This window comes from Gracilinanus agilis, chromosome 4 (genome assembly GCF_016433145.1).
Source record: "Gracilinanus agilis isolate LMUSP501 chromosome 4, AgileGrace, whole genome shotgun sequence".
Taxonomy (NCBI): Eukaryota; Metazoa; Chordata; class Mammalia; order Didelphimorphia; family Didelphidae; genus Gracilinanus; species Gracilinanus agilis.
The window spans coordinates 400,025,417-400,097,505 of NC_058133.1; positions in this window are offsets into that span (position 1 = coordinate 400,025,417).

Consider the following 72,089-nt stretch of genomic DNA (forward strand, 5'->3'; position numbering starts at 1 on the left):
GAAGATACACATTACCATTTTATTTAATCATATCAAGAAAATGTTTCTATGACAGATTCATTTGTCCCCAGAAATAACAACTAGATTTGTAAAAGAGTAAACAGTAGGAAAATTTAATTGATTTTGATTTTTAAATTAATTATAATTATCATCATCATTTCACTCATTTATTTTTCAGAGTGGGTTCAGAAGCAATGAGTGTTTGGATAAGTCTTGAAATTATTATATTATATATAAAATTCTGTCATTGCATAATTAGATTTAATAGATTTTTATTAAGTAATTGAATAAAAATATTAGGAAACAGTCTCAACCTCTCTAAGTATATTAAATTGAATGCAACCATGATACAACTGCAATATAAGATAGGACATTAAAGGTGGTATGTTCATGATTGTTATAACAGATAGTTAATATCTTCTTCAATTACTCATTATAGATATAATAGAACTGCTAGAGGGATTCATCCAATCATATACAAAAGAAGGGTAATCCCAAGGGAATCCCACATATCTCCTTTATAAGTCATTTAAGGTAGCACTTGAAATGCATTGCATCATTAAGAATAATAAAGTTTTGAAGTTTGCTCTAAGTGAAGTTTTTTCACTGACTTCAATATACCCAACTTTCTCTTCTTGAGATTTTAGTAGCTTCTTGATTTCCTCCAAAATAGCCTTAGGATTTTATTATTAAAATCTTATTTAATTATTAATTGTCCTAATCAGAGATGCACTATTTTTTGACTTTGAACTGAAGGTACCATTAACCCTAGGAAAAAAAAAAGAAAAAAGTGTGAAGTACTTATCCTTTATTCATGAGATCTCTTTTAAATTTTATTGTGATATAGTACCAGCACATAAAGAAAATCCTCATGTATTCTGTCTTTTCTATCATTCAAGGTTTGCCTGTTTTACTGTTCAGGACCAGCAATTTGAAGTATTGCCAATAGGTTGATTTATACTGATGTACCATGCTTCTTTTGGTAAAACAACAAAAAGGAATGCTATTTATTCCAGTGTCTTCCCTGTCACTCTGGTAATTACCATGGATTTGCTCAGGGGGACCGTTTGAAACCTTTTGTCATCTAATCTATTTTAAAGATTCATAAAAGCAAATTCAAGTCAGTAGTTGAGATACAAAAATAAAAAATCAGTGTTATTGCTAGAGTCCAGTTGGCTAGTATTTCAGTACTTCTACCAGGGCTTCGGTTGTCATAATTTTCTTAGGCAACACTGAATCTTTATTGTACATCATCTATTAAATCATCCTCTCACTTTAACATTGCCCATTTCCGCAATGTGGATTATGGGTTGCGTTATGAAGGTGTTAAAATATCAAAGTTATTATTATTATTATTAAGTCATGTTTAACTAGGAAGGAAATGATAGAAACTGTCCAACATTTTTTAGGCTTAATAAAGGCACTTTAAAAATATTTAGTGAGATACCAGAGCTTTATGGATAGAGTGCTGGGCCTGAAATCAGAAAGACTCATTTTCCTGAGTTCAAATATAGTCTCATATACTTACTACTTTTGTGACCTGGGCAAGTCATTGAAGCCTACTTGCTTGATGTCCCTTATTTGTAAATTGAGCCAGAAAAAGAAATGGCAAACAGCTTCAATATATTTGGCAAGAAAATCCCAGTCATGAAGAACTGTACATGAATGAAAAAATGTAATGAAAACAAGAAGCTTGATATCTTTCATAAGTTGGTTAGGATTTATATAACAAATATACATTGTATAAATATAAACCTAAATATATCTTGGAGACCTCACCAAATATTTTTAGGAGCCAGATATTTACCAATGAGCAATCAATCTTTAGAAAAATAGATGTCACAATGCCAAATATTTTTATTATCCAGCTATGAAGAATGAAAATTGTTCAAAATATAGACATCTAACATAAAACATAAGAATAAAAAAAGGATTATATGCATGTCATCCCTGATGACTAATCACTTACAGAAGTTGTTCTAATAATGTTTTAGTGAACAGAAAGAAACAGATTACATCCTACTTCTTTCACTTAACTATAAAGAAAACAAAACAAATTTTTTATCAGTGCAAATTTTTAGATCATCAATTATATTTAATAAATAGAATGACTCCTTTTCCAAGGACCATTTCTGTTTGAACTCCACTGAAAAAAATGAGAATGAGATCAATAATATATTGGTATATTATGTAAGTGAGAAATAAAAGCCTCTATTATAAATTTAAGGGCTAATAGGGAAATATTATGGACAGCAATTATCAATCATGATCTACATTATTTGAAGGAAAGTCCAAATCTCTAAGTTTATTATGTATTTGAATGATGAATCATGATCATTTACAGTCATACACTATTTTAAGGTCTATTATCTCTTTCTAACTAGAAGCAATAAACAGTATATTCCATCTTTATTTGATCTTTCCTTTCCTTTATACATTAGAATAAATGGTACAACATGAATTGTATTAATCCCTTCCTTCAATCTGGCCCTTCAAACCCCAAAGTCCTACAGGGAGCTTCATACCTAGCTTTCTTAAATCTCCTTAGCAAATACTTTTGTTTCGATATGAGGACAGGAGCATCTAGGTATTTTAACCATGCTATGCTTCTTGTCTTCCACTTAAATCAGAATTCAAATGAAGAATATTCTAAACACAGCTGTTGCCATGTATAATGCCATTTACTATGTGAGCACTGCATCCAGATTCCATTTTAGGGCAGCCATCTGTCCTTTTACTGGCAGGATCACTAAAGATTTATACCTTAATAAAACTGCATACATAAGTACAACCTGCACTCTTTACATGCCCTCCATTCAGCTGGCACTTAGTAGTTAATTTCCCCTCAGTTTAATATCTATAGTTGTTGTTGTTGTTATTGTTGTTTGGTGGGTCAGGAATGATGGTATTCTGTACCTATATTCTTAGAGTAACTTGACAAGCTGTTTGTTTGAGGTTAACAACATGCTTTTTTGGATGCCGTTGTTTTAAAGAAATTTCCATAGATTCACTGAATTGTCATTGAATATAAAAGATGAAACAATGTCTTTCTTTTATTTCCATCGTATATTGTACTAAAAAATAGACCCTTACCTAACTAAACACTTCAATATCCTCTATCATTTTATTTTCATAGAAAAAGATAATATATTGAACTTAAAATAAATTAGAGAAAGAGAAGATTGGGTCCAGAAATTAAATGATTACAAAACAAGACTCCTGCTAACCACAAATGAATTATTTCACCTTTTAGCTTTTTGTTTAAGTTCTATGAAACCCCAAAGACTATTTAATTTGTTTTCCCAATTGACTTTAATTAGGTTTTCCTTATATTTGCAGGCCTAGTGAACTTGGAGAGGGCTTTTTAAAAAATGTTGTCTAAGGAATCTGTCTCACTAGTTCTGTTTTCCCAAGGTCACCTAGCTCTAATTAACATTCAGCTTTCGTATTTGGCTGCCATAACTATGAAGCATTAAAGCCTGAAGATGTGTAATATTCATTCTTAGCAGATTTCTTTCCCTAACATTCTGTAGGAGAATTCATTTTTGCCTTCTTCCCAACAACTACATATTTTTAATCAATAAAACAATACCAAGTGAAATGTATCTGTAGCATAGCAATTTTGGCACTCTTCTTGTGTTAAAAGCTGGAACATGTTTCTGTCACAGTTGTTTGGGTCGGATTTTGTGGCACGTTTGATTGTATATTGTAGCCTCTCAATCACAGTATAAGGAAAGTAGCTTTGTTCCCAAACTCTTTTCTACAAAATGAAGATGTATCTGTGTCTCTCTGTTCTCTATTAAGTCACCTAAGCTAGTGCCCCTCTCAAAGTCTCTGATTATTAGAAAAAAGCACTGTACATATTCCTGGATGGCAAGACTGAGTGGTATTTTTAGAAGAAGCCCCTAGAGTAAAACTGAAAGGAGAAAATAATCCCAGATTTATACGTAAAGAAAAAATGAAAAGTATACTATTGCTATGGTAAACTATAATCATAGTTAATGCTGACATTTTGGAAATATTCTCCTGTATAAATGATTAAAATTAGTTTATCTCAGCTTGGAGGTCAAAGAATCCTCAGCCTCGAAACCTCAGCCTCCTCTTTGGCCACAATATTTGTGTCAATGTATATTCCTACTGTGTTTTTATTTTAATGGATGCCAAATTCAAATAACAAAATATTTTCCCAAAATAAAACCTATTACTGGGCAATTTTTAAAGGCCCATCAACATTTCTTTCTTAGTAATATGGTTTTTTAAATAGCAAACACTTTGGAAAATAAATGTCAACAGAAGTTGACATGGACCAAGGCAAAATGATAATTTCATGTTGAATTCCAAGCGTACTAACAATTCAGATACTCCCCTTAGTAAGTAACTCTGTATTTAGTTATTTGTAGAGTACACATCTATACCAATTCTCTCAACACCACAGAGATACTGAACATTTGTGGAAAGAGTATAGTGTACTAATCCTCTTTAATGCTCTAGGAGTCATATATGCAACAGTTGTTGTACATTGGGGGCCATGATACATTTTTATTTTCCCTTTTCCAAAAGCCAAAAAATAGATCTTATTTTAATTCTTCCTAGTTATTTTAACACTTATTTGAAAAATTCAGATGTGAATATGGCCAATTTTCTAATTTCACTTTGTTTCCTCATTATTTCATTTTTCCTTCTCTAATTTTGTTCCATGAAGTCAGCTTCCTAAAGGGGGAAAATATAATACTCAAGGAAAATAAGTTAGTTGGTTCCAATACCAATCATTCAATCAAAAGAAATATTTCATTGAAATCTTAGGGTGTTATTTAATTATTTACTCTGTCTAGACATAGACATAATAATTCTTGTTTGGGTGCAGATTGTAGTCTGTGTCCTTTTATTTCACTGCATATGAAAATAATCTTTTAATTTTTAAATTTTTATTTATATGTTTTTGTTTTTAATTAAAGCAATTTCATTTTTGAATCTATAGATCCCTATTTTGCTATCTCTTGAACTAATACCTATGACAAAGAAAAAAATAAACAATAACAACTGAGTCAGACAGTGCATTCACTATTATTGCTTCATATTTCTCCATTTCTGAAAAAAGGGGGAGTTCTGTGTTTCCAGACGACAGTTTTCTAAAGTGATAGTAGGGAAAGCTTCAGATTTTAAAATTAAAAAAATAGAAACTCATATTAATTTTATTAGGAAAAATAGCATCCAAGTTAAAGATGTCCCTAAAAGATGGAAACTGGTCTCAATAAGATACTTCACAAACTCATGACTAGTAGAACCTTGGTCTGGCAGTGATCAAAAAATCTGTGGAATAAGTGCATGGATCACCAAATTACATGCTTGCCTACAGTGTTAGAGGTAAGAACTGCTCTCCAACATAGATCTAAGCCCCACATTTTCCCCATGTGTGTGGTCTCTACTGTGTGTCCTCTAGATTTATACAGTTTATCCATGTATATCAATCTGGACACATGCTCTCTTTACATGGATAAAAATCCACTCTGTGTCCTAACATGTGACTTATATGTTTACTTCTCAATGTATGTGCATTCTTCCCATTTGCATGTATTCATGGGAGGATATATTTCAGTTTTATTTGTGTGAAAAAAAACTTATTTCTACTTTGTTTTGCTAAGCTATTTTCTTATATTTTCATCATGAATCCATTGGAATTGTCCTGGATCCTTTTATTGCTCAAAACAGTCTGGAAAGTGTGAGGTGGTACCAAAATTGTTTTAATTTACATTTCTCTAATTAATAGTGATTTAGAGCATTTTCTCATATGACTAAGGATAGTTTTTCAGCTGTGACTTATTGCTTCATATCTTCTCATGGGGTCTCCCTAGCTAGTATAGATTCAGTCTAATTCTGTAGAAGAGCTGGGATCTTTTCTTAAGAGCTACACAGTCAGTAAGGTGGTCCAGAGGATAAAATACTGCCCCTAAATACATGAGAACAAATGCAGTACCAGATAACTTATTAGCTGTGTGACTTGGGACAAGTCACTTAACCTCTGTCAGCCTCATTATCCTCATTATTGTACAGTAATGATAATTAAGGCACTCTACAGTTATTGTGAGGATCAAAAGAAATCATATTTCTAATTTGTTAGCATATGTTGTTCATTCTTCCTTTTGAAGAGAATCAATGATATCACAAAGTGATTCTTGACTTGTCAGTGAATTAGGTTTAAGCGAGGCAGAGTTTTATATTCTCTCTTCCAACGTTACAAAAGTCCAGTGGTCAGAGAAAAGTCAGGACTACTGCTGATAGACCAGGATACAGTGGATGATTTTTGGCTTCTTTGATGTCAGACCAAGTTCTATGTGCTTTGCAATTCCTAATTCAACTGAATTCATGGTCTTTAAAACCAATTGCATTGCTTGGAGTAGACATCTCCCTAAATAACCAATGGGTTTGAGACCTGTCAGTTTACGGGTGTGTAAGAAGCTTAATGAGTATAATGATAAGCAAATAGTTTTTCCTGATTAAATTGTGAGCTTCTAGGTAGCCAGGGCTAACTTTTGTCTCATTTTTTTTATCTCCAGGTCCATACCTATATACACATCCCAATATACATTTAAATAGTGAATACTTAATAAATGCATATAATTGAATGATAAATGCTTTTTTAAATAAGGGAATTGGAACCTTTCAACTATTAAGATGCTTAAAACCTAAAAATTTTAAACTTAAATATACTTACCCTATCATCCAAATACAAATTAATAGTTCTTTCAACACTATCACTGTCTTTCTACTTTTCCCCTTTAAACTTTCAAGCTTTTTAAAAGATAGCATGGAAGCTCTTTTTTATCCTTTAAGATCCTCTAAAAAAATAAGCACAGTGCCCTGACACAGTAGGCGCTTAATAAATGATGATATCATTGAAATTGATCTTGACATCAGATTTAAAGCAATTCAGATGAGAACAAAAATAATGTACAATGTTCTATTGATATCTACATTTCTCCAGTTCAGCAAATACAGAAAATTCAGAAGTATGAAGGTAGGTAAATTACATTTATCAATCCATCTTAGCTAGATGGGATTCCCCTTAGCATGTTAGTTTCTTGATTGACCAATGTTTAGAGACAATTGTCAGCTATGGCAATGCAAATGAAAACATAATGCAAAATCCACAGGAAAACTTTTTGTAAATGGATTTGATGGCTCTGAGCACAGAGAAAGCCAAGGGCAAAATCATGAATCAGGTGAAATTTGTCTTGCAGTCCTAATACTTTCACTGGTTTACTTCCTGGATAATACTTAGTTCTCTCTTATACTACATTTCCAGCACATCTATTTTTATACCTTCCTTCTTATAAAAATATGTTCCTCCTTACATATTATTTCTTAGGGCTCTTCACTTTTGTGGATGCTTCACTAGAAAAAAAGCTTCATAAATTAACCCACAGCTAAGGGTTACATATACTTTAAAATATTGATTCTTTTATTAGGAGTATTTGAATTTTAACAAAAGGACTGCTGGGGTGGACCCAAGATGGTGGAGAAAAGGCAGAAGCTCACCTGAGCTTTCCCGAATTCCCCTCCAAAAAAACTTTAAAAAAAATAATGTCTCAAAATCAATTTTGTAGTAGAATAATCCAGAAAAGGATGATTAGATTGAAGTGAAGCAGAATTGCTTGAAGCCATCAACCTAATTCTCATTTCTAAAGTCACAGAAGTCCAATGGCAACAGAAAAGTCAGATAGTAATTTTACTTTTATTTTATAGCAATTTTACCACCACAGACAACTTAAAAGTTATTCAGGAAAGTCTGGTGAGAGTGTCCCATATTATAGTGCAAATGTCCAATATCAGACATTGGGGAAAATTGAATCAGAAGGAGAGATTTCTTGAGTTCTCAGTCTACAGAGAGAACAGAATTTAAGTAACTAGTTAGGAGATAGGGGACACTTTTATGGTATTATGTGAAAGACTCTGTTGCACTGCCCAAATGCACATCTGGGTCATAGTCAGCATAGGCAATTCAGCAAAAGGGGAGCAAGGGGCTCATCATAGTTCAGGGGGAGGGTGGAAAGAGAGCATGTGGTCACTCATAGACAGCAGCACAGAACAAAGGAGTAATAAAATATACCTCTCCTTAGGTCTTACCACCTTGGAAGAACTAAAAACTTACAGACTTCTACAACTAGATCAGAAAGTAGTTGCACAAATCTTGAAGATTGGGATTATGCCCCTTCCACCTCAAGAGCAAAGTCCAACTTTGGCAGTTTTTTAAAGATAAAATTAAAGAAGTAGAATGGAAAAATGAATTAAAAAGAATCTGAACATAAAAAAGTATGGTGACAGGGAAGATCAAAATACAAAATCAAAGAAGACATACAAGTTCAAATTTCTACATCCAAAGTCTCAAATAAAAATGTGAGTTTGTTCAGGTCCAAAACAATTCTTAGAAGAGCTCAAAAAAGGATTTTAGAAATGAAATGAGAAGCAGGGGAAAAATTGGGGAAAAATGAATATGGTTCAATAAAAACATGAAAAAAGAGTCAATAGTATGATAAAAGAGACAGAAAAATACTGAAGAAAATAACATCTGGAGAAAGGGAAATTGGTCAAATGGGGAAAAGATACATGGAAATTCACAGGGAACTTTTTAAAAACCAAAATTGATCACATGGAAAAGGAATTAGAAAAGACCCCTGAAAGAAATAATCCCTTAAAAATTAGAATTAGGCAAGCAGGAACTAATTACTTCATAGCACATAAAGAAGCAACAAGACAACAATTTTAAAAATAATAAAAAGAAGAAATTATGAAATGTATCATAATAGAAACAACTTGATCTGGAAAATATTATGATAATTTAAGAATTATTGGATTATGATTTTAAAATAGCTATTATTTTTTAAAAGCCTAAAAATAATCTTTCAAAAAATTAGCAAAAAAACTGTGTTGGGTGTAGTTACCTTCCCTATCTCTTTTAACCTTATCTATTTTTACTTTGGCTCTGTCAGATATCATGATAGCCACCCCTGCCTTTTTTTTCTCATTTGAAGCCCAAAAGATTTTGCTCCATCCTCTCATTTTCACTCTATGTCTGTCTGTCTGTCTCATGTGTGTTTCTTGTAGACAACATATGGTAGGATTTTGGTTTCTAATCCACTCTGCTATTTGCTTCCATTTTATTGGCAAGTTCATCCCATTCACATTCAGAGTTATAATTATCAACTCTGCATTCCCAGACATTTTGATTCTCTCTCTTAGTCCTGTCCTTTCTTCTTTCACTGTTTCCTTCTATACCAGTATTTTGTTTTTAATCAGTTCCTATAATCCCCTCCCTTGTTGTACTTCTCATTCTCCCCCCTCCCTTCTTATCCCCTTCTTATTGTTCTTTAAAGCCATGACAAGCTCCCCCCCAAGCCCTCTCCATCCCTACCACCAGTCCCTTTGTTACCTTTCTACTTCTCTATACGGCATGAATCAATTATCTGCCCCTATTGATCTGATTGTTCTTCTTTCTTTAAGTTAATTTCAATGCACTTAAGTATTGAATATTTCCTCTCTCTAACCTATTTACCCTTACAGTGTATTGTTATTTTTCCCTGTTGGTCCACCTCACTTCTTTATGGAATATAAATTTATTCCTTTTTGTTTGTTTTGTAAATTTTCTTATTATTATCTTCTTCCACCCTCAGTTTTGTATATATTTATACCTACCTACCTACATACATACATATATATATATATACATATATATGTATATTTACATATCTCTTGAAATTTGATCCTATACAGTTTGTCACTGTTCCCTCTATGTAAATTTCTTCTAGTCACCCTGTTGGTAATAACAATTTTTAATATTTGTCAATACCTTCTTTTCTTCTTGGGATATATATTGATTGAACTTGTTGTGTCCCTTAAAGAAAATAATTTTTTTCTCCTCTCCCCATTCTCTTAATTACCTTATGTTGATTCTCTTGAGTTCTGATTTGGGGCAGCAAATTCTCTGTTTAAGTCTGGTTTTTTCTTGATGAATGTTTGGAAGTCCTCAATTTTAATGAATGACAATACTTTCCCCTGCAATAATATAGTTAGTCTTGCTGGATAGTTGATTCTTGGTTGTAGACCCAGTTCTCTTGCTTTCCAGAATACTGTGTTCCATGCCTTCCAGTCCTTCAATGTAGATACAGCCAGATCCTGTGTTATCCTAACTGTGTTTTTTCTGATTTCTGAATGACTTTTTTTTAGCAGCTTGTAATATTTTTTTTCCTTGATCTGGTAGTTTTTGAATTTGGCTATAATATTCCTGGAAGTTGTCAGTTGTGGATTAAATGTAGGAGATGATCTGTGGATTCTGTCAATTTCCACTTTTCCCTCTTGTTCAAAAATTTCTGGGCAATTTTCTCTAATAATTTCTTGTAAAATGCTATCTAAATATTTTCTTTTATCATGATGTTCTGGTAAACAAATAATTCTTAAGTTGTCTCTCCTAGCTCTGTTCTCCAGATCTTTGGTTGAATCAATGAGGTGTTTCATATTCTCCTCAATTTTTTCATTTTTTAAATTTTCTTTAATATATTCTTGCTGCCTTGTGAAATCATTTGCTTATAGTTGTTGAGTTCTGTTTTTTAAAGACTGAATTTCATCCCTAGCTTTTTGGTCATCCTTATCTTTCTGGTCTGATTTTCTTTGTAGATCATCTTTTGCCTTCTTTGCTTCATTTTCAAGCTGGGCAATTCTGGCTTTTAAGACTTAATTTTCCTGTTTTAGTTCATGTATTTCCTCTTTCAAATTGTTTTCAGCCTCTCTAGATTGCTTTTTGAGTTCCTGAAGTTCTTGAGTTAAATGAATTTTAAATTCTTGAGTTAATTGAATTTTGAGATCTTCTAAAGCCTGTGTCCAGTTCACTGGAACTACTTCCTCTTCTTCTATTTCTGTTTCATTTGTTTTCTTTTCACTTCCTGGAAAGAAGCTGTCAATTGTCATTTCTCTTTTCTTTTTCTGTTGCTAACTCATGGTTTTTCCCTTTCTTATTTTGCTAGTTTGAACAGATGTATTTAATGATCTTTGATGGAAGATCTTCCCCCCAGCTGGCAAAAGAAATTTGTAGTTACTTTCTCTGCCCTCTGAAGACTTCTTGTCTGTCCAATTGTTGGGATTAACCCTGTATTGATTGCATTAATTTTACTGCTTTATCTGCCCTGAGGCTAAAACATTGAGGGGAGGGAAGAACAAACCAACAACAACAACAAAAAAAACATGGGGGGACAAGAAGGAGAGTTTTCACTGAACTGAACTCACCAGCAGTGGGGTTCCCCTGCGCTGTCCATTGTGTTTGATCTGGTTTTCTTTCCTCTTGAAGCCCTGAGTTCTCTATCTCAGTATGAAGAAGCCAAACTGTCTGTGGTCAGGGGTTTGGCTTTCTCAAAGCCACCATCTTCTGGGCATTTTTGCTGGTTTTCTCTGGTTTTCTCCTCCAGTCACCTCTCCAGTGCCTATATTTAATTCCCCAAGTCCGGTGCCAGCAAGGCCCTCTCTCCTGACCAGTGTGCCTACCAGCCCTGATATTTCCTAGGCCACTGATATTTCCTGGGCCACTCTGCACAGCATGTGGGGGAGGAGTCCTGGGATCCTGGGATTCCCCTTCTATGCCCTCAGACCCAACAGTTCAAGAATTAAAGCCTTTTTCTTGGCTTACCTCTTTAGTTATACTGCAGTAGGGTTCCCCCTGCTCTGTCCTGTTATTATATTTGGTCCTCTTTCTTCTCAAAGTGCATTGTTTTCTATCTTGGTGTGTAAGGTTGCGGAGGTTTTTAGATTCTCTCCAACTAAGCTGCCATCTTCCCAGAAAGCCCCCAGAAAGGCAGTATAAACAATGAAGAACTATCAGTATTGTATTCAATATGTATGCACCAAACAGTATAGCTTCCAAATTTCTAAAGGAGAAGCTAGTGGAGCTCAAAGAGGAAAATAGATAGCAAAACCATACTAGTGGGGGACCTCAACCTTCCCCTATCAGATCTAAATAAATCAAACCAAAAAATAAATAAGAAGGAGATTAGAGAGGTGAATGAAACCCTAGAAAAACTAGAGTTAATAGATATATGGAGAAAAATAAATAGGGACAAAAAGGAATACAACTTCTTTTCAGCAGCACATGGAATATTCACAAAGATAGACCATAAAATAGGACATAGAAACTGTAAAAGTGAAATTTGGGAAATGCCATCTAAAAGTGTATATATTTCTATGGACATGGGAAATGTATCAAACTACATTTCCCGTGATCCAACGTGGTCCAACTGGTTTCCGTTTCTGGGTTTTTGGGCGTGGGGAGGCCTACGTCTTGACGCAGGGAAGAGTTTATAATCTCCTGGGTTAGGAGGGGTTTCTCTCTTGGCCAGCAGACTCAAGACAGGAAACAGGAGACAGTAATGGAGGCAGCAGTTTTGAATGCTTATAAGCGTGTGGTCTAATCTATCAGCATGGCTTTAATTAAAATACTAAAATATATTATTATATCAGCCTTTATCATTTTAATATTAACAAAACATGGCAAACAAATACAAAAAAGCAGAAATAATAAATGTAACCTCCTCAGATCATAATTCAATAAAAATAGTTATTAGTAAGACTACATGGAAAGGCAAACCAAAAACTAATTGGAAAGTAAATAATATGATTCTCCAAAATAATTTAGTGAAAGAACAAATCACAGAAACAATTAATAATTTCATTGAAGACAATGGCAATGATGAGACATCTTACCCAAACCTATGGGATGCAGCCAAAGCAGTTCTAAGGAGAAAATTTATATCACTGAGGGCACATATTAACAAATTAGGGATGGCAGAGTTTAATGAATTGGGCATTCAACTTACAAAACAAGAAAATGAACAAATTTAAAATCCTCAGATGAAAACTAAATTAGAAATACTAAAAACCAAAGGAGAAACTAATAAAATCTAAAGTAAAAGAACAGTTAAATTAATAAATAAGACTAGAAGCTGGTGTTTTGAAAAAAAACAGATAAAATAGACAAAGTACTGGTCAATCTAATAAAAAATAGGAAAGAAAAAACCAAATTAATAGTATCAAAAATGAAAAGGGAGACCTCACCTCTAATGAAGAGGAAATTAAGGCAATCATTAAAACAATTTTGCCTAACTATATGGCAATAAATTTAGCAATATAGGTGATATGGATGAATATTTGCAAAAAATATAAATTGCCTAGATGAATAGCAGAAGAATTAAAATTCTTAAATAATCCAATATAAAAGAAAAGCAATTGAACAAGCCATCAAAGTACTCCCTAAGAAAAAATCACCAGGACCTGATGGATTCACAAGTGAATTCTATCAAACATTCAAAGAACAATTAATCCGAATACTATACAAATTATTTGATATAAAAAAAGGAGTCTTACCAAATTCCATTTATGACACAAATATGGTACTGATTCCAAAACCAGGCAGATCAAAAACAGAGAAAGAAAATTATAGACCAATCTCTTTAATGAATATAGTTGTAAAAATCTTACATAGAATGCTAGCAAAAAGACTCCAGCGAGTGATCAAGAGGGTTATCCATTATGATCAGGTGGGATTTATACCAGGAATGCAAGGATGGTTCAACATTAGGAAAACCATCTACATAATTGACCATATCAACAGTCTAACAAACAAAAATCACATGATTATCTCAATAGATGCTGAAAAAGCCTTTGACAAAATACAGCACCCATTCCTATTGAAAACACTGAAAAGTATATGAATGGAAGGACCTTGCCTACAAATAATAAACAGTATATACCTAAAACCATCAACAAGCATCATATGCAATGGGGATAAATTAGAAGCCTTCCCAATAAGATCAGGAGTGAAACAAGGATGCCCATTATCACCTCTATTATTCAACACAGTACTAGAAACACTAGCAGTAGTAATTAGAGAAGAAAAAGAAATTGAAGGTTTTAAATTGGCAAGGAGTAGACTAAGCTATCACTCTTTGCAGATGATATGATGGTCTACTTAAAAAATCCTAGAGAATCAACAAAAAAGCTAGTAAAAATAATCAACAATTCTAGCAAAGTTGCAGGATACAAAATAAATGCACATAAATTATCAGCATTTGTATGTATTTCCAACACATCACAGCAGTAAGAGGTAGAAAGAGAAACACCATTTAAAATCACCCTAAGCAATATAAAGTACTTAGGAATATATCTACCAAAACAAACACAGGAATTTTACCAACATAACTACAAAACACTTTCCAAACAATGAAAACTAGATCTAAACAATTGGAAAAACATTGATTGCTCATGGGTGGGACAAACTAACATAATAAAAATGACCAATCTACCTAAATTAATTTACCTATTTAGTGCCATACCTATCAAACTACCAAAAAGCTTTTTTTTCTGAATTAGAAAAAAACTATAACAAAGTTTATTTGGAAGAACAAAAGATCAAGAATATCAAGGGAAATAATGAAAAAAAAACCCATGAAGGAAGGTGGCTTAGCAGTACCAGATATTAAACTATACAATAAAGCAGCAGTCCTCAAAACAATATGGTACTGGATAAGAGATAGAAGGGAGGATCAGTGGAATAGACTTGGGGTAAGTGATGTCAGCAAAACAGTGTATGATAAACCCAAAGAGCCCTACTTTGGGGACAAAAATCCACTATTTGACAAAACCTGCTAGGAAAATTGGAAAACAATATGGGAGAGATTACGTTTAGATCAACATCTCACACCCTACACCAAGATAAATTCAGAATGGGTGAAAGACTTGATTATAAAGAAGGAAACTGTAAGTAAATTAAGTGAATACAGAATAGTATACTTGTCAGATCTCTGGGAAAGGAAAGATTTTAAAACCAAGCAAGAGTTAGAAAAAATTACAAAATGTAAAAGAAATGATTTTGATTGTATTAAATTAAAACGTTTTTGTACAAACAAAAACAATGCAATGAAAATCAGAAGGGAAACAACAAACTGGGAAAAAATCTTTACAACAAAAAATTCTGACAGAGGTCTAATTACTCAAATATACAAAGAGCTAAATCACTTGTATAAAAAAAAATCAAGCCATTTTTGATAAATGGGCAAGGGACATGAATAGGCAATTTTCAGATAAAGAAATCAAAAGTATCAATAAGCACATTAGAAAGTGTTCTAAATCTCTAATAATTAGAGAAATGCAAACCAAAACAACTCTGAGGTACCACCTCACACCCAGAAAATTGACTTAAATGATAGCAGGGGAGAGTAATGAATGTTAGAGGGGATGTGGCCAAAATCGGACATTAATATACTGTTGGTGGAGTTGTGAATTGATCCAACCATTCTGGATGGCAATTTCGAACTATGCCCAAAGAGCTTTAAAAGAATGCCTGCCCTTTGATCCAGCCATACCATTGCTGAGTTTGTACCCCAAAGAGATCATAGATAAACAGACTTGCTGAAAATTATTTATAACTATGCTCTTTGTAGTGGCAAAAAACTGGAAAGCAAGGGTATGCCCTTCAATTGGGGAATGCTGAACAAATTGTGGTGTATGTTGGTGATGGAATACTATTGTGCTCAAAGGAATAATAAACTGGAGGAATTCCGTGTGAACTGGAAAGACCTCCAGGAATTGATGCAGAGTGAAAGGAGCAGAACCAGAATAACTTTGTACACAGAGACTGATACACTGTGGTAAAATCAAATGTAATGGAAATCTATACTAGCAGCAATGTAGTGACCCAAGACAATTCTGAGGGATTTATAGAAAAGAATGCTACCCACATTCAGAGGAAGAACTACAGGAGAGGAAACACAGAAGAAAAACAATGCTTGAACACTTGTGTTGATGAGGACATGATTCGGGATGTAGACGGAAAGGACCACACCATTGTAACTATCAATAATATCTAAATAAGTCTTGACTGACCACACATGTTAAAACCAGTGGAAATATGAGTTAGCTATGGAGGCGAGGGGTTGAGGGGATGAAGGGTAAAGTAAAAACATGAATTATGTAAACATGGAAAATTTTTCTAAAAATAAAAAAATTAATTGAAAAAAACTGTTGATTTTCTAGGACAAGAGGATAAAATAAAAATTGAAAAACACAACCACTGCTGAAAAATATCTGCAAATGAAAACTATCATGAAAGTTATAGGCATATTTTCAAGCTCCCAGGTCAAGGCAAAAATATTGTAAAAAGACAAAAAGAAATTATTCAAGTATTCTGGAGTCACTGTTAAGATAACAAAAAACTTAGCAGCTTCTACATTAAAATAATAATCAGATGCTTCTATAATATAATATTCTGGAGAGAAAAGGAGTTAGAATTATAACCAAGAATCACCTACTCAAACAAAGAGTAAAATCATCTTGGGGAAAAATGGATATTCAACAAGATAGAGGACTTTCAAGGAATTATAATGAAAAGATCAGAGATGAATAGAAAATCTGATTTCAAAATAGAAGACACAAAAGAAACACCAAAAGATAACCAGGAAAGAGAAATCATAAGGGATTAAATGAACTTAAATTAACTCTTTCACTATCAGGACAGTTGGAAGAGAAATCCTATAGTAGAGCGTGAGAAGAAAGGTAATTATGTTAGGATTATATCTAAAAAATACAATTATGGGATGAGAAATTCCAAAGTATTTACAGAAAGGGGAAGGGAGAGGTAAAATGGAGTAAATTCTCTCATATAAAAGAGGTTAAAAAGACCTTTTATATTAGGAGGTACAAACAATCAAACTAAAAGAGATCATGTGATTATCTCAATAGATGCAGAAAAAGCCATTGACAAAATGTAACACCCATTCCTATTGAAAACACTAGAAAGTATAGGAATAAAAGTGTCTTTGCTCAAAATTATCAGCAGTATTTATTTAAAACTATCAGTAAGTATAATCTGCAATGGAGATAAATTATAAGCCCTCCCAATAAGATCAGGAGTGAAGCAAGGATGCCTATTATCACTTCTATTATTTAACATTGTACTAAAAATGCTAGTGGTATGAATTAGAGCAGAAAGAGAAATTGAAGGGATTAAAGTAAGCATTGAGGAAACTAAATTAGCACTCTTTGCAGATGATATGATGGTATACTTAGAGAATCTGAGAAAAACAACTGAAAAGCTATTGGAAATAATTAAAACTTAAACAAAGTGGCATAATAGGATTGATCTTATAGGCCAGTCCCTCATTAGATAATAATCATTATCATCATCTTTATAACAATGCTATGAAAAAGACAATTGATTTTATTTTTAAGATGGAGTAAGAAAATGTACCTGAGATTTCATTGTTACAGTGAACTCACTATGAAGAAATTCCAACCATTGCAGAGATTAGTACCTAATTTATAACTCATATTCTATGAATATTGATTGCAGCACAAAGAAACTAAGGGACCTATCCAGAACCACCAAGTCACTGTGTCAGAGGCAGGAATGAGAAACATACCTGATCCTGAAGTAAGTTTCCTATTCATTAAACAATACTGTCCATTAGCATTTGCATTTCAGAGATGAAATACTGGAACTTCTCCTTCATTGTTCTGTTCATTGCTTCTTGTATGTTAATTCTCTTCTCTGAGGAAGAAAACAAAGTACAACTTGGCTATAACTTAGTATGGCAGAAGATCTTAGTATCATAGATTTACAGTTGAAATGAAATTTCAAGAACAGAAAATTTCAGAAAATTCCTAAGGAGTGTCCTGGGGCATAATAGAGGTTAGTGACTTTGCCTAATGTCACAAAAGTGCCAAATTCCACAGGTAGACTTTAATCCAGGTCATTGTATCTTCAAGTTCATATTTCTATTTGTTATGCCACATGGTTTCTATGTTTGGGGGTAGTACAGTATGGTAATCACAGATGTAGTTAAAATAATTGTATATTTTGCCTGAATATTCAATTCAAGTTTTCTATGGTTGCATAATTTTTAATTCACAATTTGCAGGTACACTTAATTTTTTTACAAAATGAGTTCAATAATAATCTCTTATCTAATAAATATGTTCCCTAGTTTACTGTTATCTGAATAATATTAATGCTTCCATTTACAAGACATTTTGACATATTTTTAATTTTATTGTGACAGTTTAATTTTTGTAAGTATTCCGTTTCTCTTACATTTCTAAAATTTTTATATAGAGAGTGAAATAACTCCTAATAATTCATCTAATTTAATTTACATCATTGCTATATTCATCCTTTTCATCTTTAATGCTAGTGACCTGATTTTCTTCTCTTTTTTATAATACAATGGTTTATCTATGTTCTTGATTTATTTATAAAACCAACTCAAGATTAATTTATTAATTCAATGGTTTTCTTATATTTACTTTTATTGATCGCATCTTTAATTTTTAAGATTTCTAATTTGGTGTTTATTTGAAAATTTTTAATTATTCATTTTATATTTTTTTAAAAATTCATTCCCAATTCATTGATCTTTTCTTTCTGTTTTATTAATACAAACCATGAGAGATATGAATTTTACTCTATTTTTGATGTATCTCTTGGGTTTGGGGATGTTGGTTTATTATGATGATATTTAATTTCATTATTTTTTTTTTTTGACTGTGCTGTGAGAAGTTTATTCAGATCAATTTTGGGTCTTTACAAAATAGGTCTTCTAGTATTAGAAAGAGTCAAGCTTTGCTACAAATATTTAATTTCATTATTATTTCTATGATGTATTCTTTAACTTTCATCTTTAAAAATTATCAGTCTCCAATTAGGCTTTACTTTTTCCCCAATGGTTCCTAATTTTACATAATTTTATTTCATTGTAGTCTGAAAAAGGATTCATTTAATATTTATTCTTTTCTACATTTAATGTTTCTATTCCCTAATACATGGTCAATTTTGGAAAAGGTGTCCTATACCAATGAAAATAAGTAATGCTTCTTTCTGCTCTTATACATATCTCTCCAGATATCTATCATATTTAACTTATTTAAAATTCTATTCATCTCTTTTATGTCCTTCTCATTTTGTTTTTTGGTTAGATTTAGGTAGTTCTGAAAGGGGGAAGTAAAAAACCCTTATAATTATTATTTTGTTATCTATTTCCATCTATTTGAGTGCATATAGATTTAATATTGATAATGCTTCATTATCTATGGCATCTTTTAACAGAATATAGTTTCCTAATTTCTGTCTTCTGATTATATATATTTCAAATTTAATTTTATCATAAATCATGTTTGCTAACCCCTAATTTCTTTGAATCATTTGAAGCATAGTGTATTTTGCTCCCGTCTTTTATTTTTACTCTATGTATGTCTCCTTTTTAAGTGCATTTCTTGTAAATAACATATATTGTTTGGTTTTGTTTTTTAATCCATATTGCTATCTGTTTTCATTTTATGGGTGACTTCATCCCATTGACATTCATAATCCTAATTATTAGGTGTATATTTACTTCTATTCTGTTTTTCCTCTTTGCTTGTTCTTTTCTTCCTCCCTTTTTGTAGTATCCCTTCTTAAATGCCACTTTCTTCTGTACACTGCTTCCCAGATTTTCACTCCTTCTTAGAAACCTTCCTTTATCCTTTCCCTTTGCCCTCCTAGTTCTAAACTGGCCCACCTTTCTAAGGGTCCCTCCCTTGTCCCTTCCCCCTTACTTTTTAGTTCTTACTCTATCCACCTTTCCAAAAGTACCTTCCATATCCCTCCAACTCTGCCCTTCCATTTCTTAATATGATTCCAATTCTAAAAATCCCTCTCTTATCTTGTCCTAATAGTCCCTCCCTTATCTCTTCACCTTATAACTGACCTCTATTTTTTGATATGTACTCTTTTTAGGCATCCCTCCTATTAATTAATGCCCTTGACCTCTTTTCTCAGTGATGATGAGTTCTTTCAACCTCTATTTTACTTTTTGTTTCTAAAATTTCTGGACAATTCTCCTTGATTTTTTTTAGAGTACGGTGTCTAGACACTTTTTTATCATAACTTTCCCAGAGTAAAATAATTCTTATGTTGTCTCCCTTTGATTTATTTTCCAGGTCATTTGTTTCTGTGAAAAGATGTTTCATATCCCCTTCCATTACTTTTGATTTTTTGATTTTTGCTTTATTTCTTGTTGTGTTAGGAAAGTGTTAGCTTCCCCTTGTCCAATATCAGTTCTTAATGAATTATTTTCTTCTGTGTCTTTCTGCATTCTTTTTTTCCATTTTGGTGATCTTTCTTTTATAGTTTTATTCATTTTCTTGTATTACTCTTATTTTTTCTATTTGTTCTCCAACTTTTTCATTTGCTTTTTGAGGTCTTTTTAAATCCCTTCCAAAAAGTTTTTATGTTTCTTACCATTTATGATTTTACTTTGCTTTTTTAGAAATAGGTGATTTTCTTTTATTGTTCTCTGAGTTTAAAACTAAGGCTTCCATGTCCCCATAACATTTATCAATTTTTGGAATCTTTCTCTTTTGCTTATCTATTTTTTTTTTATTTTAGCAGCCAGAGCAATAGACTTAAATAAGCTCCCAAGGCCCTCTGACTGTCCACTCCATCAACATGATATTGTTATAAAATTTCTTCACATATTAAAATCTGTGAAGTATTTTAATGAAAATATTTAAAATATTAAAACTTATAGTTTAACATATTCTTCATTTTCTGGTAGAAAAAGGAAATTCTATAGAAAGCTTGTGCCTGCAAAAATTTAAGACAGGCATCAATAACCATTTTATTAAATGCCAGACACCATGTTAAGTGAAAAAAAAACTTTTGGTAAAGTATCTCATGTTTTTCATGTGGAGAAGATAGATAGATGTAAATTTAATAATAATTCTATAAGATAGTTTTACAATTTGTTGAACAGAGAGATTCTTATAATAGTTGTTAACAGTTCATTATCAATGTCGCCAGAAGCCTCCAGGGGTGTTAATTCCCCAGGAATCTTCACCCTGTGTTATTTAGCATTTTTACTATTTTCTTGAATAAAAGTATAGACACTACACTTGTTTAATTTGTTTATAACACCATTCCATATAGGACTGCTAATATACTGGATGACAGCATCAAGATCCAAAAGGATTTTCTTTTGTCAGAACACTGGACTGACAATAATAAGATGATATTCAGTGTGAATTGCCTTAGAATCTTACACTCGAGTACACACACACACACACACACACACACACACACACATACACACACAACTAATTCTGCAAATATAAGACAAGTGAAGCTAAATAGAAACCAGTTATTCTGGAAATCTTATGGAGCTTAGGAGTAGTATTAGGTTATAAGCTGAATGACTTATCTTCCAAGAACAGGGAAGTAATAACCCCAGTGTACTTTCTTCTTTTTAGATTTCATGTGGAATATATATATATGCATATATATATATATGTATATATAGGCACTATATATATGACTATGTATTATTTATATNAATTTGTTTATAACACCATTCCATATAGGACTGCTAATATACTGGATGACAGCATCAAGATCCAAAAGGATTTTCTTTTGTCAGAACACTGGACTGACAATAATAAGATGATATTCAGTGTGAATTGCCTTAGAATCTTACACTCGAGTACACACACACACACACACACACACACACACACACACATACACACACAACTAATTCTGCAAATATAAGACAAGTGAAGCTAAATAGAAACCAGTTATTCTGGAAATCTTATGGAGCTTAGGAGTAGTATTAGGTTATAAGCTGAATGACTTATCTTCCAAGAACAGGGAAGTAATAACCCCAGTGTACTTTCTTCTTTTTAGATTTCATGTGGAATATATATATATGCATATATATATATATATATGTATATATAGGCACTATATATATGACTATGTATTATTTATATATATTTAGACATTATTTTTTAAGAAAATTATTTTTTAGAAAATAATTTTTATTTTCTTTTTTAAGAAATTAAGTCACAACCTAGAAATTACTCAGAAAAAGGCAGTGAGGATTCTAAAAGGCTGTGAGTTCATGACAAGGCAAAGAGGAGAGAGAGAAATACAAAGAAATACAGTGGGACAGGCAGATAGATAGATAGATAGATAGATAGATAGATAGATAGATAGATAGATAGATAGATAGATAGATAGATAGATAGACAGATAAAACAGTAAATAAATTAAAATGTTAGAGTTGGAGAAAAGAAGATTTGAGCTCAAATACAACCTGAGATACTAGCTATGTGATCTTGGACAGGTCACTTTTAACTGTTTGCCTCAGTTTCTTAAAAATGGTGATAATAATAGGATCTACTTCACAAGGTTGTTTTGAGAATCAAATATATTATTAATTGGAAAGTTCTTAGCATATAATAAGCATTATGCAGAGGTTAGCTGTTAATATTATAACTAGAATTTTTATTTTTAATAATTTCCAGGTTACATGTCAATATAATTTCTTCATATTTATTTTCTGATGTTTTGCAATCTATACTCTGTTTCCCATGCATCCCTTTCCCCTCCCAAAGAAGACAAATAATATGATAAATATTATATATATCACATAATATGTATTTTTATGTTTGTCATTTTGTGAAAGAAGACACATATCGTTTACACTAGGAGAACATAAAGTAAAAAATATATTTCAATTTGTATTCAGATTTCTGTCTGTTCAGTTCTCAGCAACATCAGGAGTGTTTTAGTATATGGTTTTTTCCTCAGCTTCTCCAACATTTATCATTTTCCTTCTCTGTCATATTAGCCAATCAAATAGATATGAGTTAGCAACTCAAGAGTTGGTTTAATTGGCATTTCTCTCATTAATAGTGATTTGCAACATTTTATGTAACTAAAGATAGTCTTAATTTCTTTTATCTGAGAATTAATTGCTTGTTCTTCATCTTTGATGATTTGTTAATTGAAAAATGCTTTGTATTCTTATATATTTGACTCGGTCCTTTTTACACTTAAAAAATGAAAGCCTTTGTCAAAGAAAATTACAATAAACATTTTCCCAGCTCGTTGTTAATCTTTTAATCTTGGTTGCCTTGCTTTTGTTTTTGCAGAAAGTTTTGAATTTAATGGAGTGGAAATGTAACCAACATTTATTGTTTACTTTTAGCTAGGGATCATACCAAGCTCTTGGTTATAGAAATGCAACCTGCAAGATCACACATTCTCTCTAGGAGCTTTCATCTTAATGAGGGAAGATAATATCAGAAAAATAGATCTTGGAAGGAAAAAGGTAAATGTATTCTGACATAACATGGAGATGACTTAAGGGGAAAAGCAGAGCTTAGCAACATAGGGTAAATGTGGACCTTTCAATTACCAGTTTGAGTTTGGTTTTCTGATAGAATTGAGGCTGGGATGGAAATTATAGTCCAAATGGAAACAATTAAAGGAGTGGGAATCATTGAACCTAGAGAAAAAAAGAGTTATGGACCATGATAGTTGCGCTCAAGTATTTGAAGGACTATCATATAAGGAGGCCATTAATCTGTTCTTTTTCTCCTCATAGGGCAGAGACTGGAGAAATATGTAGAGTTGACAAAAGGTGAACTTAGGCATAATACCAGGAAAGACTTTCTAACAATTAGAGATTTCTAAAAGTAGAATAGTTTACATTAAGCAGTAGTGAAACTCCCCTCCTTTGAATACTTCAAGAAGAGACTTGGATATTTGTAGTAGGGATTCTGTCGTCTATGAGTTGGGATTTAGTGGCTCCTGAGTTCTATTCCTGCTCACAAATTCTGTGTTTGTGTGACTTTGTGGGAAAAGAAATTGCATATGACTATACTCTTAGTGATTGATTATTATAGTTACTAACAGATAATTAACATTTTATACTTAAAACAATTATTATTGGTATTATTATCATTCTTTTAACGTTGCTTTGACATTTCAACAGAGATTAACAAAGGAGACAAGATTATTTTTATGTATTTTTAATGTATTGAATGAACATCATTTCTGAGGTCATCAGAAAAAAATGAAGAAATATTTAGTTTTTACACTTAATTAAAGTATTATTCTGAAATTAATCAATACATTTTCATGTAATGTTTACCTCCTGTAAGTTTAAGAAAATATTATAGACTATGTGTTCATTCAGATATGATTAGTTGAAAGACCTACTTTTAATTAGAGATGAAAGCCAAATTGGAGCACATATACAAATTGGAATATCTAAGTGAAAAAAGCTTCAAATTTGAATCTGAATACTCACTAAAATTTCATTTCAGGAATTCAATTCAATAAATATTCATTAAGAGCCTACTGTGTGCTAGGCAGTTTGCTAAGGGCCTGAGATACAAATAAAAGAAAATTCTCTGCCCTCAAGAAGCTTACAATCTAGTGGGGGAAGACAACATAAGAAAGAAAGCTAATAAGAAAGGGAGAACCATGACACAGAGGCATGTTCTTCTATGAACTCAAAATCAAAAAGAACTACTAATGGAAAATTGAGTTATCTGGAATCTTGTATGGTCCCTATTAAGCAAGGCTGCTGGAAGAGTTAAGTGTTCCACCTTCCAGCCCTCCAATCAGAAGGAAGATGCAAAGGGAGATGAATTCAAAAGATATTGATTATCAAAAGCTGTATCAATATGCACAGCTATGAGTTCAAATGAATAGATTATCCTGTCAATTTTCATGCTGATGGACATGCTGATGGAAAATAGAGAAAAGCAGTCCAGGGACTACTATTCAAAGTCCAATTGCCAAGTTAATTTAAAGGGGAAAGTTTGGGGTGGAGCTGGGGAAACATGTCAATAAAATCATTTGAAAGTGTCAGGAAAACAATTGTCTCAACTGCTAAACTTTCCAAAAAGAGAAAAGGAAAAGGATCACATCAAGATTCATATAACAATCAATACAATGGAGTGGAAGATGGGGATGAGGGATGGGCATCACTTGAATTTTACTCTCATCAGAATTGGCACAAAGGACAAATAATATCTGTACACAGTCGCGAATAGAAACAAAGCTTAAGCACTAGAGAAGTAATTATGGGAGGAGGAATAAAAAAGGGGAGATGTATAAAAGAAAGAATGAACTCCTCCAGGCAGTCACAATAATATAAAATATTTTTGAATAGGGAAGGCTGAAAGGAGATGAAGAAAAGGATAAACAGAAGAAAAATAATATGAAAGGAAATACTGTTAGTACTCATAGTTGTGAATGTGAACAAGATGAACTCACATCTAAAACAGAAGAGGATAGCCAAGTGGATTAAAAGTCTGAATCCCATACTATGCTGCCTACAGAAAAACACATTTAGAAAAAGCAGACACATGCATAGTAAAGGTAAAGGACCTCAACAGGATTTACTGCTATATTTCAGGTAAAGGTGAAAAATCAGGGGCTGCAATTATTTCAGACTAATTGTAATGGAATGCTATTATACTCTAAAGAAATGTATATTACAGAGAGGCGGGACATAGCAGTTTTGCAGACTTTGGCTGAGTTCTAATGTCAGTTAGGAGTTTAGAATCTTGAAAAAGAGTTTCAGTTGGACCTGGGAACTTGTGGAGAGGACCAGGGTCAGCTGAGCTGCTTCTTCTGCTTGAGATTGAAAACCTAGCCTAGTTTTGGAGTGTTTTTTGAGATTTGTTAATTTAGATAAACCCTTTGAATCTTCATACCCTACCTCATTTCCCTACCTTCCTTTCCCTTACCTAAATGTCTGATAGGAATAAATAAGGAGGTTGAAATCAGAGAGTAGTTTCATATCAGTGAGAGTTCAGCTCTACTCTTGCAGTACTTTATCTAGAGAGGTTTGGTAGCCATCATCATAATCCCTTTTGATTTCAAAATCACCTTGATATTTGAGTCAAGGCAGAACCTTGCTCAAACTCCATTCCTGCTTCCCTTCCCCACCTGAGGTTTCTTTAAGCAACTGTTAGGGCTTCCTTTAATCCTTTTACCTGACAATTTAACCTGAGAAGACAATAAACCCCCTTTGTGTTTAAAACAGACCTTTTAGTTACTTTGTCAGTTAATTAGTAAGTAAGGGAAGAAGAGGAATAGAATCAACATACTTTGGGTTTGAGGGAAGCCGGGTTTCCATCTTGAAGGAAGGTGTTACTGCAAAACAAGTCCCTTCCTGTGAAATTAACTAAAGCCTGTAGTTAATTTCAATCAGTCTATTTCCCTTCAGTGTGTCTTTAGTCTAAGTCCTAGTCTGTATGCTGCTGTGGATTGCCTGTTAGATTAATTCCTCCTCTCCCTGGAAATCCTTGTTACCTCAGTGTTATACTCCCTGACTTCAGACATTTCCTCATTTTGTCCTACCTCCAAAGCTGCCATCCTTCATCAGTGAACCTTCCTTATGCAATATATTGCCTTAACTTCCCTATTACCTATTATATTCACTTGAATACCTTCAGATTTAGATCCTTTGCTTTGTCTTGTTCCCTGATCCTATCAGTTATTACACCTAGCTTCAGCCTCATATTATATCCTGCATCTCACTATTACATCCTACCTGCAACCCATATTACTTGCCTAGCAAATCCCTGATAACATCCATCCAAATCCCCAAAACATCTCTCAAAATTCCCTTATAACAAATGACAAACAGATGATCTCCCCAAACATGGAAAGACTTATGTGAAATGATCAAAAGTGAAATGAATAGAACTAGGAAAATGTTGTACACAGTAAGAGCAATAAAATATGATGATCAGCTGTGAATGACTGAACTATAAGCAGCAATTCAAAGAACCAAAACATCTCCAAGAGACCTCTGATGAAAAAGGCTATCCATTGCTATAGATAGAACTGAAAAAGTCTGAATGCACATTAAAGCATGCCATTATTCTCTATTTCTTCAATGAATTTTTCTCTAGTATAAACAATATGTATTTTTTCATAGAAGGATGAATATGGAAATATGTATTATATAATCACACATGTACAACCTATATCAAAATACCTGCTGTATTGGGAGGGAAAGAGAGAATATGGATTGAAAAATATCAGAAAATAGTTACTGATAATTGTGCCAACTTTATCTGGAAAAAATATTCAATATCAAATAAGACCAAAAAGAAGGCATATGAAATGATACTCCCTTTTTCAGAAGTCCTTTGATGTTAACCATTGTACATGTTTTTGGACTTTGTCAATTTAAAAAATAATCACTTTCTGCTAACATGAAAAAAGAAGGAAATGACAAACCGCTCCAGTAACATTGGCAGGAAATCCCAATGGAATATGGTCTATAGGATCATGAAGATTAGCCATTACTTTACAACAACTGAATAATAGTAATATGGCCAATTAGGATTAACAAAATTATTGCCCCACAAAGTGTGTAATTAATTAATGCCTAGAAGAAAATAGAAGACAGCTCAGAAATGAGACATGGAATTAACACCTACATACACACCTGAACATATATGTCTGTATGTTTATATCTATATTCATATATGTGCATAAATATATGCACATACACACACATATATAGAATGGATATGAGATATATTCATAGTTTTCTTATAAAATCTATGTTCTGCTGTTTATATGGGAATGTTCTTTTTCATTAACTTCCGAACAAATGAGATAAAATTTTTAAAAGAAGATTTAATATCACAATGTTATCAAAATGCTTCACCTTCAAAATGAACCTTTTCTATGTATATTTGTTCTAACTACTCTAGATCTATAGGACCTATGACATTAGATTATAAATGTGGTAGATTTTCTGCCACAGATTGGAGGGGGAAAGGTTTGTTCCAAAAATCCAGACAAATGTTTTCTTTTTTGTTTTTTTCCTGTTTGTTGTTCCTCATATAATTTCCTCTTTCCCTACCCTGGGAGTCCCCTCTTTGGATGGCGATCTTAACACACTTTTGGAAAATTTGGTTTGCCTTCTACTACTTACTTGTCTTTTATAAAGGAATGTTATTCATGATCTTCCATAAGCCTCCTTGAAAAAATGTCATAAATGAGTTTATTTTCTAAATGGATATTTTCTTTACATGTTATATCTCTTCCTTTGAAAAAAATATTAAGAATTCACTTGCTGTGGTGGTTTCCAAGCTTTTTATGTTTCCTTAATTTAGCAGTTGGTTTATATCAAACACATTTTCTTAGGAAAATGATCATAGTCCATGAAAATGTCTTTTAAAACATCTATTTCCCATGTTTCAATGTCAATAGCTTGATTAACTAGGACAAGTTGGAGTGTTTCACTTGTACTCCATATCATGCCATTTTTATTGTTTTTTTCCTACTTCATTATTGATTTTGGCTTTTTGCTGTGTGTCTGTGGTCTGAATATACTGACAGTTGATTCAGAAATGACTGCCTATTTTGGTAACAATCCATTTTATGTCTGTTAAAACATAATCAATTTCATTTTTGTGATGTTCTTTGGGACATTGAATGTCTATTGCTTCCAAATTTATTCTTGAATAAAATATTTATGAGATACAGGTGTGAGGTTTCTGTATAATTTTTGTACCTATGAACTCTTTTACATATCATAATCTATGGTTATTTATATATATATATCCATTTATATTTACATATATGTGTGTTTTTGTCATTTCCCTTTTCATCACTTTTTTATTGAACTCACCAAGTATATGCTGACTTAATTTGGAATGTTTTTAGCAAGTCTAGGAATATTTCCAGAACTTTTCTGACTCTAACTTTTATTCAAACAAATCAAATGAGTTTTTTGGCAAAGTAATGCAATTGCTCAAAGTATTTGTTGATATATTATGCTGCTATGAGGGTAGAATCCAAATGATTGAAAATTCTATTAGAAATATTATATCATTACACTCCATATCATCATCATATATCTTCATATTCATCTTCCATGAAAAAAGAACAAACAATACATTTTAAATTTTAATGGAGAGGGAGAGGGAGAAATACACATTCACAAACCATATGAAAAATTTTTTAATACTCAAAGCACTTTGCTCACCTCAGGATTTTCCCCAGTGACCTGCACTAGCCATGGATTCCAAACACATAACTTTAGCCTCTTTTCCTCTCTTGAAGGACTTCTCTAGCACTCCAAAGCCTATTACCCAGATTAAACCATGATACTATTTCTCTTTTCTTCAGTCTGAGACTACTTAATCTAGACTCCTGTCCAGACTCTACTAGACCACACCTTTCTCAGCTCCTACTTGTATGAGGCATCTCTAAGATTTACATAATATAATAAATCAATACCTTCCAGGAGGTTGGAGCTTGAACAGTACAATCATCTATATTAGATATATTACATACCTAGCATCTCTCTAAATATCAATATTTTTCTTAGATTCATCCTCAGTGATATATATATACATATATATATATATTCTTCCTTGATTATTCAACCTAAAAATATTTATTAAGCATTATTAAGCACTAGTGACATAAAGAGGCAAAAGATAGTCTCTGAAATCAAGGATCTTACAATATAATGAATAGGAAAATGTACAATAAATATATACAAAAGAACTTCTATACAGTATAAATAGAAAATAATCAATAGAAACAAGGCCCTGGAATTATAAAAAGATTGATGAAGGCTTCCTGGAGCAAGAGAGATTTTAGTTGGGACTTAAAGCAATCCAGGGAAAATAGAAAATGAAGTTGAGGAGGGAGAGCATTTCAGACATGAGGAACAGCCAAATGAAATCTCCAAAGTCAAGAGTTAGAGTGTCTTGTCTATGAAATAGTCAAAAGACCAGCGTTTCTGGATCAAAGAGTATGAGTCAGGGAATAAAGAATAATAAGACAGGAGTTGTAGGAGGAAGGGGACACTTAAGAAGGGATTTGAATATCAGAGTATTATATGTTTAATCTCAAAGGCAATAGGAAGCTACTAAAATTTAATAAGTAGAGGGAAATGACATGATCAGACCTGTGTTTTAGAAAAGAAGCTGGAGGGAGACAATGGAATAAGGAGAGAATTAAGGCAGACAGATTGACTAGAAGATTATTTGAATGATTGATGCATGAGTAAAGAAAGCCAGTGCTAGAGTGTTCAGAATGTTAAAGGCAAAAAGGGGAAACTGACAGGTTTTGGCAATAGATTGATAATGAGGGTGATAGAGTGAAAATCCAGGATGACTTTTAGGTAGCAAGCCTGAGGGACTGAAAGGATGATGGTGATTCCCTCTACATAAATAGGGAAGATAGGAAGAAGGGAAAGTTTAGGGAGAGAAGATAAGTTCTGTTTTGATCATATTGAACTTAAGATGTTTACTGGATGTTGAGTTCAAAATGCCTGAAAGATAATTTAAGAAGCTTGAATGGTGGTAGGAAGAGAGATCATAGGATGTCAAAATGAGAATCATTAGCATAGACTTGGTCGTTAATATATAGGAGCTGAGGAGAGCATGAAACAAAGTGGTATAAAGGGAGAAAAGAAGAAGAATAAGGACAGAACACTGGACACCTCTGATTAGAGGACATGATCTGGACCAGGGTCTAGCATAGGAGACTGAGAATAGGCGTGGTCAGATAGGTAACAGGGGAAAAAGGAGAGAGTTGTATTCTCAAAATGTAGAGAGAAGAGTATTAAAAAGAAGAGAGTGATCAACAATGTCAAAGACTTAAGGTCAAGGAGAATAAGGATTGCGAAATGGCCATTGGACTTCAGAACAAAAACAATCATTTAATACTGTGGAGAGATAAATTTTGGTAGAATGATAAATTTAGGTTCTGGGTTGTAAGGAGTTAAGAAGAGATTGAGAAGAGAGAAATTGGAGGTACCTGCTCAGAGTATTTCTCTTCTTCTCAATTGCTCCTAGGTACTTCAAAGTACCTTGCCAAGTAATGGCAAGGTACTTCAAAATAAATATTAATTATCCCTCAATTATTTTAACTACCCAATTTTCTTTGTATCTTGGTCACATTAATCTGCTTTTCAAATGCACTTCAATAATACAGAAAGAGTAAAACTTTCAATCTTTCAATTATCCAAAATATCCCACTTCCAATTTCATGAACTGTCAAATTCTTTCATATGATCATACTGTTTTACAGTTTCATCTTTCTCATTAGAATTGTTTACTCTATTCACTATTCTTATTACAAATTTTAACCTGTCTGTCCTTTTTTTAGGCTATTACACCTATACTTTCTTCCCTTCCATATATTAACCAATACTAAATAGATTCAACTATAAACCATTCTTTACACTTAAATCAATTGCCTCACCTTCAATAATGGCTTGCCAAATCCCAAACTTAAATTACTCTTTCTCTTCTTCTATTTTCTTGAATAGAGCTAGAGGAAATAGCAAAACTTTTGCGATTGGTTCCTCTACAAATTTATTCTATATCTCATTTTTTAAGTTACTTTTTGCAACAAAGCAACCTTTAGGCACATCGAATTAATTTCTTCTGCCATTCATTAAAGAGGTTATTACAAACTTATCATCACTTTTTAAGCCTCCCAGGGTACTACCTTCTCTAAATCTCTCAGTTGAGGACTTCCTTTTATATCTACAAAAAAAGAAATTATTTTCAAGTCATCAACAATTATTTATTTATTTATTGTTATAATTTATTAATATAGCAATGTATATTAAATATAATTAGTTAATCATTTAGTATGGGCCATTCTCTGGAATATGTGCTAGAAATGCAAAGAAGGGCAAATAAAACACTCCCTGCTCTCAAGAAAGTCTGTCTAATGGAGTTCTCAATATAATAGAAAAATTGCTTGAGACCTCCCTCTTCTATCTTCTTCTTATATGTGTTTGACTTTTCTCTCTGAGTCTCTTACATTAAATTTTTATTTAGGTCAAGTTCTCAAAGTGTTAGCATACACCAAGGCTCCTTCCTAAAACCTACTCTCTGTCTTTACTGTCTTGCTTGGTGATCTTGTAAGGTCTCATGGATTCAATTATCACCTCTATTAAAATGATTTCCAACATGTACATACATACATACACATGTATGTAAATGTGTATGTGCATGTTTGTTTGAGTGTGCAGTCCTGCATTACCAGCTACATTTTGAACATCTCAAATCCAATTACTTCTTGAATATTCATACTCAATATCTCAAATTCAATATATCCAAAGGAGAACTTAATTTCTTTTCCCCAAAATGCTCTCCTTTTTCCATTTTCCCTATTATTGTTAATGGTAACTTCATTTTCCTACTTACAAAGGCTTAAATTTTTTTTGTCATTCCCAATTTCTCATTTGTTCTCAGCTTATAAAGCTAATCAATTGTCAAATCTTATTTTGACATTCATGACGTAACTGGTATACATTCCTTTCTCTTCACTCATGCAACAATCACCTTTACAGACTCTATCAGTTGAAGTGCTGAAATATCCTTCAGGCTAGTGTCCCTGCCTTGAGACTCTTCCAATTTCAATCTATACCCCACTCTGATGTGAAAATGATCTTAAAAACTAGAGTTCTGGGGGGGCAGAGTCAAGATGGTGGCTTAGAATCACCAAAATCAATTCCTCTGTGAAAATCCATCAACACCAATCAAAAACAAAGTGAGTGCTTTGAGGGGGACAGAAAACCAAATATAATAATAGGACAGAGCTAGAGGACCCTCTTGCTCCATTCTGCTTAAAATGTACACAGAGAAGGTTGAACTCTTAAGTCTAAGAAAAAGAAAGAAGGAGGGTCCCAGGCCCCCTCCCCCGCCTACTGTGTTGATACTCAGGCAGTTGGTGGTATCTTGGGCAAGGGCTTTAACCCAGAGGGAGTGCCCTGCTACCATAGCTACTCAAGACTCAATACTCTGACCACAACTGGCAGGGAGGCAGCTGGAGAAAAGGGGAAGAGAAAAGGGCAGCCTGGTCTCAGCCTTTAGTCACCACTCCTCCATCTTAGGCTTCTGCCTCTGGATATTTTGGCCTCAGGGCATTTTCACCTCAGTAGCTAGGCTTAACTGGCTGAATCCAGTCTATCAGTAATGGAGAAAAGAAGCCTACAGAGGAAAGAAAAGCTCAATCTCCAACACCCCTCCCCCACCTACAGCATTGAGATATACAGTAAGAATCTGGCTAACTGGGATCTCATGGTAAAGGCTGTAGCAACAACAGAGTACCTTGGTACCACTAGGGGAAGCTCAGGGCTCTGAACAGGCAGCTGGCAGGGATGTTGTTGCCAGAAAGGAAGAGAGGAGGACTGAGGGTAACTACCTTCAGCTTTTACACCTTCACTTTTACCTTCAGGTTCTGCTGACAGCTGGAGAAGGTCTGGACTCAGGACATATTAATATAAAAAGTCAGCTCCTTCAGGCTAATCCAGTTAATCAGCACATCAGAGAAGAAGCCCATGCAGGGCAGAAATGCAAAAACTCACAGATCCATCAAATAAACAGAGGAGCAAGAATACAGCCAAAAAGGAAGGGGAAAGAAGGAAAAAAGTGAGTAAAAAAGAGAAAAAAAGAAAAAAAGGAAATTACAATCAATAGCTTCTATTCAGGTAATGAAAAAAGAATAAATAGAATAGAAGAGGACCAAGGAACACCAAGCAAAAACTCAAGAACTCCAATTAATTAGACTCAGGCACTGGAAGAACTCAAAAGATAATTCAAAAAACAATTAAGAGAGGTTGAAGAAAGTTGGGAAAATAATTTAAGAAGCAAAATAGTCATCTGAAAATAGAAGCACATGAACTAAAACAGGAAAATAGTATCTAAAAAGCCAGAATTGATCAGCTTGAAAATGAAGCAACGTAGGTAAAAGATAAAAACAATGACTTAAACAAAGAAAAATAGATCAAAAGGAAAAGGAGGTTCAAAATATCCAGGATTTAAATTCAGCTTCTAAAAATAGAACTGAACAATTAGAAGCAAATTACTTCACAAGTGAGCAAGAATGTATAAAACAAAATCAAAAGGCTGAAAAAATTAAGGAAAATATGAATCACCTCATTTATTAATAAAAAAGACCTGGAAAATAGATCTAGGAAAAACAATTAAAAAAATATCACACTACTGGAAATTCATGACCAAAGAAAAAATCTAGACATCATTCTACAGGAAATTATCCAAGAAAACTGCCCTGATTTTGTTGAACAAGAGAGTAAAGTAGAGATTGAAAGAATCCACAGATCACCTCCTGGATTATTTCCCCAAATGACAATGGCCAGAACTGTTATATTTAAGTTCAATAACTTCCAAACCAAGGAAAAGACATTACAAGTTGCTAAAAAGAGACAATTCAGATATAATTGAACCACAATCAGGATTACAGAGGACCTTTTTGCATCCGTATTAAAGGACCAGAAGGTATGTAATATAATATTCCAGAAAACGAGGGAACTAACTCTACAACCAAGAATCAACTCCTCAGCAAAATTGACCATATTATTAAAGGGAAAGTATGGTCATTTAATAAAATAGAGGATTTCCAAGCATTCCTAAAAAAAGATCTGAATTAAACAGAAAATTTCATTCCCAAATACAGAACTTAAGAGAATCATCAAAAGATAAATAAGAAAGGAAAAAAATAGATTTAAGGGATCCAATAAATTCAAATGGTTTGCATTCCTATATGAGAAGATGATATTGGTAACTCTTTAAAACTGTTATTATCATCAGGGGTAGCTAGAAGAATTATTTTTAGAGTTTATAGTGACAAATTGTATAGGATGATATGTCAAAATATATATAAAAAGCTAGGGGTAAAAATTGTATACTAAGAGAAATGGGAAAAGAGAATAAATGGGGTAAATAAATATTTCATAAAAAATTGCATGGGAGAGGAGGGAGAAGACCAACAAAAGGGAGGAACAGGTTGGCAATAAGTTATGCTTAAATCTTTTGCTCATTGGAATTGGCTCAGAGAGGGAAGAATAGTCAGATTAATTGGGGCAGAGAATTGTATTGTACCCTAACAAGAAAGAGAAGGGTTATAAATGGGCTGGTGGGGAGGGGAAAATACAAGGAAGGGAGAGGTTGGGGTGTCATTTAAAAGGCACTATAGTAAGAGGGGAATAATAAGATAGGAGGATGTGGGAAGGGGAGTAACATTAGGGAGGGGAAAGGGGGAGACTGACTAAAGGCAAAAAGTTGGAGGGGAGGATAAGAGTGATGAGAAAAGGTAGAATCAAAAGAGGAAGTCATAATTGAGGGGAATATACAAATAGTAATCATAACTGTGAATGTGAATGGGATGAACTCACCCATAAAAAGGAAGGAGATAGCAGAATGAATTAAAAAACAGAATCCTACCATATGTTGTCTACAAGAAACACACTTGAGACAGATATACAGGGTAAAAGTAAGAGGGTGGAGCAGAATTTACTAGAGTGCAACTGAGACAAAGAAGGCAAGAGTAGCAATTATGATCTCAGTCAAAGCTAAAGCAAAAATAGATCTCATTAAAAGAGATAAGGAAGGTAATTACACCTTGATGAAAGACAGTATAAATAAAGAAAAAATATCAGTACTTAACATATATGCACCAAATTATACAGCATTTAGATTTTTTTTTAATTTTAAACCCTTAACTTCTGTATATTGACTTATAGGTGGAAGATTGGTAAGGGTAGGCAATGGGGGTCAAGTGACTTGCCCAGGGTCACACAGCTGGGAAGTGTCTGAGGCCGGATTTGAACCTAGGACCTCCTGTCTCTAGGCCTGGCTCTCAATCCACTGAGCTACCCAGCTGCCCCTAGCATTTAGATTTTTAAAGGAGGAACTAAAAGAGCTTAAGGAGGAAATAGAGAGTAAAATGATACAAGTGGGAGACTTCAACCTTCCCCTATCAGAACTAGATGAATGGAACCAAATATACATGAAAAAGAAGTGAAAGAATTGAATAAAATTTTAGAAAAATAGATCTAACAGATATCTGGAGAAAAATACATAGGAATAAAAATGAAAATACCTTCTTTTCAGCAGCACGTGAAAAATATACAAAGACTGACCATGTACCAGGGCATGAAAACATTAGAAAAAATGTAGGAAAGCTGAAAAAATAAGTGCATTTTTTCAGATCATAATGCAATAAAAATCATAATCAATAAGGACTTATGGAAAGGCAGATTTAAAATTAATTGGAAACTAAGTAATCTAATTCTTAAAAACTGTTTGAACAAAGAACAAATCAAGGAAACAATTACTGATTTCTTTGAAGAGAATGACAACGAGGAAACTACATTTCAAAATCTATGTATGGGACGCAGCCAAAGCAGTACTAAGGGGAAAATTTATATCCCTGAGAGCATATTTCAACTAATCAGAGGAGGAAGAGGTCAATGATTTGGGCATGAAACTTACAAAATTAGAAAGAGAACAAATTAAAATTCACCAGCTGAAAACTAAGTTGGAAATCCTAAAAATCAAAGGGGAAATTAATAAAATTGAAAGGAAGAAAACTACTGAACTAATAAATAAGACTAGGAGGACTTTGGAAACAAACAAATAAAAAAATAAAATAGATAAAAAACTGGCTAATCTAATAAAAAAGGAAAGAAAAAATCACATTAAAAGTATCAAAGATAAAAAGTTTGGCCTCACCTCTAATGAAGAGGAAGTTAAGATAATTATTAAGAACTATTTTGTCCAATTATATGGCAACAAATGTGGCAATCTAGGTGAAATGGATAGATGTTTACAAAAATATAAACTTCCTAGATTAACAAAAAAGGAAATAGAATACTTAAACAATCCCATCTCAGAAAAAGAAATTGGAATAGCCATGAAGGAACTCCCTAAGAAAAACATCTCCAGGGCAATATGGAAATTTGGAAAATAGTGTGGAAGACATTAGGTTTAGATCAACATCTCACACTCTATAGCAAAATTAATTCAGAATGGATAAATGACTTCAGTTTAAAGATGGAAACTATAAGTAAATTAGGTGAACATAAGAGTAGTATACCTGTCTGATCTATAGGAAAGGAAAGAATTTAAGAACAAGAAAGAGCTTCTCTACTAGCAGCACTGCAATGATCCAGGACAATTTTTTTTTTAAAATTTTAAACCCTTAACTTCTGTGTATTGACTTATAGGTGGAAGATTGGCAATGGTAGGCAATGGGGGTCAAGTGACTTGCCCAGGGTCACACAGCTGGGAAGTGGCTGAGGCCAGGTTTGAACCTAGGACCTCCTGTCTCTAGGCCTGGCTCTCAATCCACTGAGCTACCCAGCTGCCCCGATCCAGGACAATTTTGAGGGAGTTTTGAGAAAGAATATTGCCCACATCCAGTGAAAGATCTGTGAGAGTAGAAACACAGAAGAAAAACTTCTGAGTGATCACATGGTTCAATGGTTATATAATTGAGTATGATGACTTTAATTGATCACTTTAGTGAAAACATTAGTAATATAGAAAAATGTTTTGAACTATGATACATATAAAACCCAATGGAATTATTTTTGAATTATTATTAAGCCAATCGTTGGTTCCAGGAGGGAGAAGGAGAGCAGGGAAAGAATATGAATCATGGAAAAATATTCTAAATTAAATAAAAATAAATATTTTTTTAAAAAATAAAAATAAAAAATAGAGGTCTGATCTTACAATTCTCTACTTAGGAAACACCAGTGGTTTCCCATTATGATGTAATTATATCTCTTTACAAAGTGGTCTCTTATTATTTTATATTCTTCTTATACTATGCTCCACACATTCTATAATCCTTCCTAATTAGATTACTTATTATTCCTCACAAATGTCACTAAATCTTCAGACTCTGCATTTTTACTGTTAAAGAATGGGAAGTTTTACCTCCTTACCTTGAATTCTAAGCTTTCTCAGTTTCCTTCTATATTCAGCAAAAATCTTACAATCAGCTAGAAGCTTTAGATAGCATTTCTGGGTCCCTGATATCTCCTACATTATCCTTTCCTCAGAGATTTTGCTTCATTTAAATAAGAAAGAGAGAGAAAGAGACAAACACAGAAACAGAGATTGAGAGACAGAGACAAATTGTTTTTACATAGTTCTTTGCATTTTGTTTATGCTATTAAAATATGAGAATCTTGAAAGTAGAGACCATTTATTGCTCTTATTTTTATTCCTTGAATTTAGCAAAATACCTGGAACTCAAAATTCTCATCAAATGGTTAACTGAAATGAAAAATGTGTCACAACCTTTTCTAAGTAGTGCATTCTCATTCAGATACATAGAAGTGCTCATACAAAATAAAACTGACAATTTAATAGTGGCTGTCCCCCATGGCTGAAATGCTCTCCCTCCTTAAATCTGGCCCTTGTTTCCCTGTCTTCCTTCAACTTCGAAATAAAATTTATACTTCTAGACTTCTTTCTCAATCCCTCTTAAATATAATAACTTCCTTCTTTTGATTATTTCCAGTTTATCTCCTATGTAACTTATTTGTACATAGTTCTATGACCCTGGGGACTCATAAAGATCTTTTCCTCAATTTCTTTAATTGTACAATGAAACTAATAATAGTACCTATTTCATATGGTTGTTTTAATGAAAAAATGAAAAATGATTTTTATTAGGCACAGTACCTGTCCAATAGTAGATGCTAAATAGATGCTTGTTTCTTCCCTTTTTCCTTCCCTCCTTTCTCCCCTCAATCTCTCCTTCCTTCCTTTCATTAAAATCTTTGTAACATTTTTCATATGTAACTTTCTTCTCTCTGGCACTACTATAACTCTGAAATAATCCCTCATGACTTCAAATTATAAATATTGCAGTATTTCTACTAGAGTCTAATAGTTGGTCTCCCTGCCCCATAGCTCTTTCCACTCTAGATCATTCCTCATTCATTTGCCAAAATAATCTTAGTAAAGTTTGTTGGCCATGTCAACCCCTTCTCCACTTACAGACAACTATTCAGTGCAATGGATAAAAGTACTGGTACTTAAGTCTTGAATGCCTTATTTCAAATCTGTAGTCAAACTCAAGCTTTGTGACCTTTGCTAAGTCACTGGAGCCCTGTTTGTCTCAGTTTCCTTAACTAAAAAATATGGGGGAAGTAATAGCACCTACCTCACAGGGCTTCTGTGAGGGACAAATTAGATAATATTTATAAAACACTTAGCACAGTCCCTGTCATACACTAGGAACTTAATAAATGCTTGTTTTCTTCCTACTTTCCACTCACTATACACCAGTGTCTCTGGTATTTGTAAACCCCCAAATCTAAAATAGTTTGAGAAAGAAATGTTCTAAGTAATTTGGCTGAAGAGAACAAGTCAGGAAAGAGATATGACTCCCTTTCCTCTAGGCTCTGGAAGGTTTACATTATACAGGACTTATAGGTATCCCCATAGGAATCTTACTTATATAGTTAAGCAATCTTGCTCAGAGGACATTTGAAAGCAAAGTAAGATTGAGATAGAGTAAATGCAAACATGTCATAAAATTTAAGAGAAGTTAAAACACAAAGGGAACTCCAAATATAAGCTTGGGTACCCCCAAAATATGACCTTGGTATGAGGACACAAAATATAAATGTTCTGGGTATATTTAGGACAAAATACCTTGAAGCTATCTCAGGTATTCCTAGAGAGTTACTGAGTTCAGGATGAAATTCTGGATGCAATCTTGTCAGATAAAGTTGGATTTAAACACCATAATGATTAATAAAAAGTTTTAAATGATAAATCATAATTCAAAGATCCTTATTAGCTCTAATGTCAAATATAAAAATTCTATTTGGCTTTTAAATTTTTTTTAAAAAGGGGCTTTTAAACCCCTAATTTTAACCAGGTAGTATATTGATCTAGTGTTGGACTAGTCAGAATGGCCTGAGTTCAAATCCTGTCTTGGTCTTATCTTTCACTATGTTTCCCTGAAAAAATGACTGGTCAAAAGAATTAACTTCTCTCCTTGGGAAAATTGGACAATAAAATTGAGATAAAAGTAGCACTTACTTCATAAGGTTGTTGACAAGATCAAATGAGTTAATATACGTAAAGTACTTTGCAAACCTTAAAGGTCTTTGTAAATACTATCTATGACTCTAGTGTCATAACCTGTTCCATTCCTACCTTTCCCATTCTTATCCCTCCATGCACTCTGTAATCCAGTGACAGAGGCATCTTTGCTCTACTCACAGGCATACCTCTCTTCTTCCAGGAATCCCTGCATTTTTCATTGACTGTCCACCATCCCTAAAATTCCCTCCCTTTTCATTTTCATCTCCAGGTTTGGCTTTTCTCCATGTGCCAAGTAAATCTTATCTACTAGACAATGTCCTCTGAATCTTAGTGAATCTCTAATTCTAGTGGCTACCCTCTACATTTATCTTCAATTTTCCCTATATACCATTTGTATAAATGTGTTTTCATGTATCCTCTATCATATTTTAGGTCCTCAGGAGTAGAGACTGTTTTTATCTTCTATCTTTGTTACCCTCAGCACTTAGTTCAATCCCATGCATGCAGCAAATATGTAATAATTGCTTTTTTAGTTCACTTGATAAATGTAATGTAAAGGTTAGGTTATGCATCATGAAGCTAATTTCAAATTTTTGCTTCTTGAAATGTTTAATGATATTATGCAGCTGAAAATATTGATGATAGTAAAGGCACCCAATAATGAATTCTAAAGGAGAGGGTATTTCTCTTAGGTGAAAATGCATGCCCCTGCCATATATATTTTTGTACCTTTTACTGAGCCCTACTATTGGTGTAAAGCTTAGGAATCAAAAAGAAAAAGAGGAAGTATGGTACAGTGGGGAAAAACACTAAATATTCAAGATATAGGATTTCTGTATGATTCACTGGGTACTCTAAAATGCTAAAAAAATGTAATTTCATGGGGTACTTAGTCATCTTGCCTTTGCATTATTACTGAGGTACATAAGCAAATAAACTACAAAGAAGACATTTGAATCTTATGATCTAAAATATTTGATGGAGGGTAAAGAAATAGAAAAAATTTTATAAAGACATAGGTAAGTTCCAAATCAACTCAACATATAATTTCATACTATATAACTTCACAGTGAAAGGGAAAACCAAAATATGAATCAAAATTATAAATTTTTCTGAAGTTTAAACCTGTAAATCTCAAACTTTCCTCAAAAGTGGTCATAAAAGACAAAATAAATATAATCAACTATCTCTTAAGAGAAAGAAAATAATTGTTTAGCAACATAGGAGTAATTTCAGAATCAACTGCCTCTTTTTCTCACATTGTCAACTTTTAAAAATAAAAGTGAAAATCTGATAAAATTTAAGGGTGATCATTATTATTTATTAGATATATTTATTAATAATAACCTGAATTTAAACCTTTACAGTGCTTAAAGAGGTAAAGGTCTTATTTCTCAAATATATAGATAATTGAGTCAAATTCATAAGAATACAGGTCATTTCTGAATTGGTAAATGATCAAAGAATATGAACAGGCAGTTTTCACATTAAGTAATCATAGTTATCTATATTCATATGAAAAACATGCTTAAAAACACTATTGACTAGAGAAATTCAAAATAAAACAACTTTGAGGTACTACCCCAGAAAAGAAAATGACAAATATTGGAGGTGGTGTAGGAAAATGGAGACACTGGTGCTTTCCTGGTGGAAATGTGAACAGATTCAGCAATCCTGTAGAGAAATTTGTATATATGTCTAAAGCACTATAAAATTCTAAATATCCTTTGACCCAGCAATACCACTACTAGGCCTTTATGCTAAAGTAATTTTTAAAAAAGAAAAATGACCTTTATATGCAAAATATTTATAGTACTTCTTTCTGCAATGTCAAAGAATTGAAAGTTGAGGGAACAGCTAAATAGGTTGCTTTGTATCATTTTGAAAGAATACTACTGTACTGAAAGAAATGATGAGCAGAAGGAAAGAAAGACATAAACTGAAAGAAAGTGAAGGAAGCAGGATCAGGGGAACACTGCAAAAGAAAATAGAAGTATTCTGTGAACAACTGTGAATGACTTAAATTGTTATAAATGTCAGTTATAAATGACACAAGACAATTTTTTATTTTATTTTATTTTATTTTAATTTTTTAATTTTTATTTTGAACATTTTCCCATAGTTTCATATTTCATGTTCTTTCCCTCTCCCCCAAACTCCCCTAGCCCTCCTTAGTTGATTTAGCTCCTTGTATATTTGAGTAATTAGACCTCTGTCTGAGTTTTTTATTGTAAAGATTTTTCCCAATTTGTTGTTTCCCTTCTAATTTTGGTAGCATTGGTTTTGACTTACATTCCTGGTATAAATCTCACCTGATCATAGTGAATAACCCTCGTGATCACTTGCTGGATTCTTTTTGCTAGTATTCTGTTTAAGATTTTTGCATCTATGTTCATTAGGGAGATTGGTCTGTAGTTTTCTTTCTGTTTTTGATCTACCTGGCTTTGGAATCAGTGCCATATTTGTGTCATAAAAGGAGATTGGTAGAACTCCTTCTTTGCTTATTGTGTCAAATAGTTTGTATAGTATTGGAATTAGTTGTTCTTTGAAGGTTTGATTGAATTCACTTGTGAATCCATCTGGTCCTGGGGATATTTTCTTAGGGAGTTCTTGGATAACTTGTCCAATTTCTTTTTCTGATATTGAATTATTTAAGTATTCTATTTCTTCTGCTGTTAATCTCGGCAATTTATATTTTTGTAAGTATTCATCCATATCACCTTGATTGCTATAAAATTGCCATATAATTGGGCAAAATAGTTTTTAATAATTACATTGGTTACTTCATTATAGGTGAGGCCTCCCTTTTCATCTCTGATGCTGTTAATTTGGTATTCTTCTTTCCTTTTTTTGTTAGATTGACCAGTACTTTGTCAATTTTATTTATTTTTTCAAAGTACCAGCTTCTAGTCTTATTTATTAATTCAATAGTTCCTTTATTTCAATTTTATTGATTTCTCCTTTGATTTTTATAATCTCTAATTTAGTTTTTAAAAGGGGATTTTTTAATTTGTTCCCTTTCTAGTTTTTTGATTGGCATGCCCAGTTCATTGATATTTGCCCCCTCTAATATTCACTCTGCGATATAAATTTCCCCCTGAGTACTGTTTTAGCTGCATCCCACAGATTTTGGTATAATGTCTCATCATTATCATTCTCTTCAATGAAAATTATTAATTGTTTCTATGATTTGTTCTTTAACTATCTGATTTTGGAGAATCATAATATTTAATTTCCAATTAGTTTTTTATTTCTCCCCATATTGGGTGGAAGTGCCCAAATCCCAAGTACTTTCAATACTGTGCCCTATTGTTGGGTCCCTTCTTTCATCTGGATTTAGTTTTTTTTTCCTTTGGAAGTATGCTATATGGGTTCAGTGAGGAGAGTAAAGCACCCTGCTTCTACTCTGAAGCCATCTTAACTTGGAAGTTGACCCAAAACAGTTTTGAAGGATTGTAATAAGACAAAAAATGTTATGTACCTCCATACAGAAAGTGGATGGAGTCTGAATACAGATTGAAATCTAATTTTCAAAATGTTCTTTATTTTTGTTTGTTTGGTTGGTTTTGTATTCTTTTTTCTTTCACAACTGCAATTAATCAGTGACTAAAACAGGATTTGAACTCAAGTCTTCTTAATTCCAAGTCTAGCACTCTATTCTTTATTCCACCTAAGGTAATTTTGATTTAATAGATCTAAGATAATTTCCATATAATAATGGCCAATAAATGCCAGTAGTTGTCTCAGCTAGAAAGGGCTCTATCTCCCTATCATGAGATACATGGTGAACCAAGTACGACAGTGTTACTATTCATATCAATCATTAGCTTCTTTATAAAATATTACAAAGATGGCTGAGATAATGCAAGAATTATCACTATACAATTCAGTGTAAGTAATAGAGATCATTCCCCAATAGATGAATGGTCAAGGCAAATGGAATAATTTCATCCAAAACAAGTCACACTCTTATAGGCATAGAAGCATCCATCTTCATGATATCTCAAAGAATCAGGAAAAATATGAATGCTAAAACATTAGAAAATTAAAATCCAATGACTAAATTTCTTCATCATAGAACATTCATGAGAATTGTCTGTATGGGTATTGATGTTATAATTAATGAAAATCTAAGATGACAGATAAACTTTTGTGGATCATTTCCTATATTGCGTAGTGAATTTAGAGACAAATGATTGACTAAGACCTGACAGGTTAAACTGAGACATGTAGAAAATACAATATGCTTTTAGAAAATACAATGTGGTATCCTTACAAGAATATATTTAACTCAGAACCAAAAATACAGCCTTGAAGAGTCACCTCCTTCAAAGTCTCCTCTCAATCAATAAGATATCACAGAATGTACAAAACTCTAAGATAAATGTGCTCTTAGAGATAGCTTTGTTGAGGGATCCTTTGCATATCAATGTTAAGTGAGATTAAAACAAATAATATAAAATATATGCTTATAAAGAAAGTTTATCACAGAATAATGAAGCATGTCCTATGCCAAATCCAAATAAAAAAGATATTTTCTGTAGAAAGAAAGGCTCCAGACAGTTGTATTTGTAGATGACATTATACTTATTTTATCAAATCCTGGAAAATGACAAGGTCCCTTCAGTGCTATTTGATTTAAATCAATCCAATGGAAAGTGCTTGACTTAGTCATTTATACTAGAAACATGAAGTGTATGAAAAATGAATATTGCCCAAATTACAACTTTTGGATGAGAAGTCATTATGATTTAGTCCCTATTTACATATATCCTGGACATACGTTGTACACAAAGAGCTTAGACAAAACATCATGAGATGGGCTTACATCACATATCATAAATTGATCAGTGATTTCAATAGCCCAGGACGATGAATTTTTCCACCAAAGACTATTTTTTGAAACATATATCCTCCTAGAGAACGTGAAATAATTTAGTAATGAAATAATTGTGATAATAACAAAAACATATATACTAATTTAAGACATCTATACCATTGGTCATTTAATACCTCATTTCATCCTCTCAACAATTCTATGAGACAGATATTAATAAAATCCAGATTTCATATATGAGGAAAATGAAGAAGCCAGAGGGTACATGTTTTTTTCCAATATCACACAAGAATCAACTGTTCTGTATTTAGAATTGATTTTCTCGTGCAAAATTAAGACTTCTATTCCCTATGCCAATTAAATGTCTTCAGAGAAAGAGTGCGTCTTTGGAGGTAGATTCAAGTTCTACCTCTAATCTGTAGATTAGCCATATGACTCTGGGAAAGTCATTTAATTTTTCAGTGCCCCGGGCAATTAACTAAGATTATAAGATTCATTGAAGATGATAACATACACTGGTAAAGGAAATGTACTCATTAGGAAATCTCTGTATCAATGAAAAAAAGCATAATCTTTTTTAAAATTTATAATATTTTTCCATGGTTACATGATTTATGATTTTCCCTCCTTCTTCTCTTCCTCCTCCTAGAGACAACAAGTAATTCCACTGGGTTATACATGTATCATTGTTCAAAACCCATTTCCATATTATTTATATTTTCACTAGGGTGATATTTTTAAAACCATAATCATATCCATGTCAAGCCATGTGATTGATAATATATTTTTCTTCTGCATTTCTACTCCTTCAGTTCTTTCTCTGGATATGAATGGTGTTCTTTCTCATAAGTTCCTTTGGACTGTCCTGGGTCATTGCATTGCTGCTAGTCATTCAATTTTGCCATGATGTATCAGTCTCTGTGTACAATGCTTTAATGGTTCTCCTCCTTTTGCTATGCATCAATTCCTGGAGGTCTTTCCAGCTCATATGGAATTCATCCAATTCATTATTCCTTTCAGCACAATAGTATTCCATCAACATCAAATACCACAATTTGTTTAGTCATTCCCCAATCAATGGGCACCCCCTCATTTTTCAAAATTTTCCCACTACAAAGAGTATGGCTATAAATATTTTTGTACAAGTCTTTTTCCTTATTATCTCTTTGGGGCACAAACCCAGCAGTGATATGGCTGGATCAAAGTGAAAACATTCTTTTAAAGCCCTTTGCGAATAGTTCCAAATTGCTCTCCAGAATGGTTGGACCAATTCACAACTCTACCAGGGATATATTAGTGTCCCAATTTTGCCACATCCACTCCAACATTTATCACTTTCCTTTGCTGCCATATTGACCAGTCTGCTAGGTGTAAGGTGGTACCTCAGAGTTGTTTTAATTTGCATTTCTCTAATCAGGAGGGATTTAGAACAATTTTTCATTTGCTTATTGATAGTTTTGATTTCATCCTGTGAAAACTGCCTATTCATGTCCTATGACCATTTGTTGATTGGGGTATACCTTGATTTTTTGAAAATTTAACTTAGTTCCTTATATATTTAGGAAATTAAACCTTTGTTAGGGAGTTTTGTTTTAAAAAAGTTCTCTGTTGCTTTTCTTCTAATTTTAGTTGCATTGATTTTTCTATACAAAACATTTTAAATTTGATGTAATCAAAGTCATTCATTTTACATTTTGTAATGTTCTCTATTTCTTGCTTGGTCTTAAATTCCTTCCTCTCCCACAGATCTGACAAGTATACTATTCTATGACACTTATTTCATTTATGATTTCACTCCTTATATTTAAGTCATATATCCATTTTGAATTTATCTTGGAATAGATTGTAAGATATTGATCTAAACCTAATTTTTCCCATAGTGTTTTCTGATTTTCCCAGCAGTTTTTGTTAAATAGTGAGTTCTTATCCCCAAAGCTGGGATCTTTGGATTTATCAAACACTAGCTTGCTGAGGTCATTTATCCATAGTCCTTTGATCCTCCCTTCTGTCTCTTAGCCAGTGTTGTATTGTTTTGGTAACCACTTCTTTATAATACAGTTTAAGATCCGATACTGCTAGGCTCCCATGCTTCTCATTTTTTTCTTTATTTCCCTTGATATTCTTGATATTTTGTTCTTCCAGATGAACTTTGATATTATTTTTTTCTAATTCTATAAAAAAGTTTTTTGGTAGTTTGATAGGTATGACACTGAATAAGTAGACTACTTTGGGTAAGATTGTCATTTTTTATGTTAGCTTGTCCTACCCTGGAGCAATTAATATTTTTCCAGGTATTTTATCTAGTTTTAATTGTGTGAAAAGTGTTTTGTGGTTTTGTTAATATAATTCTTGTGTTAAACTTGGCAGGTAAATCCCTAAATATTTTACATTGTCTAGAGTGCTTTTAAATGGAGTTTCCCTTTCTAATTCCTGTTGCTGATTTTTGTGGGAAATATATAGAAATGTTGATGATTTATGTGAATTTATCTCATACCCTGTAACTTTGCAATTGTTAATTATTTCCATGTCTTTTAGTTTATTTTCTAGGATTCTTTAAGTATAACATCATATTGTCTGCAAAGAGTGTCAATTTAGTCTCTTCATTGACTACTTTAATCCTTTCAATTTCTTTTTCTTCTCTAATTGCGACAACTAGCATGATGTCTAGTACAATACTGAATAATAGAGGTGATACTGGGCATCCTTGCTTCACTCCTGATCTTATTGGATAGGTTCCTATCTTGTCCCCATTGTAGATTATACTTGCTGATGCTTTAAAATATATAATGTTTATTATTTTGAGGAATGACCCTTATATTCCTATACTTATTGATATTTTCGATAGGATTGTCTGTTGTATTTTGTCAAAGGCTTTTTTCTACAACTATTGAGATAATCACATGATTTCAGTTGGTTTGCTTGTTGATATGGTCAATTATGTGGATGGTTTTCCTAATATTAAACCATCCTTGCATTCCTGGTATAAATTCCACCTGGTCATAATGGATAATCTTTGTGATAACTTGCTGTTGTGTTTCGGCTAGTAATTTATTTAATATTTTTTCATCTATGTTCATTAAGGAGATTGGTCTATAGTTTTCTTTCTCTGTTTTTGGTCAAGGCATAATCTTTTTTTAAAAAAACCCTCAAATGGCTCATCAATTGAGCTGATCCATTATTATATATTTTGTATAGGAACTACAAATAACAAATGAGTTGAATGCATAATTAAAATGGAAGAAAAGAGCTTGCTAAATCGCTTTGGAGAAGTGACAAAGGTTTCGGTGATCCTCAGCTGCTCATTAAGAAAACACACCTTTATTATATTAATATTCTTTAGGAAGTGCTCTATTTTTGACAATCAAGGAAGATTATATTCTCTGAAGAGATGGATAATGGAGCATCTGAAAAGGTGGATGATGAAGCAGTATCTTACAAATGATTATCTGTTAGTAGAAATTGATATGAAAGATACCTTCCCAAAACTGTATCATCAGAAAACTTTTGAAGGTCAGTCATACAGTGAGGATGAATGCTAATAAATTATCTGACTAAGCATCCCTTTTTAAAGGGACATTTATATTGTCCACTAGCTGATAGTGCTCTCCTTTCCTAAATATTTTTGTATTATTTATTCTGTACATATAAATATACATAATACATATGTTTTACATATGTAGATAGATTCTCTTCTGATGATTGTTAACTCCTTGAGATCAGGGTCTATTTTCTTTTTATCTTTATATTCCAGAGGTCTAGCAATGTCTTTCATATAACAAGTACTTAATGAATACTATTTGATTCATTGATAAATTGTTTAAGCTATATATATGTATATTTGCTAATGAATCAAAGTATCTAATTCTGCTTTATAGGTGATATCCACAATAATGACAATTGAATTTTACATAACTGTTCTAGCTTAGCAAAACCCTGCTTTTAGTCAGGTACTAAATATATTATAATGTCCATTTTACAGTTTTGGGAACTGAGGTTAAGAAATCTTAAGTGACTTGACCACAGTCATCCAGCTCACAGGTATCACACATATGAATTTGTGGTCAAGGTCTTTCTGACTCCAGGCCTAGTCCTCTATCCACTGCACCACCAGCTGTTTCTAAATGCAATGAAATAGTTTAAAGATACAATAAATGAGGAAACATGCTTCACATATTGCAAGTGTTTAATAAATGTTTATTGATAGACTGAAATAAGTAAAACTAGAAGAACAAGTTTTATAAGTACTACTAAAACAACTTTGAAAATCATAAGAACTCTGACCAAACGAATAACCATCCAGAGTTTTAGAAGACCTGTGAAGCATGGTATGCAGCTTCTGAGAGGTGAAAAAAGAATGGAGAATGGACATCTTTTTTGGACACAGATAATGTGAGAATTTGCTTTGCTTAATTATGCCTATTTGTTTACAATTCTTTTTCACAATGGGATGGAGAGTAAGAGAGAGAAAATAGATTTCTGCTCATTATATTAAAATTTGTAAAAGTAATTAAGATAAAGCAGAATTTTCTGTAACCTAATAGATGATATTTAAATAAAATGTACTATAAACTTACTTTACATCTTTGTCTTCTTTTCTAAGATTGTCTTATATCATTAGATATATTTAGCAAGAAATTTAAATAGTGAATATTCATGGTAAAATTGTCTCTCTTTTGAGTAAGATGGAACATTATTAGCACCTACATCATTATTATAAATAATAGCTAACATTTGCATAATACCTACTATGCACCAGATCCTCAACCAATAGTTTCACAAATATCGCATCATTTGATCCTAACATCAATTTCAAGAAGTGCTATTATTATCCCCATTTTATAATTGAAAAACCTGAGAGAAACAGAAGTTGTCACCTACCAAAGATCATAGAGCTAGTAAGTGTTTGAGGCCAGATTAGAACTCAAATCCTCCTTACTCCAGGATTAAAGTTCTATTCATTAATTGCAGTACCTAGCTTCCATATATATATGTGTATATATATATATATATATATATATAATCTCCCAATTCTCATTTTATAGATGATAAACTGATTGCTGAACATTACAGAGCTCCATTTCCTTGCAGAATTGTATCTAAAACTAATGTCTGTGGATTCCCAGTTCATTACAATGATCTACCCCCCATCACAATCATCAAAAATTAATATTTACTGAACACCTGATATATTCAGGGAACTTTGTGAAATGCTGAGTAATAAAGAGAAGTGGCCCTTATATCTAAGGTTCTTCCATTCCAATTAGCAATTGCAGACAGGGAATGAACCTAAAATTCAATTATAATAAGGAACACCGAGGTAAAAAAAAATTACTTTTACCGAAGAAACCAGTACCTCTCTTCAACTTAAAATCTTAGAGGATCCCAGAGCTTTGTGAGATTAAATGANTATATATATATATATATATATCCTACAGTGAGATGAGGCTAGGGTATCTTTAAAAGGTGAAGAACTGTAAATAAAATCACAACAATGAAATCAATGAAAAAGCTAATGGAGAATAAGTTTCTGAGGTAGTGCTTCTATTGAAGAATAATTAAAAATAAATTGAAGTCATTTTGATTTTTCACTTAGAAAGTAGCCCTTGCCTGATTGATAATAATGGCAAAGTTACCAATCTACCTTTTTGGTAATAAGAAAAATAATTATAAATCAAGGAATAATATAACGAATTAATTTATCATAAAATTATATATTTAAAATATCAATCAAAGATATTAATTATGCATTATGTATTAAAGTATATCATTTGTTTTAATGTATTTTATACTTCTTATGGTTATAAATGAACTTAAATAATTGTCATAATATGTTTTTGACCTTATGGTATCTTACTAACAATATAGGGATACTGAACAGAAGGGTTGGTGAGTGAATTTAATTCTTTATGCATGGAGGATATTAATAAGAATTTAAGGGTGTATGAAATTTTGAAAGTAAAACTAGTGAGGTAATCTTCAGAAAATGCACAGTTTTTTCATATAATGACAAAGTAGTTAGAAATATTTCATCTGAAAAAGCTCAATGTTTTTATCCTATTTTGTATTCCACAATGCCTTTGCCATTTTTGGTAAGTACTGAATTATTTCAAACCGTAAGAAAAAGTCAAATTTACTACCTTTGTAGTAATAATAATATCTTTTCCCCTGTTCCTAGTTATTTTAGTAATTCATTTTAGTCTCACTAGAGATTTTTATAGCAAAAGAAAAATTGTAGGATCTCACATAGGTTTTATACATGGTCACCAATATAAAACAAGGAAATTTTTTTTCAGGTTCTCCTTTTAAAGCTATCAAAAAGAAAAGCCAGAGTCGTTCTTCTAAAATTCTTACCCAGCTTTTCTCACCCAAAATGTTCTGAATCTGACATTTTGGAAAATTATTTGATTTGATACTTTCTGAGTGTCTCTGCATATGCCCGTCTCTCTCCTCTCCCCCATCTATATCTCTGTCTATCACTGTCTCTCTCTTTGTGTTCATCTCTTTCTCCCAATAAATTTCAATGTTTTCATGTGCCAGACCATAATGGCCAATGTAATGTTTTCACATTTCTTTTAAACTGTACATAAGGGAGGTAGAAATCACATAGTAAGAAAAAGTGAGCTTTGCATTTCTCCCTTGTACCCAATCACACTTCAGTTCCCGGGGAGCACACAGAGAAGCAAAATGTAATCCACTAAGTGACAGATACAAACATCATATCAATTTTTAACTGTCACCTTCCAGGCAATTTACGCAGTGAGCAGATGTTCTTAAAAAATGACATTTTCTATCGACTTAATAATAGAGGATTTGGGAGAGACCAATATTTGTGACTGGAAAGACCTGGAATTGTGAGGTTAGAATAACATGTCAAGAAAATTCAAGTAATCTCTGGTCAGAAAGAATAGCAAAGAAGAGGCTGAAACATTATGAGAGAAGGCTTGGGAGACCTCACAAACCTGAATTTCCTTATTGGCCATCTCATGGAGAGCAATCTGTGCTTCTACAGGAATGGAAGAATATAATCAACCTCTAGAATATTAGTTTATATTGGAAGGCTGTGTAAGTACAAATTCAGTAAACAAATATAAAATTTCAGTGTTCTTCTGAGCAATCATATGAAAACTAGAGTAGAATTATTTTTATCTTTGACCATATTTTAATATGCACATGAATTAATATAATAAGACATTTATTCTTAAACTGAAGCTTCATAATTGACCAGAGAAATCTGCATTTGGTCAGAGGCAGGGTAGGAGGTTAGCAGATACTTGAAATTATGTAGCCTGTCATCATTCTTTCATCCCTGGTGGAAACATCAATGGGACCTGAAAGTTAGAGTTTTATTAGGGAGGTTACCCTTCCTTGATCAATTATACTGCGGTCCATGATTGATAATGATAGGATCTTGCCTTCTTGGGTAAGAGAATGAGTATCTTTATCTAATCATCTCTAAGGACACTAGGATCTAGTTAGTGTGGACATCTTTTCACGTGCCATGCTGCTGTTGACTGCCTCTCTCCACTAGGAAAAAAAAAAGAAAGAAAAAATCTCTGTATAACGTGACCTTCAAAGATCCTGACTTTCCTCCTTCCATTTAGGGATAGTTAGTCCATTCATTTGATGGAGTTGTCTTGGGCCTGATTTGCAAGGATTACATGTTTATTATATATAATACTATAGATATAAATATAATATCACATATTATATTATGAGAGTTATTATCTGTAGAAGTATCTGTAATAATCTTAGTGGGGATGGTGGTAATGATAATGGTGTTGATGTTAATAGTAGTAGAGTTAAAGTAGTAGTAGTTGCTATTGTTATAGCAATAGAAGGAGGAATATTAGACACACCTTTCCTGCTGACTTTCTACATTGTCTTGGATAGCAAATGCTTTTGTCACTTGCTTTTGTTGGTTCTTATGATTCAAATTTAATTTTTGCATTCATTTTCTGGGAAATTTAGGAGAGCTCAATAGATTCCCTGCATTTATTCTACCCTCTCAACTCCACCCCAACTCAGATATATAACAACTTTTTTCCAGGCTGCAGACAACTTTAAAAATTGTTTTGTAATAAAATAAATGCATCTCCTATAATTTGGGGCACTAATATTAAGAAAGATGATTATATAATCCAACTTGTTCAATTCATTTAAGATGTGCATTTCAAAAACAAAATAAAATCTCACCCATGGATTATCTGAATTTACCATATTTATTTTTTAAAAAACCCTTAATCTCTCCCACAAAATCTTTTTCAATCATGTCTTAAATTTCATTTTTCTTTAGTTAACCGAAAAAAATAATGTTAGATTTGAAGTTGTTTTTTCTTTGAAAACATTACAAATATTTTAAGAGCTGTACCAACTTGAAAATTCCATAATGACACTTTGGGGAAAAGAAAGAAAAACATTCCTCACCTAAATTTTATGTTAAATTGATAGAATTAAGAGAATGTCCTTTAAGCTGAACATTTTTAATCATTTCAATCATAAGATGAGCTAGATACAAGGCAATGTATATCCCTAGTGACATATATGGAAAATGTGCAATAAACTCCAGAGAAACAAAATCAGAATTAAGCCTTAAGTGCCAAAAAAATTAGAATTATGTTTCACCTTCCTCTATCGACCTTTTCCTCATTATTACTGTGAAGATATTCTCCCCCAAGGATCCTACACAAATTCAGATTACTCTTTCTATGTTTAATAAAGCCTGAATTTTGCTACAATGAACTTCATTGTATTAGGGCTTTTGGTATATTTTATTGTACAAAGGTAGTGGGAGGATGATTGGTGATTTACAATACTTTTAATAAACAGGTTACTTTTAAAACAATATTTGTATAATAAGATTTGACATATTGTATACATACATTTTAATGTAGTTTCTAATGATTAATCATTAATGCAGATACACATTTCAGTCATTATACCTTCATTTATATTCACTTTTAAAAAATTCTCATTTCAGATGAAATAGAGAAACAATTTACTGAGCTAAAGTTAAATTCCATAACAGTCTACCACAAAGGAATTTCTCTTATTACACAAAATTGCTTTGGGTGAAATGGTGCAAAGGTCTCATTCATTTGAATGAGATTTTGCTTATTAAAAATAATATGCATTTATATTATGAAGTTTCTATTTCTAAGCAGAAGGACTTTGTTCTCTGCTTTAAAATGATGAGGGATTCTATAATTATCCTAAATACATATTGTCCTTTTCTCTATTATTTCCTATTTATTTTATCTCAAAGTTTGCATTATTTTTATTATATTTGAGGATTTATAAACTTTCTAAGTCTGGAAAAATTTGAGGAATTGAACTGAATGATACTGTTTGACAGATGACATTACCAAAGGAGTTATTTCATTTTGTGAATTTTTGTTCAGTTTTATTAAATCTAGCTTTATTTTTTCTTTTTTATAAAAAAATCAGAATCTAACAAAAACCAAATATAATTAGCATTTCAACAAGTTGGTTTGATAAAGAGTATCATACCTAAAATGGAAAATTTCTATTTTCCTAGCTTGATTTTCCTTTTATGTAATAAATAAAATAGGTAACTTTCTAGACTATGCAAATTTTTAATAATTCTTTTTAGCCTTCCTTTTTATGTTTTTCTGTTTCATTTAAAATTACTTTACCCTACTTTCTTTCTTTTTTTCTATTAAACAACCCAATCATTATCCCTTCTTCCCCTCTAATCCCAATTTTAAAGAGAAACTAAAGCAAAACTTTGAGAGAAATATGTTTAATGAAAGGCACACCTCTCCCACCAGCTACATCTGAAATATGTATGTCATTTACACACCTTAATTATATTGTTCTTACATCAGGAGTTTCACAAAACTTTTCATCAATCTTATGAAATTAAGATTGGTCATTACTCTGAACAGACCTCTTAAGTATTTAAAAAATATTTTTCTTTACTATATTTTTACTGTATGGCTGTCTTCCAGCTTTTGGTCACTTCATTTCACTTTTGTTCACACAAGTCTCCCCAAGTTTCTCAGAGAACACACTTTCATTTTCTTCATTACACTAACATGCCATTTATATTCCTCTCATTTTTTCAGTTATTTGCTAAAACAAACCAAAGAAGTATCACAAATATGTTTACATTTGTGGACCTTTTCTCTCTTTCTTTGATCTCTTCATTGTACAAACTTAATGGCATTATTGTTAGTTCAAAGTGTATTTAAAGTTTAGCAATTTTCTGGTCCTACTAAAGAATGTTTTCCAGAAAGGCAGTACAAATTTACAGCTATACCAATAGTTCCCCTGAGAGACTTTATTGCTACACTTCCTCCAACAACTGTCATTTTCCATTCATGTCATCTTTACATATGTGGATTGAATGTAAATCCTAAGAGATTTTATTTCTATTTCTCTAGTTTTTATTGATTTGAAATATTTTATATAGTTTCTTGTAGCTTGAATATCTTTGAGTAATATTTTTAAATTTCTATTCAGTACTTAACTATTAGAAAATTGATCGTGTTATTTATTTTCCACTTTAATCAGTTCCTTTAATACATAATATTAATACATAAACTATAGTACTCCATCACAATCATATACCATGACTTACCCAGGCATCTCACAATCTGTGGGTACCCACTCATTTTCCAATTCTTTGCCCCACCCCACCATGAAGAGAACTGTTTTCAATATTTTCTACATATATGTCCTTCCTCTCTTTGTTTTTTTTATATCTTTGGGATATAACCCTAGAAATGGTATTGCTTCTTCAAAGGGCATATACAGTTTTATATGCCTTTTGGCATAGATTCAAATTGCTCTCCAGAATGGTTGAATCATTTCACAATTCTCTCAATAGAATATTAGTCTCTCAATTTTCCCATAACTCCAGCATGTTTTGTCTTTTCCTTTCCTGTCATAATATTTCATATGATAGGCATGAGGTAGTACCTCAGAGTTGTTTTTAATTGCATTTATCTAATTAGTAATGCTTTAAAGCATTTTTTCATGACTATACAGAACTTTATTTGCTTTGTCTGACTACTACCCATTCATATCCTTTGACCACTTTTCAATTAGGAAATGACTTCTATTCTTATAAATGCAACTCATTTATCTATATATTTGAGAAATGAAATGCTTATTAGAGATTTAATCTAATTTTTGTGCTATTGTGATTACTGTATATTAATTTCCATTCTATTTCTCCTTGTTTAGCTTTTGATAACCATATCCCCTAATTTGTCATTTTTTCTATCTGCCTAAAACTCCATTCTCTTGTCTCCTTTCCTTCTTTATTCTAGGATGAGATAGACTTCTATACCCAATAGATAATGTATGTTTTTCCCTTCTCTTTCATGCCTTTCTTATGGGAGATAATTTGTCCATTCTATTTTTCCCTTCCCTTTCTCCCAATGTATTCCTGTATCTCATCACTTAATTTTATTTTTTTAGATACCATCTCAAAGTATTCAACTCATGCTCATACCCTCTGTGTATGTATACTCCTTCTAATTGCCCTAATAATGATAAAGTCCTTTGGAGTTACAGGAATCACTTCTTATGTATGTATGTAAACAGTTTAACTTTATTGGATGTCTTTTGACTTCTCTTTCCTGTTTAACTTTTTATGGAATTTGGCTATAATATTACTGAGAATTATCCTTTGGGAATTTCTTTCAGGAGACAATTGGTGAATTCTTTCAATTTCTATTTCCCCCTCTGGTTCTAGAATATCAGGATAGTTTTCCTGGAGAATTTCTTGAAAGATGATGTCTAAGCTCTTTCTTTTTCCATCTTGGATTTTAGGTAGTCCAATAATTCTTAGGTTATCCCTTCCAGATTTATTTTTCAGGCAATTGTTTTTCCAATGAGATATTTCACTTTCTCTTCTATTTCTTTTTGTTCTTTTAACTCTGCTTTCATTTGCCCAATTCAAAAATTTTGGTTATGATTTTCTTCAGTGAGTTTGTGTACCTCTTTTCCATTTGACCAATTCTACTTTTTAATGAGTTCTTTTCCTCAGTGAATTTTTATGCCTTTTTCCAAAGTACCAATTCTGATTTTTAAGTTCTTCTGTATAGTGGATTTTTGTGCCATTTATATCAACAGGCCAATTCTTTTTTTTAAAGCATTAATTTATTCAGAATTTTGCTGCTTCTTTACCAATTTGTTGCCTCTTTTTAAAACTGATTCTCCTGTGTTACTCCCATTTCTTTTCTCAATTTTTATTCTACCTCTCTTATTTGATTTTTAAAATCCCTCTTGAGGTCCCCATTAATTATTTTTGGGTTTCAGACCTACTTATATTTTTAGAGACTTTGAGTGCAGTGGTACAGATTTTATTGTCTTATTCTGACTTTGTGTTTTGATCTTCATTCACCAAAACAACTATGTTGAGGTTCATTTTTGCTGTTTGATCATTTTGAAGACATTTTTAACTTCAAGGAATTGTTAAAATTGGGCTCTATAACTACAGTAAATGGAGCACTTTTTCAAACTTCTGTTTTTTTGTGAAGTTGCCTTCAGAGGTAGTTCAGGGGATATATAAACTTTCACTTTTTACAAGGTAGTATGATGTAAAGGAAGATGGGTTTGATATACTTTGTAGTCTGTGAATAACCACAACCACTTTCAGAGTCCCCTCCTATCCTGCAGCCACAAGTGCTGGTATATGTACTGCTCTAACTCACCTTGAGTCCATTACCCAGGATTCTCACCTGAATCTGCATATGATGAGGGTGATAATAATCTTTGCACTGAAAGGCAGCAGCAAAGTGATTCCTTAAATCTCTGAGACTCCTTGTCATCTATATCTGAGAGCTCAGGAAACCTTTTCTGCCAATTCTGTCACCTCCAAGGCTTGTTGCCTTACATTGCTACAGGCTCCACCTCTACCCTTTGTGAAATAGATTTTTAGATCTGGTCTTCTGAATTATTTTGGTCTGAAAAATTATTTCACCCTGTCTTTTTGTTCTATATGCTGCTCATGAATTTGTTTTGAGCATTGTCAGTTTTTTGAAAGATAATTTGATAGAGGTCAGGTTGGTTTTGTACCTTCTCAACTATCTTGTCTCAATCTCCATCCCCACAAATCAGTTTCTCACTACTTCTAAAGTGTGTTTACTTCCAAGTCCTTTGATTAAGAACAAACTAAATATTTCATAGCTAACCTCAGTCTGAGTGACATCGTACTTATATTATAAGTGTAGAACTCAAAGAATATTCAAGTCAGACATTTCTGACCAATAATCTTAGTAGTTATCCCCAAAGTCATTGCTAATTGTTTCAATGAAGATGATCTCTTTCCCTGTGAATATGACACAGAATGCTATTTGGATCTCTGCTTTATTAATTGCATTATGCTTTTTTAAAATTTTATACCAATTTGTTCATTTAATTCAATAAGCATTTATTGAAAACCTACTATGTGGTAGGTATTGGGCTATATATAAAGGAATCAGAAAGGGAGGCATGAGACATGATATTTCATGGAATAATAAAAAAAGAGAAAACTACTGATGAAAAATAGAAAGTTACTATAAATTTCACATTCTGTCTCTCTATAAAAGATTTTGGGAAGAAGTTAGTGCTCTACCTCCAACCCTTAGATAATAAAGAGGAGGCACTGAAGTAGTTAAAAAGGTAGTATCAAGAGATAAGTTAAATAACCTGTTGGTGAGTTTTCATTTGAAAAGCTTTTCCTACATAAAACATGATTTTCTAAGGAGTTGAAACCAGTCAGAGCTACTGATGGAAAACAGAAATTTACCTGGAAAGTTTAGATGATAGCTCCTAATAAAAGAAGTCTTTGGTTTGTATTAGCTACTTAATAGCCCTTCATTTCATTATTAAATGATATAACACTTTTATTTTACCTCTTTATTTCCCGTATCACAGAAATTCTATGAAAGTTATTAAGTTCTCTGAAAATAATGGACCTCTCTAGAGGCACAAAGATATTAAGCCATAGAATCAGGATGTGAACATAGTCAGTTAGTCAATAACCATTTATTAAGAATGTAGATGTCTCAGGTTATATGTTAACCTATGGGGATACAAAGAAAGAAAGAAGATGGTCTTTTCTCTCAAGGAACTCATAGTCTAAAGGGAGTGACAACAAGGAAACAACTATGTAGAAAGAGACCAAATTCATAATAAATTAGAAATAATCAACACAAGGAAGGACTTAATTTTAATGGGGATTTAAAAAGGTTTGTTATAGCAGGAAGGATTTTAGTTAGGTCTTGAAGAAAGGAAGATAAGTAGGGAGAGAATCCTAGACTTTAGAACATTTAGTAAAATGCTTGGAGTTAAGGAATATGGTAACATATTTGAGAATTACAGCAAGGTTAGTGTCACTAGATCAAAAACTACATATGCGGTGAGACATGTAAGGGATAAGAAAGCTGGAAAGTAGTCAAGAGGCACTGGTTAGAAAGTTCTTTGAATGCCAGAGAGAGGATGTTATATTTTATCCTAGAGGTGGTAAAAAGCCAGTGGAGTTTGTTGAAAGATGGGGAGGAGAAACTGTTAAGCCTATGCTTTAGGCAGATCACTTTTATAGCTATGTGGAAGACACACTGAATTCAAGTGAATCTTGAGGTAAGGTTCATAATCAGCATGCCTGAGGTGAAGAGGGCTTACACTAGGGCAGTATCAGAGGAAGGAAAGGATATTTGAAAGATATTAGTCTTAAAAGGTGAAATCTATAACACAACAAATGAGATGTAAGAGTAAGTTAAGAGTTGAGGATGATATATAGGCTGCAAACCAGGGTGATTTGGAATATGATGGTGGCTTCAACAATAATAATAGTTTGGAAGAGAGGACAAGTTTTTTTTTGGTGAGGAAATAATGAATTCCTCTTTGTAAATGCTGAGTTTAAGATTTCTATGGTTGTTGCACACTGGGAGCTAAGATCATAAAGGGCCTTTACTCCCCCATTTTCTACACATGCACACACAGACACACACACACACACACACACACACACACACACACACACACACACACAGAAAATAAATCATCTCCAAAACGAAATTAATTGGGAGGACAAGAAAGAGAGTAATCCAGGCAACACAGCATGTTTGTGAATTGACAAATGGACCAGTCTAATATGTTGCTACTCCACTAGAGGCAATAAAGCTGAAGAATGGGAATAATCCTATCTTAAGTCTCTTGAAGCATGGATAGAAGGCAGAGAGGGTAAAGACCTATTCACTCCTAGCAGACCACCTGAAACAGCAAAGCAGCAGTGTGCAATATCAGACCAGCCTAAGACTCTTCCATGGTAGCAAACTGCAAGAATGTATGCCCTTTCGTGTATTAGTAGAGAACCTAAGTCAGAAGAACCAAGATCAAGGCATCTGCACAACCCAAGCCAGTTGGCAGGGAAGAAGCAGAGTAGGGACCACTTCAGCACACAAAACAGCAGAGGAACTAGTAACAAAAGGTACCTGGAAAAAATAGCTGCAATTTACCCCACCCCATCCCTGAAAAAGCCAGAAGGGCCATTACCTCAACAGACAGATTTTGGGAAACAAAGGCAGCCATGCTTACCTCAGGTACCATAGAAGAATACTCTATAAGCTTGGAACAATGCTCCTTATACTCCAGGAACAGAAAATTTCAAAAGAATGATAAAGGAATGAAAAAAATACTAGAAAAATTGGAAGAAAAAGAAAGACAAAGAACAATCTTGACCTTAGAAATTTATTTTAGTGTCAGGGAAACCAAAATATGAACCTAGAAGAGGAGAACAATATAAAAAATGAAACATGAATTCTGAAAATGGGAAAGGATGTTAAGCTCCAAAAACAATCTGGTAGAACTTTAAAAGAAGTTAAAAAATCAAATAAGAGAATTGATACAAAAACAATTTTGTGTATGTGTGTGTGTGTGTGTGTGTGTAGAAATTCACAAAAGAAAATGACTCCTTAAAACAATTTAAATTTAAAGAATTGTTTTCTTCACTTTTTTTTACCTTTATTTTCATTTTGACCATTCTATTCTGTAGGAAGTTGTTTTCTTTAATGTATTTTGTCCTTCATTTCTTTTTGGCCTACTCTACTTTTAGTGGCCCTTTGGGAACTGATGGTCACTGGAAATAGTAATTATTAACATAACTTTATTTCTTTAGATCAGTATTGTAGGGGGTGCCAGTGGGTGGGTAGGACAACGTGAGGTTTTTATTTGATTCCATGGCTTTCTTCTGGTCTTCTCTGGGACATTAGAGCCTGAGATTCATGAATCGAGGACATTTCCAGGTCAGGAATGCAACTCTAAAGGTTTCTTATTCCACCATATATACACAATAGGAGATCTGTTTGCCCTATACTGACCTCTTTATAGGTGTACTCCTGAGGACTAGGGGGTTCTTAGCAGAAAAAAAGGAGAACCACAATACTGCTACAGATTCTCCTTATAAAGGAATCAGTTTCCCTGAGGTGAATGGGGGAGGCATTAGGTATTTCTTGTCGGATTCCAAATTTTACCTAGCTGCTCTGGGAAGGGAGAGCTTAACTAGAGGATAGTGGGGAAGGGGGTGATCATAAGGTCACATTGACTTATACTGGGGTCCCCTCAATTTGCACTTCATCTTTTGTAGCAAACCCACCCCATATGCCAAAGTTTCATCATTTATGTTAGCCAGATACTTAGGTGCACAATTGTAACTACCAATAAAGGCCAGGGAAGAGCTATTGAGTTTGTGGGGGGAGGAAGAAGGGATCCATTTAAATTCTTTAAAGTGTAGTGGAAACACAAAAACTCAATGAAAAAAATACCTTCCAAAATTGGAATTGAACACATAGAAACTAATGAATCCATAAGAGGAAACAATAAGAGAAAATCAAAAGAAAGAAAAAAATAGAAGCAAATCTGTAAAACCTCATTAAACATTAATCTGATTCTAAAGAATGAATGGATCAATGAACATATCATAGAAAAAATAAACAATTTCATTAAAGAAAATGATAATGAAGAGGCAGCAGCTAAAATTTATGAGATGTAGCCAAAGTTACATTTAGGGAGAAATCCTTAAATGTTTGAATCAATAAAATATAGAGCAGATGAATGGATAGGGCATGCAAATTAAAGAACTAGAAAAAAAGAACAAATTAAATTCCCATTTAAGTACCAAATTGGAAATCAAAGGAGAAAACATTAAAATTGAAAGTAAGAAAGACATAGAAATAATAAATAAGACAAGGAGATGATTTTATGAAAAAATAGATAAACCATTTGGCAACTCGATTAGGAAAAAAGAAGAAAAATATAAATAACAGTATCAAAAATGAAAAGAAGTAAAATTACAATCAATGAAAAGGAAATTAAAGTAGTTATTTTCCAAATACATACCAATAAATTTGACAATCTAAGTGAAATAGATGAAAACTTACAAAAATATAAACCACTCAGATTAATAAGAGAGGAAATAGAATACTTAACCCCATCACAGAAAAATAAATTGAACAATCAAATAAACTTCCTAAGATAAAGGACACAGGGCCAGATCAATTCACAAGTGAATTCTATCAAACATTCAAAAAACAACTGACTTCAATACCACATAAACTCTTTGGAAAAATAGAGTAAGAGGGAATATTTCCATACCCTTTTTATAATACAAATATGACACTGATATCTAAACCAGAAAGAGCTAAAACAGGAAAACAAACCTATAAATGAATGGCCCTAATGAATTTAATTGACAATATCAATAATAAAACTACATGATTATTTCAATAGATGCAGAAAAAAGATTTGATAAAATGCAACACTCAATCCTTATAAAAATTTTGAAAATATTGGAATAAATGGACCTTTCCTTAAAGTGATAAATTATATCTATCTAAAATTATCAGCAAGCAATTTCTATAATGGGGATAAAATAAAACCCTCCCTAGTACAATCAGGAGTAAAGCAAGGATGCTCATTATCACTACTATTATTTAATATTGTACTACAAATGGTAGCTATAGCAATAAGAGCAAAAAAAGAAATTGAAGGAATTAGAGTAGGCAACAAGGAAATAAAGCTATCATTTTTTTGCAGATGATATGACAGCATACCTAGAGTATCCTAGACAATCAACCAAAAAACTAATCAAAGCAATTAGCAGCTTTAGCAAAGTCACAAGAAACACAATAAAGTCACATGTGTCATCAGCATTTATATTTACTAACAACAAAGGCCAACAGCAAGAAATTCCTTTTTAAAATAGCTATAGACTATATAAAATACCTGAGTATATACTGTTATTGCCAGTTGGCAAACTGGGGGCCACACAAGGGAATACACATTGTGGGGCACACAAACAGACCCCACTAGGGAAAGGATGTAATAAATAAACTAAATAAAACTCACAGGGGATTTGGGAAATAGGTAGGGAATGAGAGAGGAACAGTTCAGCTGGGGTAACAGACAGTTTAAATGAAATCCAAACTAGCCAGGATGTTAAACAGGATTAGGCAATGAGGAAAAAGGGCCAACTAACACTTTAAGATTATTGATAAAGACAAGGGCTTGAGGGTTGGAAATTACTACTCTACTTCTAAGACCTATAGCAGACAGTCTGGGCAAAGACTGGCTGGACCAGGGGAAAAAGTGTTTCTCACTAAGATGTCTTTGGGCTGCTTCACAGATGTATCAGCTTGCCTTAGAAACACAGGTAAGTCCACTGGGAAAAGTCAGGGAGATGAATATATCTGTATGTCCACCATATAAGATATTACTTCAATTCTCCATCTGAGCTTCTTGACTTGCTGTATGGTCTTGTAGATAGAGATAACCCACTTTCACAGGCTCTTCAGTCAGACAGTTACCTCCTCAAAGCCAACTGCCATTACATAGAGTCACTGAGAAAAGATCACTCCTCTGACCAGAGTTCCATGATTAGAATTCTCAGGTCTTCCCTGTCAGCTCTGTCTGCTTTTGCTACTTAACCTAAAATCCTACATTTCTCTATAAGAATACCCTTAAAAGCAAACCCAGCTACTATAACACAATTACAAGACATTCTTCACGCAAATAGTCAGATTTAAAAATTGGGAAAATATTAATTGCTCATGGATATACAATCCAATATGAATTAATTTACCTGCATAGATAAAAAATAAAGAATAGTACCACATCAATCAAACTACCTAGAAATTATACCTGGAAATTTAAAAAGAACATTAAAATTAATCTGGAAAAAAGGTAAAGAAAATCAAAGGAACTGAAAAAAATATTAAGGCAGGAAGTCTAGCCATACTAGATTTTAAACTATGATACAAAGTGGTGATCATCAAAACAATCTAATACTAAGAAATATATTAGTAGATCAGTGAAAAAGATTAGATAATTGACACAGAAGTTAATGTCCATAACAACTTAGTGTCTGATAATTTCAAATATTCAAACTTGTGAAAAGAGCTGCTGATTTGACAAAAACTGCTGGAAAAACTGGAAAACAGTATGCCAGAAACTAGGTATAGACCTCTACCTCATTCCATCCCCCATGATAAAGTCAAAATGGATAATGAATCTAGAAATAAAGGGTGACATTATGTTTATCTAACAAACTTAAAGATAAAAGAAAAATTTATGACCAAACAAGACATAGAGAATATTACAATAAATGAAATAATTCCTATTACATTATACAAGAAGTTTTTGTACAAACAAAACCAATGTATGAAAATTAGAAGGGAAAAAATTTTAGAAAATGATTATACTGTGTCGCTGAGAAAGGTCTCAATTCTCATATATATAGTGTGAAGGGATAAATTTTGAGGGGTAGGAGTTTGAACAAAACCCAGTGAGCAGTTTATTAAACACAAAACACTTAGTTTATTATGATGAAATACAGATAGAAAATAGGAAGGAGGAAAGTGAAAATAATCTTATAATGGCTTGCAACTCTACCCAAGATCCCAGTCCTAACTAAATATCTCTAAAAATCTATCTGCCTCAGAGGGCAGTATCTTCTGCTAAGCTGAAGCCCTTGCCTACTCTCTTACTCCCACTATCTAATCATATAACCACTATCTATCTACCTTATCTACCCAAGTTATTAATAAATCAATAATCAATGAGGCTATTAAAGCCTTAGAAAAAAACTCCCAGTCTCAGAGAGAGAGCCAGAAACTGCCACTCCTCTTTCCAGGGGACCCAGAAACCAGAAGCCCTTTCCAACATCTGCAACTTACAAACTACATTCAGCCCCACCCTTCTTACTGTCACCAACTGCCAAGTGGCACAGCAGGACATCTCTACCTGAAAAAAGTTACTGCTCCTTTTCCTCTTAAATATAAAAAGGAGAAATTAATAAAAATTCTCTTAACAATAGAGAACTGAATTGAATTTATACAAATACAAAGCATTTCCCAGTCTAAGAATAATCAGTCTAAGAATATGAATAGAGACTTCTCAGGGGAAGAAATTAAAATTATATATAGTCATATGAGAAAATACTCCAAATCACTATTTTTTTAGTTTTTATTTTACTTATTTTATTTTTCTTTAACTATATATAAAAACACTTTCTTGCATTTTGAAAGAATATCCAGTCTCAAATTTTCTCCCTTCTTCACTCTCTTCTCCCTAGACTCCTAACATTCTTAAGATTGCAAGTAATCATGTAAAACATTTTCCCATATTAATTCTTTTGTGGAAGGAAATTTTTAAAATTTAAGAAAGTGAAAAATGTTTGCTTTGTTTTGGATTCAGACAGTTATTTTTCTCTGGAAGAAGATTTCATTTTTTTAAATCATAAGTCCATTGGGATAGTTTTGAATTAATGTATTGAAGAGAATAGCTGCTGTTCATAGTTCATTTTAAGTATTCCTATGATTATATAATGTTCTCTTTGTTTTTATTTCACTCTTCTTCCCTTCATGTATGTCTTTACAGGCTTTTGAGCTCATCCTGCTTGTCATTTCTTATAGCATAATAGTATTCCATCATAATCACAGAGTATAAATTAACCTGTTATTCTCTAATTTATGGGTGTCCTCTCACTTCCCAAATCTTTGCTCCCCTAAAAGGAACTGCTTTAAATATTTTTGTACATATAGGTCCTTGCCCTCTTTCTTTTTTTTAAAATCTCTTTGATATACAAACTTAGTAAGTAATATTATTCCTGGGTCAGAGGGTATGTGCTGATTTATACCACCCTGGACATAAGTCCAAATTGCTCTTGTGAATGACTGAATCGGCTTACAACTCCCCTATTAATGCATTCCTGTTCTGCTTTCCAATATCTCCCCAAGTTTTATCATTTTTCTTTTCTGTCATAATAGCCAATTTGATAGGTATATGGATTTAGCTCAGATTTGTTATAACTTGCATTTTGTACCTCTTTATTCAGTGAGCCAATTTTATCTTTCAAGAAGTTTTTCTCTTCAGTGGATTTGTGTATATATATTTTTTCCTTTGGGACAATTCTACTTTTTGAGGTCTTCTATGGATTTTTGTGCTTTTTTTTTTACCAACTGGCTTATTCTGTTTTTTAAGTTATTAGTTTCTTTACTATTTTTGGTGCCTCCTTTACAAAACTGACATTTTAGTACTTAGATTTTCTCCCTCTCTCCCTTCACCATCTCTACCCACATGGTGAATAGTCTGATATAGTTTAAACCAGTGCTTTTCTATAACACATATTTCTGTATTGTTCATGCCATGACAGATGACACAAATCACACACGAGATAATAATAATAAATTTTTAAAACCCACAAAGGGAAATAAAGTGGAAGATGGCATGCTTTGATCTGTCATCCAATTCCAACTGTTCTTTATTTGGTTTTGCATAGAATTTTTCATCATGAGTCTCTTGTGGTTATCTTGAAAACTTGTTTTGCTGCTAATAGTTTGGTTCTGAAAAACTGATCATCATATAATATTTCTCTTACTGTATACATTATTCTCTTGGTTCTGCTCATATCACCTTGCATTAATTCACATAAGTCTTTCCAGGGTTTTCTGAACTCATACTTCTCATTTCTTAGTATGCAATAATATTCCATTACAACCACATTCCATAATGGGTACAGCCATTACCTGAGTGATGGGCAGCTCCCCAGGTTCCTATTCTTTTCCAAAAACAGAAAAGAGCTCCTAGAAATATTTTGGTACAGGTATTTCTTCTTCTTTATCTTTGATATAGACTCAGAAAAGGCATTGCTTGACCAAAGGGAAGGGATGCTTTTATTGTCTCTACATGTAATCGAAAAAGAATAATAATTAAAAAGAAAAACATTCTATGGGATATTCAAGACATCCACTAGACATTAAGTAAAAGGAGACTGGAGGTCAGCAGAAAAATTAGGACCTGACAAACTATTTGAGAATGATTAACATATAAATAATCACTGAATGAATGAAAAGATATAACAAGGGAAGAGTATTTAGAACAGAGCCCTAGAGAACACCTATAGTTAATGGGTATGACCTTAATATAAATCCAGAAAAAGAGACAGAGAAGTACAGTTAGATGGGTAGGAAGGGAAGGAAGAGAGAGTAGAGTCATAAAAAACCTTAAATGGAGATAGTACTAATTAAAATAATATAATCTATATAGTCAAAGATTTAAGAGTTGTCAAAAATGAGAAGATACATTGAATCCATATCTTTTATGCTTTCTATAAGACTAAACATATTACTTTTTAAAATGTAAGTTTATTTATTATTTGAGTATATTTGCACTATTATGTATTACATTTTCTAGGAAAATATGTGAAGATGTTTTAATTGGCCATGTGTATTTCTGTTTTAAATTTTTAATTTTATTCTGATTGAGGGTATGCAGAATTGCTGAGAAGTGTGTGACTTTAGCCATAGCATTGCTTTCCCCACAAAAACTAGAAGATATAAAAGAGGAACATGAAAGCACAATCATACTACCTACCAATAGTTCGTATTTCTGTACAACAGATTTTTAAAGTAGTTGCCATTAATATCTCCATTTTAAAGATGTGGAAACTGAGGCTGAGAGAAGCCAAATGCCTTTTAAAGTATCACACAGCTAGTAAGAGTTTAAGTTCTTAGTGATTTCAAATCTATCCAAAATAGCACCCACAAAGCTACATCTTTAAAAATGCAAAGGAGGGAATAGAAAGAAATTCCGAGGGAAACAATCAAGCAAGATAGGTCTGAAAGTTACTTGCTGAATTTTTTATGTAGTTTTTAAATAAGAAAATTTGATTCAATGGAAATGAGGGATATGTGATACTATTTTTGTTTTATTTTGTATATAGAATTATTCTGTTTTGCTGTTAGTTGAATTCATAATATAAACATAAAGTGTATACTTCATCATGAAAAATGTGCCCTAAAATTCATGAACATTTCTTCCTAAGGCCTCTAAAGTTCTGCAAAAATCATACTGAATAGCTGATAAATTACATGAAAAATTCAATGATATTCTTCCCTTAGGATTATAATTATTCAAAATCTAATATTTTGCTTTTAATTTATTTTGGTTTTAGTTAGCCTGGAGCATTTTTGAAGTAAAATCATGATATGAAAAATATGTGAGATTTATTTTTATCATATGTAATATATAGTATATGTGCATATGTGAATATGTATATGTGTAGAACAAAGAATAGAAGCCCTATTTATGAATTTGTTGGTTGCTTGACTGATTGATGTATGAATTTCGTCAATAAGTCTCTTTAAAGCACTAACTATGTACCAAGCACTTTATTAGATTTCTAATGAAATTCTAAAACAAAACAAAGGATAAAATAGTTTTGCTTTCAAGGAGTTCATAACATAGGTATACTTCCTTGACATATATAAAGTGACAAGTAAATAACGATTTCTTTAAAATATAATGAATAAAATGGGTCTACTCAGTAACTTTAAGATAAGGTTAAAGGAATAGAATGTTAGAATTATTATAAAGATAATTAAATATTTATTTCAACCTTGACTAAATTCATCAATTTCATTTTTTTCTTTCCTTCAAAATATTTTACTGCAGAATAATCTCTAACATTTACGTAGCTCTTTGAACCTTGTATATTTCTTTACATGCATTTAAGCCTCAAAATAGCTCTGAGGCAGGTGCTCAAGGTTTTCATAGCTTTGAGTCAACTAGCAAAGGTTGGAGGCAGGATTTTTAACTCAGATTTAATGGATTGTAAATCCCAAATTCAATCAATCAAGAAATACCTATATACTAGGTATTGTGCTAAGTTGAAGGGATACAAAGGAAGGGGGAAGTAGCCTCTATCCAGAAGCTCTAATTCAAAGGGGAAAGACAAAATATGAATAACTAGGCATAGGAGATATGTATAAATATAGATATAGATATAGATATAGATATAGATATAAGAAGCAGTACCATACCCCTTTGAACATTCCATTCTATTTTTCTTTTATTTTCTTCTCTCTTTATTTACTCTTCTATTCTTTGATGGTTATCATAGCAAGATAGGCACAGACCCTAAGACTATAAAGGAGATCATGGCAGAAATGGGGCTACATCTAACTTGAATGGATGAATAAAAATGACAAGGAATAAGGCAACTTGTTTGTAATACTCATAGTATTCTGGAATTTAAATTTACCTTAAGTGGAAACCTAGAGAATAACCCATTTTTATTTTTAGGAGGGGTCATTCACAAAATAGTTCATTGATATTTTAATAATATCAGTTTTGATGAGGTTCAGATAGGTGTTGTCTTGAGCTGAGTCCCTATTATCATATCATTATTCTATATTTGATATTCTGTGAACTTTCCTTTTTCATAATGGTATAAAATTATTAAAATGTTCATTCTTTTAGTCTCACTGAATTCATATTGCAGACAACTCTCATTATTATCATTGGAGTTATTAGCATTATTAATGTTGTCATTTTGCTGTTCTGTAAATGGTAAATGAAAAATGTTTTTCATGAAAATATTTGATTTGGTGAACTTCAGATAGTTTTGGGCCCCAGGAAGAATCTTTCCACCTGCATTAGACATTTTGGTTGTTGACATACTGCATTTGCTGGATAATTGCCAAAACCTTGTGCTACGAGTCAAGCTTAAAACAAAATATGGTTTTTAAATGAACATGGATAATGCACTGCTTGTAAAAATGATGCTATTTCTAATTAATGAATAGCTTTTTTAAAAAGGTTAGGTTAAAAATCTATACAAATTGCAGCCCATTTCCCACTAATTAGGACAATAATCAAAGAAAACCTATATACCCAAAGGCATGGAAAAAGGATGCTTTGAGAGCATTCAAGTGAAAACTAAAATTCCATAGAAGTGAAACTATATTACGGACTTTTCCCTAAGTGTGACATTTAGAGTGTATATAGATTAAATAATTGATGACTAATTTAGAATGTCTGTTGCCACAGAAAGAGGTCATTGCTGCTATCTGTTTCACCAGTTTGTTTCAAAGAAACATTACATTGCTCTTGTGCCACAGTCTGATTTTTCTTTTGTTAAGTTTCTAATAAGAAAATCTGTCCTGGACTCATTTCTAGATGACAGTTTCTAGAATATCCACAGCTTGTTAGCTGTCCAAGAAAAACAGTTGTTTACAAAATCACAGAATGTGCTTCTAGTGGCTGCACAAGCTCATCTATTTATTAAATGCATTACTAGCCTCCAGTGCTTCGCTTTCATTCATAATTGATTGAATTGGTTATTCTGAGACAAACATCATTTGTGAAGTTTTCTACTGACATTTATGAAGCTACAAAGCAGCACCTCCTTTGGCTGCCTTTGGATTTCTTTTTCCAATATCTACACTTTCCTTAGGCAAAGTAAGCCTTTAAAGGAAAACAGCAGGAAATCAACAGTTGGGTGCTGACCACTTAGTAGGATAAGATTGTCTGAAGACTCCAGGCTACCATTAAAGATCAAAAAGGACATAACATATCCCCCATCAACTCCCCTTTTCTCATTTCTAGTGTGCTTTTTCAGTGAAGATGCTGTTTCCGTAAACAGAATGTGGAATTCATTGCTGGGCTGTGTTTTTGCTCTGTGTAGTAGTAGTGAGAGAAACATTTGGTTTGAAGCCAAAGGATACTATTTTGGGCTTAGTATAATTTTCCAGCTGTTGTTAGGGAAAGTGTGTTATACTTCCCCACCCATTACACTGACATAGTCATCTATACATTTATGTTTTGCTGTTTTCTCAAATCAGGGATGCATCTGCCACAATATGCCGCCTCCTTCCAGCAGGTGGTAAATTATTCTCTGCATAAAATGACATCATTCCCTATCCTGCGGAAAATGTGCCCTCAGAGCTGCTGGAAGGGCAGAGTCCTGAGTTAAAAAAAAAAAAAAGCACAACCCTTGGATACACACTTTATACCATATTTATTGACACTACCTTCTCCATGTCACCCAGCATGACAAATTAAGCATATTATTAATAAGAATTGAGCTCTTAGAGGAATGATTCAATGTAAATTCAAGGAAGCTAAAACACTAAGAATAATTAGCATAATAGCTTTAGTAGGCACCCTTCTTTTTTATATTCTTCTTATGGGAACATTTTGTGATTCACCTTAGACTTCCTTAAAATATATGCATGACATTTACATTTTAATGACAAACTGTGAAATGATTGCCTTTTAAAACAACCAATCAAAAATTATTTCACGATACCTAATATATGGCAGGCACTGTATGTGGGATATAATGACAAAAATGAACTAGTCTTTGCCGTCAAGTTCTTTACCTTCTACTGGGAAAAATAACAAGTATAAATATATGTGAAATATGGAGTATGAGAATAATGCTAAATTTACAATTAGAAAACTGGGGATAGAATGCATTTATGAGATATATTATTGTGGCAATTCATTGACTCTCAGATCTTCAGTTTTCTCATCTAAAAATGGAGATAATAAATTTACTACCTAATTCATAGGATTGTAAGAAAAATACTAAAGTTACAAAATACTGTATAAACCTAAGCCCTTATTACTCATTTATCCAAAAACAATTATTCATCAAGGGCAATAAAGTGGGCTGATATTGACTAAATCTGGAATCAGTGAACTTGAGTTTGAATCCCAGTTTTACCTCTTATAATTTTAAGTAATCTTAGCAAAATAAATTAATCTATCAAGTCCTAATTTTTCTCATCTATAAAATAAAGTAGTTGGTTGTGAAGGACACTGTGCAACCCTAACATTGCAAAATCCTGTATAGAAGACATAGTTCTTTTTCTCAAAAGTACTTGACATTAGAAATGAGTTATTCTAAAGAAAATCATAATAAAACTTTCCTCTGGAATAACAATGACTTTATAACATTTTCCCCCAAAGAGACATGTTTAATGGTCAATAAAAAGGACTTTTGGCAGACATTCAATTTTGAAATGCATAAAAAAACCCTTCACTTACAATAACTGAATTATATAGGAAATTGCATCAGGAAACAGACAACCAATTGGCTCACACTACTTCTTAGCTCTACAGATTTGTATCTATAAAAGAGGAACATGACATTGTAAAATAACCTGGAATATTTCAGACTTTTTTATAGGCCATTTTCTTTTGTCGATGAAGC